Here is a 72,089-nt window from a genome sequence, read left to right as displayed (position 1 = left end):
CACACTCGTGATAAGATGGTCACAGGAATAGAAGGAGAGAGAAAGAGGGGGGTAAGGGAACAGGCTGTTGGCAGAGAGGGCTGGATAAGGGAGTGGGCAGAGGGAGATGGAGAGAAAGAAATTGGCTCTGTGGATTAAGCAGGGATTGGAGTTGTGGGTGAAACGAAGGCGACTGACAGCTGAAGTGAAATGTAGCTGTAGTTTGGCACTGCTCGATTAGTTAACGCGCTTAGCTGAGTCAGTCAGTATGGAGAGTGTTTGGTTTGGTTGGTGATGAAACAGTGATTTTCTACTGTAGTATGCTGTACCACGGGGGAGGGGGTCCTATTAAGGAATATTCCTATTAAGGAATCCAGTCTTGAGTTTGCATGTGGTGCATTGACCCAAATTGTGTCAATAAAGAAGCAAGGGAGGGCTTTTTTAAAAATATAAATTGACATTTTCCAAAAAATACAGTTATTCCATGTTTAGATTTCTATCAGAGCAGACTTCATCAGTGTCATGATGCTGTTTTTTTTTTTTTTTTTTTTATTTAACCATTATTTAACTAGGCAAGTCAGTTAAGAACAAATTCTTATTTAGAATGACGGCCTAGAAAATGCAAAATGCCTCCTGCCTTAAATCCAATATGAATATAGGACAAAACACACATCACAACAAGAGAGACAACACAATAAAACATATAGATGGATCCAGGGGAAGACTACAGTACAGCCTCCACCAGACTCTAGCCATATTGCTACTGAACTAGATATGATTCAAATGTCTTGAAATCCTCCATTGAAGTTATCAGCTCTATATATTTTCAGGTTTATGTCAGGTGCCATGTAGTCCTTATATACAGTGCATTCAGAAAGTTTTCAGACCCCTTGGCTTTTTCCACATTTTGTTACATTACAGCCTTATTCTAAAATTTATGAAATAGTTTTTCCCTCTCATCAATCTACACATAATACCCCATAATGAAAAAGCAAAAACAGGTTTTTATAAATGTTTGCAAATTTATTTATTTAAAAAAAAAACTGAAATATCACATTTACATAAGTATTCAGACCCTTTCCTCAGTACTTTGTTGAAGCACCTTTGTCAGTGATTGCAGCTTCGAGTCTTCTTGGGTATGACGCTACAAGCTTGGCACACCTGTACAGTATTTGGGGGGTCTCTCCCATTCTTCTCTGCAGATCCTCTCAAGCTCTGTCAGGTTAGATGGGGAGCGTCACTGTACATTTATTTTCAGCTCTCCAGAGATGTTTGATCGGGTTCAAGTCCAGGCTCTGGCTGGGCCACTCAAGGACATTCAGAGACTTGTCCCGAAGCAAAACCAACGTTGTCTTGGCTGTGTGCTTAGGGTCATTGTCCTGTTGGAAGGTGAACCTTCGCCCCAGCCTTAGGTCCTGAGCACTCTGGAGTAGGTTTTCATCAAGGAGCTCTCCGTACTTTGCTCCGTTCATCTTTCCCCCGATCCAGAGTAGTCTCCCAGTCCTTTCAACTGAAAAACATCCACCCAGCATGATGCTGCCACCACCATGCTTCACCGTAGGGATGGTGCCAGGTTTCCTCCAGACGTGATGATTGGCATTCAGGCCAAAGAGTTCAATCTTGGGAATCTTGTTTCTCATGGTCTGAGAGTCTTTAGGGGGCTTTTGTCAAACTCCAAGTGGGCTGCCATGTGCCTTTTACTGAGGAGTGGCTTCTGTCTGGCCATTCTACTCTTGCTCAGTTTGGACGGGCGGCCAGCTCCAGGAAGAGTTGTGGTGGTTCCAAACTTCATGAAGGCCACTGTGTTCTTGGAGACCTTTCAATGCTGCAGAAATGTTTGGCTACCCTTCCCCAGATCTGTGCCTCGACACAATCCTTTCTCGGAGCTCTACAGCGGTTCCTTCGACCTCATGGCTTTGTTTTTGCTCTGACATGCACTGTCAACTGTGTGACCTTCTATAGACAGGTGTGTGTGCCTTTCCAAAACATGTCCAATCAATTGGATTTACCACAGGTGGAACTCCCAATGAAGTTGTAGAAACATCTCAAGGATGATCAATGGAAACAGGATGCATCTGGCCTCAATTTCAAGTCTCATAGCAAAGGGGTCTGAATACTTATGTAAACGAGCTATTTCTGTTGTTTATTTTGAATGCATTTGCAAACATTTCTAAACACATGTTTTCGCTTTGTCATTTTTGGGGTATTGTGTGTAGATTGATGAGGAAAATGTCTTGTTTAATCCATTTTGGAATAAGGTTGTAACATAACAAAATGTGGAAAAGGTTAAGGGGTCTGAATAGTTTCAAAATACACAAATAAGATGTTATTCAATATTCTGAAATCCATGTATTTATTCATATTAAACACAGTATTTGAATTTCCTGAATGTCTGAGCCATACATATCCACGTCAATGGAGGCTGCTGATGGGAGGACGGATCATAACAACGGCTGGAATGGAGTGAGTGGAACGGCGTCAAACATGTTAAATATGTGGTTTCCATGTCGTTGATGCCATTCCACTCACTCCTTTCCAGCCGTTATTATGAGCCGTCCTCCCCTCAGCAGCCTCCACTGACTTGAGTGCATGGTGGAATCTCTGACTCACAGTGTGGCCTGGCTGAGTGTCGCCAGTCTCTTCAAGTGCTCACTTGACATTCAAACATCTCACAGAATGCAGCTCACAGCTGGAACGCAATACACCAATGCAGAGGTAAAAATAACTCCTCTGTGAGGAAGACGTCGGAAAGTTTGCTGTTGTCATTTCCACAGTTATATAAAGTATCTGAACATGCACAACATTGTTTTTGATGCACCAGTTTTCTCAGTCAATCTGGATAAATGTGTAAACTGGTCAACTTGTTGAAATGGAGAAAATCCCCATTTAATAAGAGAACATATCGGAGACGCTTCTCTTTCATGAAGTCGTCACTTTACCGAGAAACATACACCAAAATATAGAGCAGACAGGACAGACATTCCCATACCATCAGACGGACTAAACGGACTAATTCATTGATTGGTGTCTATAGTGGTTCAATGTGTACAATTCCACATGGAACAGAGCTGGGCTACCAGTTGTAGAAATAGGAATATGATGAAACCGCCCCACCTGATCTAGCACTAATCTAAGTTCTTCATTTTCACCCTGACGGTTGAGGTTAATATTATTTGAAACAATATTTTTTTATTGTCACATACACCAGATAGGTGCAGTGAAATGTGTTGTTTTACAGGGTCAGTCATAGTGGTACAGTGCCCCTGGAGTAAATGTGGGTTAAGTGCCTTGCTCAAGGGTAAATCGATAGATTTTTCACCTTGTCGGCTCGGATATTCGAACCGGCAACCTTTCGGTTACGGACCCAACACTCTAACCGCTAGTAACAGAAAGGTCGAGTAAGCTGATCCTAGATCTGTGAACAACTTCTAGCCAGAGTGTGATTGTAACTGAGTAACTGAGTGAGGACAGGATCTTGTGTGACATTTTAATGCTTCCCCTGGGTTGTGGAGATGCCAGCTGCTTTAAGAATTATCGTTAATATTTAATGATGATAGGGGATCTGGTTACTGTACCTACTGCTGACATTCACTCACTTAGTCCCTCAGGGAATTTGTGACTATGTGACCAAATTAAACACATAATAAAAAATGCAGGGGACTGCAAATTTGACCAATCACTGCAGAGTTCACTGCAGAAAATCGAACCAGTACAGTAAACTTGTCTATGGCAACCCACGTGTAACGCCCCTCATCTACTCATCTACGTTTCTTGTCCGAGTAGGCGTAGTTAGCACTCGATTTCCAATTTAGTGGCCTGGCGGGAAAACGCCAAAAGCAGAACAACAGCGAAAGGCGCACGGAAGAAGACAAATCGCGAAGGGTAAACTTATGTGATGAACAGGCATTACAGCAGCCATTCACATGGGAAACAAATGGGAGTGTCACTATTCTTCATTCTCAGATTTGTCTGTAGTATATTAGTTAGGGACGACATTCGTCGCCTCTACTTGATTACTATCGGCAAACTCTGCCTTCGCTGCTTAAGTAGTTTGTCATCCCCGGAGGGAACTTTGGTTCTGCCATTAAGGCAGAGCTGCCACCTGAACAATATTGAACAAGGAAAACTCCACTGATTCAAATTGCATCTCAGACAGTTTGATTCGAACAAGGACACGCATAAATTAGACGTATTCCCCAGCACACCTGGAGCTACATAGTGCATTTTCTGCCACCTCCCTCCTGATTCTCACGTTTACTGTGCCTTGCCTTTTTTCATATTCCTCTACCCTGAGTTCTCTCAGGTCTCGTCAATTCCATGTCCTTTCTTCTCTCTTTTCCAATTTCCTTTCTCCACCTTCCGCCATGTTTTGGGTGTCAAGAAACAATATTTGTGATTTTCTACACTAACAGCCCAGCAACATGCAGGGTGTCACCCTCCAATCATGTCTTGCCAAGTCCCCGCTCTCCACCAATCAAAATGTGCCGAATCCATTCTCTTTTCCAATCCCAAGCTGAGGACTGCACTGCAGATGCAGAGAGTGGACACGGTGACAATGTTCTGTTCATCACCTTGTTAGGCAGGTAAAGAATGTTCTGTCTGGTCAGACATCTTTCCTCCTACTGCAGTATGGTTATAGAGGGGGATAAAGGGTGATGGGATCTTACACAAGAGCTTACGTTGGCTGAGGCGGCACTAGCAACGGGTAGGAACACCTATCGGAGATTATGACAGGGACAGAGAGATATGTGGGTTTATTTGTCAAATGTTCATGTTCATGGTCTTAGTTACCATTCCTCATTGAACAGAGCTCTATTCTATTCATATATCTCATGTGTTATTAATACCAGTCAGCCATGATGATGGTGAGGGCAGGCAGGAAATGACATGTGGTTTTCTTTGTCAAATGGTGATGATGCTATATGGTATGGTAAAATATGGTAAAACCTTGGATTCACCCACATCCACCCGAGCCTGAGGGCCAGTCATTCAGATTCCGCTTGAGCTGTTTAGTCGCAGGGTCTCCCGCTGTACTTCCTACCGATACAAAGGAGAATATCCGTTACAACAATGTTTCCCAAAATTGGTCTCCAGGTCCAAAGGGAGGCAAGCCTTTAGTTGAATCAGGTGTGTTTCGGGCAAAAAAGGAAAATGGGCACACCTTTGGACCCAGGACCGATATTGGGAAACATTGCGTGAATGTATGACAACAACAGAGTAGTTGATTTCAGTAGAAACAGATCTGGGAACACAAGTTATCCCCCTAAAAGGGAGAAGTCATAACCAAATCCACATCTGGTCCTATGACTGAGGATTTGACTAAAGTAGAAACAGATCTGGCAACCAAAGCAACATTTTTTTTTAAAACTATTCCAGTAAGTGATGAGATGTGATAAACCACCTCTCAGTATAGCCTCTCAGGGCAAATGATCAGTGATTTATTGGCATGATTTGATGTGTTGCAGCATTGGCTAATTCATCACGATTTCTATGGGTTCTAGCTACTCTGGCTAACCAGGAGAGGTGTGTGTGTGTGTGTGTGTGTGTGTGTGTGTGTGTGTGTGTGTGTGTGTGTGTGTGTGTGTGTGTGTGTGTGTGTGTGTGTGTGTGTGTGTGTGTGTGTGTGTGTGTGTGTGTGTGTGTGTGTGTGTGTGTGTGTGTGTGTGCGCTCAGTTTGTAGCATCTGCAAAGAAGGCCATTCAAATACGTTCATTTGTAAACTCCTAAGCACAAGGGTTATGCTCAAACGTTTGAAGCAATGGCTTAAAAAACACTACACTCATTTGAACTATAATGCCTGCATGTCTTTCATCTGATGAAGGTTCAACTAAAATGTGCAATTTTAATGTACATCTTCATAATTTCTTTATACTTTAACTCCTGCTAAACCAAAAATCTGAGCAGAGCATTTAAAAAATGTTTTTGTTGTTGTTGGTAATAGCAATTGTAAATTGAAAATGTTATAATAATTAAAAATGTGATGTTGGATGTATGGGTGTGGCTACTAGGGTAGCTTAGCACTCAGCATCACCTCAGTACACTCACATGTCCTCCGTCTATCACCTTGTTGCAGTTGTTTTAGAGACACAAATTCCCTCTGACTCATTTACACACACACTACACTGAGTGTACAAAACATTAGGAACTCCGTCCTAATATTGAGTTGCACCGCCTTTTGCCCTCAGAACAGCCTCAATTCGTCGGGGTGTGGACTCTACAAGGTGTCAAAAGCGTTCCACAGGGATGCCGGTCCATTTTGACTCCAATGCTTCCCACAGTTGTGTCAAGTTGGCTGGATATCCTTTGGGTGGTGGACCCTTCTTGATACACGCAGAAAACCGCCGAGCTTAAAAAACCCAGCAGCGTTGCCGTTCTTGACACACCCGAACCGGTGCGACTGGCATCTACTACCATACCTCATTCAAAGGCACTTAGTTGTCTCAAGGCTTAAAAATCCTTCTTTAACCTGTTTCCTCCCTTTCATCTACACCGATTGAAATGGATTTAACAGGTGACATCAATAAGGGATAATAGCTTTCAGCTAGATTCAGCTGGTCAGTCTGTCAGTGTTTCATACATACTGCATTGTTTCAGTTTTTCACTTTCAGTTTATTTGTAGTAAATGTGCAGACATATCTGAATTACATTACTTATAATTACATTTGGACTTGCAGGAAGAACTGTTGGAGTAGGTCTGTCCTAGCAGGTGGAGCTGTTTCGCACTACGGTGTCCATTAGCTCAGTGGATTCATCATGTTACTCACACACACACACACACACACATTGCACACGTTGCACACATTGCACACTAGTAACACATTAATACATGTGTAGAGAGGGACAGGGGAATTTGAAAAGTGCCTGACTTTACCCAGGGGCAAGGCTTTACTCAAGGGTAAGGCTGATACTGTGTGTGTGTGTGTATGTGTGTGCATGTGCGAGCGTGAGTGTTTGTGATATCCTGTCTTCTGGCATGTGTTGGCATGTGTAACCTTCAGTGAGTATCCTTCCTCTAAGCATTATGGGATGGGGAATTCAGATTCTCATGGCAAGCACAGCTGTCGGTCGCTGGAAACTGCCATCCCTCTTTTATCCCTGTTCTTATCACATCTCCATTCACGCAAACACAGTCAATATGAGAGAGAAAATGTGTCTGTGTGTCTGTGTGTGTGTGCGTGTGCGTGTGTGTGAGAGACACAAATAGCTGAGCAGATAAAAGACGAGTGCAATTGACGAACTTCTTCTAAAAATAGACTCCATGAGTTTACTCACAAGAAGAGCGTGAGGGCTGGAGGGTGAGTAGACAGAGGAAGGGAACAGGAGGGAGTGGAGAGGAGACTGGAGGAGAGGGGAGGGATCAAAAGTGCCGCAAAGTTGCCACATAGGTCTTTTTCTCAGTCCAGCACGAGTCGTGTCATTTCTACCTCGTCAACACTTCTCCCCCCACTCCAGGTGTTTCTATGCATATTCATGCTGAAGAAAGCTATGGTACATATCTGTATTATCTGATAATCAAAACGATCCTACTACTTTTAATACAGAGGTCACAGGCTTCCAGTCTATATTTGTACAGCTGGTAAATCAGATGCAGAAGCTGGAACATTGCAGCGCCAATTATTACCCACTCAATCTCAGAGAGGGAACAGTATGTGTGTGTGCATGTGCGTGTGTTCGTGTGCTTGCGTGTATGTGTGTGCTTGCGTGTTTGTGTGTGTGTGTGTGTGTGTGTGTGTGTGTGTGTGTGTGTGTGTGTGTGTGTGTGTGTGTGTGTGTGTGTGTGTGTGTGTGTGTGTGTGTGTGTGTGTGTGTGTGTGTGTGTGTGTGTGTGTGTGTGTGTGTGTGTGTGTGTGTGTGTGTGTGTGTGTGTGTGTGTGTGTGTGTGTGTGGTGTGCAGCACACATCAGCCTCTTTCTGTCACAACTGCACCGGAAAAGAGCACATACACACACCCTAATGGAACGTGGCAGACAGTCAGACACCCAACGGTACATAGGCAGTTACATATGGCAGAGGAGTGTGTCTGACAGTCGAGGCGGGCAGTGGAGTGGTGCAGTAGAATGAGGTGCAGCAGCAGACGGACTGTGTGACTCTTGAGTATGGTAGCTCGATGTGGTGACCAGGTGCCGCGATAATGATGATATAGCAGAGGGGAAAGGAAGGGAAGAGAGACCTTAGCGTAGCGCTAGGCTTGCACTCTGTCATACTGACTCATTGGGCACAGCAGAACTACAGGCCTCTCCCTCACTCTCCCATCAGCCCCTCTCACACACCAGGCGCTGATACTCACTCTGTCACACTGAACAGAATGGGGCAAGGGAGATACACAGCCGTAGCGTTATTGCATCTGCTGGGACTATGGCACTGATGCTACGTACCGGTGCTACTGCTGACGTACGTGGGTTTTTGTACCCTAGGAACCAAAGGTGGGACCAAGTCATTGTTTTACAAGTCACCAGTAAGTCTCAAGTCTTAGCACTCAAGTCCCAAGTCAAGTCTCAAGTCAAGACCGTCAAGTATCAAGTCAAGGCTCAAGTCCAAAACTTTGAGTTTCGAGTCCTAAAAAGTCATAATGTGCTCTTCACCAAATGTAATACCATTTCAGATTTTTAACAAGAGTAATAGTTAGTATATTACATTTACGCAAATCATGAATGCTTTTAAAAATATACCCCCAATAGTGATCGACTATCGAGGATCGCTATGGGGCGCACACACACACACACACACACACACACTCTCTGTGTGGTTACAGTAGGCTAACGTATGTCAATGGTTTTAGGAACAGCAGTAACATCAGGCAGGACTTAGGCTACCAACTGCCTAGCCAGTTGTAGCTCAATCTTGCAATGATCATGTTCCCGCACTGACTGACTGTGTGGAGGCTCATTGATTTAACATTATGTTAGCCTACATGCTACACTAGTAAAGTTATATATTATATAGCTGTCAGCTATATTAGCCACAACTCAAACAAAGTTGGAAATTGTTGCGCCTCCGTCTGTAATTTTCTTCCCGCATGTTCTGCATGTTGCAATCTGTTTTTATATCCGAAAATAATAATTTGGGGTATCATCTTTCCAAGGGCTCCTGAATTCACTCGCCAACGTTCCTCTGCACTGCCAGGCACAACATTTTCTCTGCTGGCACAATTTGATTGGCTGCTGTCCGATTCAAACTGTAATCTGTTAAATGAGGAGTTGATGCACTGCACACTTTTCTTAATAGCATCATTTTTAATATTTGGGCTTGGGGGAGGGTATCAAGTCAGATCGAGTCAAAAGGCTCAAGTTCAAGTCAAGTCACGAGTCATTGGTGTTAAAGTCAAAGTCGAGTTGCAAGTCATCATATTTGTGACTCGAGTCTGACTCGAGTCCAAATCATGTGACTCGAGTCCACACCTCTGCGAGGAACACAGTCTGGTGTAAATGAGACAGAATTAGAGTGAACCTGGGATTAAAATTCCTTAATTCAGAGTTTGTATGTAATACTGTAGGACCTAGTTAATCATAGAGAGATAAGTAAAAGAGACATAGGGAGCACAGGAGGTTGGAGGCACCTTAATTGGGGAGGACGGGCTTGTGTTTATGGCTGGAGTGGAATAAGTAGAATAGTATCAAACCATGGTTTTCATGTGTTTGATGCCATTCCATTAGCTCCGTTCCAGCCATTTTCATGAGCCGTCCTCCCCTCAGCCGCCTTGTGACAGAGAGAGGTTGTACCGGTTTTCGTCGTCTGAAGAAGAGGAATCGGACCATAGCGCAGCGTGGTAAGTGTTCATGCTTTTTATTGAAACTGAACCCTAACAAAAATAACAAAGAGAATAACCGAAACTGAAACAGTCCTGTAAGGTGCAAAAGACTAAACAGAAAATAACTACCCACAAAAACCATGTGGGAAAAAGCTACCTAAGTATGGTTCCCAATCAGAGACAACAATAGACAGCTGTCCCTGATTGAGAACCATACCCGGCCAAAACAAAGAAATACAAAAACATAGAAAAAAAAGATAGAATTCCCACCCAAATCACACCCTGACCAAACCAAATAGAGACATAAAAAGGCTCTCTAAGGTCAAGGCGTGACAAAAAATCTGTTTTTCACAATTCCTGACATTTAATCCTAGTAAAAATTCTCTGTTTTATGTCAGTTAGGATTACCCCCACAACATGATGCTGCCACCCTCATGCTTCCCGGTTGGGATGGTGTTCTTCGGCTTGCAAGCCTCCCCCTTTTCCTACAAACATAACCATGGTCATTATGGCCAAACAGTTATTTTTTTGTTTCATCAGACCAGAGGACATTTCTCCAAAAAGTACCATCTTTGTCCCCATGTGCAGTTGCAAACCATATTCTGGCTTTCTTATGGCAGTTTTGGAGCTGTGGCTTCTTCCTTGCTGAGCGGCATTTCAGGCTATGTCGATATAGGACTCATTTTACTGTGGATATAGATACTTTTGTATGTGTTTCCTCCAGCATCTTCACAAGGTCCTTTGCTGTTGTTCTGGGATTGATTTGCCCTTTTCACACCAACGTTGTGTTCATCTCTAGGAGACAGAACGTGTTTTCTTCCGGAGCGGCATGACAGCTGCGTGGTCCCACGGTGTTTATACTTGAACGTGGTACTTTCAGGCATTTGGAAATTGCTCCCAAGGGTGAACCAGACTTGTGGAGGTCTACAATTATTTTTCTGAGGTCTTGGCTGATTTCTTTTGATTTTCCCATGATGTCAAGCAAAGAGGCACTGAGTTTGAAGGTAGGCCTTGAAATACATCCACAGGTACACCTCCAATTGACTCAAATTATGTCAATTATCAGAAGCTTCTAAAGCCATGACATCCTTTTCTGGAATTTTCCAAGCTGTTTAAAGGCACAGTCCACTTAGTGTATGTAAACTTCTGACCCACTGGGATTGTGATACAGTGAAATATAAGTGAAATAATCTGTAAACAATTGTTGGAAAATGTACTTGTGTCATGCACAAGGTAGATGTCCTAACCGACTTGTCAAAACTATACTTTGTTAACAAGAAATGTGTGGAGTGGTTGAAAAAATGAGTTTTAATGACTAAGTGTATGTAAAGTTCCGACTTCAATTGTATGTCTGGTGTTAGCTAGGGGGGTAAAGGTCGTTAATGTCAACACATCCATCAGTGCTGTCATGAACAGCATCACAAGAGACATGCCGAACAGGAGATGTAGAAAAAAAATACATAATTTATGCAATTTCAATGTTGTTTGAGTTGCTTTGTATATCACCAAATTTTCTTGAGATGATGTTACTGCAACACTGCTAAATACATCCAAGTTTCTTGACATAATCATTTCAAAGAGCTATCAGTCAATGTGAGCTCATACATTTAGGCTGCAGTACCCAGTACATACACTCAGCCTGTCTTTTTAAACTTCCTGGTAAATGTATACTGTTTTCTGTGTATGATGAATTATGGTGATGATGATGATTTTATGTTTTCATGTGACTGACTGTTTTTTTTCTGTAAAATGTCCCATCCCTGGATGCAAAATAAAATGTTGTTCTATTCTATAGCATATTCTCCAGCACAGTTCAACACTTTTGATTCTGAAAGCACTTTATGATGAAACATGACACCATTTTTTATTAAATACTGTATGTATTTTTAGATGGCATGATTAAATCCGGTAGAAATATTGCAGCACACAATTATTGTAATTATTTCACATTGTGCACTATTCACTTTTCCAGATGAGGATAATGGTTGAAGTAACCTGTAAGTGTCACGCCCTGACCTTAGAGAGCCTTTTTATTTCTCTATTTGGTTAGGTCGGGGTGTGATTTGGGTGGGCATTCTAGTTTTTCTATTTCTTTGTTGGCCGGGTATGGTTCCCAATCAGAGGCAGCTGTCTATCGTTGTCTCTGATTGGGGATCATACATCGGCAGCCTTTTTTCCACCTTTATTTTGTGGGATCTTGTTGTGTGTAGTTGCTTTTTGCACTGCATGTAGCTTTACGGTCGTTTTTGTATTCTGTTGTTTCTTCGGTGTCATTTAAATAAAAGTAAAATGTACGGCTACCACGCTGCACCTTGGTCCAATTCATCTCTAAATGATCGTGACAGTAAGAGAAGTGGTTATGTTCTTTTCATTTAGAGAAATATCAATGTGCTGTGTTTTAGAGCGTTTAACATGTCAAGGGGATTTAATTTGACCTTTATTTAACTAGGCAAGTCAGTTAAGAACAAATTCTTATTTTCAATGACGGCCTGGGAACAGTGGGTTAACTGCCTGTTCAGGGGCAGAACAACAGATGTACCTTGTCAGCTCGGGGGTTTGAACTTGCAACCTTCCAGTTACTAGTCCAACGCTCTAACCACTAGGCTACCCAGTCCCTGGGGACTGGAAATGTAATACGATCTCACCATCCTCTACAAAAAGATGGACACTGTGGAGTGTACACTTTGTTGGTAAGAAATTGCAATACTATCTCGCCATTGTTAAGTATTCATGACCTTTTAGCTTGGATTCAAATTGACTTTGCAATACTTATGGTGATATCATTGAGGCACATCAGCAGTAACCTTTTGCAACCTTTTGTCCTGACTCATGCTGTAATTTCAGTTCGCCAGGGCTGCATCTCATGAAATATTATTTCAAAAATGACCTTTACCGCTGAATGTGAGGGAAAGCAACTCACTCATCTTCAGATAATGTTTTTATCATTTATCTGCAGATAATTGATGTCTGGAGCTCATAAAGCAGTAGTAACAGTATGCAGATCAGGGAGCCAAATGAACGGCTCTTTCAGAGATGCGAGTCGGCTCCAGACGTTCACCAAACTGAGCCAACGACCCATCCTAATGCACATGTTATTAACAGGGTGTGCTGTGATTTTAAAATGTAAGCTGTTGTACTCCTTTATCAGCTGTTTACAACTTCTTCCACGTTCACTTACCTTTATATTATAGCTCTCAGGAATTGTTGCAGAGGTGTCAGCTACTCAATAATATACACTTATGTCATATTCCACATTTACATCTGCATCTCCAATGTTAGGTCAAGTGTCATGGCTGTTATGGCCATTATCATCAGAAGCACCTATTAAAAGGCAGTTCTCATGTGTGCCTTCTGTGTAAAATTACAACTTTGTTATACAATCATATATTTATGGGCATGTTTGCAAATAAATAGGTAACACTTTACAATAAAGATACATTAACAAACATGTATTAATGCAGTAGTTCACCTGTATTTATGTTATTATTTAACCTTTATTTAACTAGGAAAGTCAGTTAAGAACACATTCTTATTTACAATGATGGCCTAGGAACAGTGGGTGAACTGCTTTGTTCAGGGGCAGAGCAACAGATTTTTACCTTGTCAGCTCGGGGATTCGATCCAGCAACTTTTCGGTTACTGGCCCAACGTTCTAACCACTAGGGTATAAACCCTTTAGTAATGCATTTAAAAAGCATGAAGCATTTTAATATATTAGCTTTAGTATTAATAACAGGGCTGGCGCTATAGCGTTTTGGAACACTAACCAAGATTTGGTTGCAATTTGAAAGTTTTCTGCAGTTCTACACATTTTACCGTGGGAGGAAATAGATTTTTGCAAAAATGCTACTCATTTTGAAATGGGGCAGAGACATTTTTATAGTTTGAAACTCAGTTTCCTGCAATGCTACACATTTGCTAGCTGACATGGCTAATTGAGTGGCTGTCATTGACTGACAAAACAAGAGACACTGCTGAGGCACAACCACATTTCCAACCTGCACCTTGTGTATTCTCCTATTATAACTCTCAACAGTTGAAACCCTGACTGGCCCTGATTAATAAAGACACTAATAAAACTATAAATAGTACTATTTGTTCATATGAATAAAAGGGTGAATTATTATAAATATTTAACCTGAAATCAATAATGAAATGAACATGAAGCAGGTTCTAGCAATAGGTAACTCTTCCTCATGTCACACTGCTGCTGAGATTCTGAGTTTGATTGACCTGAAGCAACTCGTTGACGCCCCCACGCACACCCGTGGGCACATACTTGACCTGGTCATGACTGACTCCACCCTCATCGACAACATGTGTCTGACTGCAAGGTTGTCGTACTGGACTTGACATCCCTTCCCCCTCTAACCAAGTCCAAGTGTGCGCATGCGTTTCCAGGAAAATGGAAGAACATCGACGCTGCCAACATGTCAGAGGACTTCTTGAACCTGTCTCCTCTAGCTTTCTTTTTGTCAGTGGATGAGATTAAACTGTGGATTTTTACAACCAATCCCTGAGCAGTGTGCATGACCTCCATACCCCCATAAAAACAAGCTCCATGGTTTACTCCAGGAACTGAGAAACATGAAATCAAAATACGGGACACATCCTGGAGCGGCGTCTCAGAAACTCGGGCCTCGCTGTCCACAAACGGGCCTTTCCAGAGCATCAAAGGGCCTATTCCAAAGCACTGAGAGAGACACGGTTGATGTTCTACTCCAACCTCATTAATACAAATCCTGGAAACTCAAAGCACCTGTTTTCGACCATAACCCATCATTTCAAACCACAGTCCAAGTCCCCCGTCGAAACAACGGAAGAGCAGTGTAACAGCTTAATATCCTTTTTTTCTCTCACCAACATCACCTCAGCCTCTCTCCTGCTTCTTTGAAGTCACCCAGGGAAGTATTGAGAAAACTATCTTCAGAATGAAAACCTACTCCTGTACCTTGGATCCTATTCCAACCGCCCTGCTCAAGTCATGTACCTCTGCACTCAGCCCTCTAATAACCCAGTCCTTCCAATCTGGCAGTGTCCCGCCTGCATTTTAAGACCTCAGTCATCAGCCCCCTTGTAAAGAAGCCCACCCTGGACCCAGAAGTGCTGGCCAATTACAGGTCAATATCCATCCTGCCCTTCCTCTCCAAGGTGTTGGAAAAGTGGTTGCTGTACAGCTCCAGGACCATCTTAATCAGAACAACTTATTTGAGAAGTTACAGTCAGGTTTCCGGCAGGCCCACAGCACTGAAACGGCCCTATTCAGGGTCACCAATGACCTGCTGATGGCTCCTAATGTAGGATGTCTCCTAATCCTCCTGTAACGCCTCTGGGACACCACTGGGCTACCTGGAGCAGGTCTGAGCTGGTTTCACTCCTACCTCTCAGACAGGACTGAGTATGTGTCGCTCGGTGGGTCCACCACGTCATCTGCGGTTAAGGATATGTTCTTGGACCCATCCTGTTCGTCCTGTACATGCTCCACCTCGGTCGTGTCATTAGCCGGCGTGGAATCTCATTCCACTGCTATGCTGATGACACCCAGCTGTATGTAAAAACTGGCCCTCTGATGCACGTGCCCGTCTGAACGCCTGCCTTAAGGAGATAAGGGCATGGATGAAGCAAAACTTGCTTAAACTGAACAGCAGCAAAACTGAGGCCCTACTTATTGACACACCCCCACCAGGTCCGGTACTCACCATTAACACACCTCACCATTGAAGGACAGAACATCCCTCTCTCCCCTTCAGTTTCAAATCTGGGTGTAAAGCTCCATTCCTCCCTGACCTTTGACAGCCACGTCAAACAACTGTGTAAAGCGTCATTCTATCACCTCAAGAACATTGCCCAACTTCGTCCCACCCCCCTCACTCAGTCTGATGCCGAGAAGCTGGTCCATGCCTTTATCTCCACAAGGCTGGACTTCTGCAACGCACTCTTCTGGTGCTGACTAAATGTACTCTGTACAGTCACTTTGTGACTAAAACAGTCTTTTCTTAACTGAAAGGAGATGTATTCATTGCAGCCTGTAGCACTTTGACTGCATTTGAAAGTCTGACCAGACCACATGTAAGGAAACAAATAATATCTCGCAGCTTTGTCCTTGGGACATGCGGAATTGCATGTTTTAAATGATGCAGGTTAAACTATCTCTTTGACCAAATTCAGAAATGTATTTATCTTTATCATTGTCAGCTGACCTCTGATGTTGAAGAGCTGTTCAGATTTTGCAGCAGTGCACAGCAGGTCAGTCAGTTGCACTATAGTCAGTTGCACTATGTTTACTTTTGGCATGTACAAGGAGGGAATTGCACATATTGTGCATGTTGACGATCTCACAAGGTAGACGATGGCCTGATTGGTTGATGGACATGTTGGTCCAGGGACAACATAATAAAGACTACACAGGAACGTGTCCTACTTGGTGAAATGATGATGTGCTATGAGAATTAGCCTTAGCCAGTTGAATGTATGCGAACGGCTAACTGGCTAACCGGCTAGGCTACTACATCCCTACTAGTGACACAGGTACAGGTGCAATGCAGGAGAGGTATGTAAGCAAGTGGAACCTCTAAAATAAATACTAGATCATAAGGAATGCTGCAATTGAGAAAGTCTAATACTCCATTTTGATTTGAGCACTGACTTATCATTTTCGCTCTGATCATTTTTGTTCACTGTCAAAAGTCAAAGCCCTCATAAGAATAATACTTTCTATTTTTATTGCCTGCCCTTCATCCTCCCTTCATTTCCTTTCTCAACCCTGATTTTCACCCTCGCTTCCTGTCTCAAATTCCTCTTTATTCTTATCCCCCCTCTCTGCATCCCTTTCAGAGAATGTCTTATGCAATGGGAGAGTGGTGTGTTGTAAATGTAATCTGTACTAGATGACGCTCCTGTTAGTCATCGTGAGAGAGAGAGAGAATACAGAAAGGAAGGAGGGAAGGAGGAAGGAGAAAGAGTGAGAACTAGTTGAACTCTAAATCCTCTTAGTGTCTCGAAATGTCTCTACCATTCATCTCTCTCTCTCTCTCTCTCTCTCTCTCTCTCTCGCTCTCTATCTCTCTTGCTCTCTCTCTCTCTCGCTCTCTCTCTCTCTCTCGCTCTCTCTATCCCTGTCTCTCTCTCTATCCCTTTCTCTGAACAAGGTGTGTATTTGCATATGATCACGACTGAAGGATTACCCAACATCTATTACCTCACTGAATACCCTGTTGTATTATAGTGACCTATGTAGTAGCAGTGGATACTGTAGCCTAAGGATTCTCTCTCTTTCTCTCTTCCTCTCTCCTTCTTTCTAAATCTCACTATGCCCTTTCTCTCAGCTCTCGCTCTCACCTCCCCCTCTCTTTCACCCCCCTCTTTCTCTCTCCATCCGCCAGCTCCTTATATGCCCTCTCTCTTGATCATCAACTCTCTCCCCCCTTCTTCCTTTCTCTATTCCCCTATATTTCTTACTCTCTCACTCTTCCTCTTTCTCTCCCCCTCACTTTGTTTCTCTCCCTATACCCTCTCCATTTTTCAGCCCCCCTGCAAGGTCATTCCCAAGGACAGCCTGCTCCCAGCATCTCCTTTTTGATTGGCTGCTGGGACTTAAAGGGACAGCTCCCCGCTGAGCACATGGCATATCTTGAGCTCGCCTACGGTTAGGCACATCACTCCCAAGGCTGCTTACCGTACATGGCTCAGCCCACGAATGCACACACAGTACATAAATGCACACACGCACGCACACACACACACACACACACACACACACACACACACACACACACACACACACACACACACACACACACACACACACACACACACACACACACACACACACACACACACACACACACACACAGCCCTGTCATTCAAATCATGTCTAAGGCTCCTGATCATACATGGCATACCATCGCACACCTAGGACGATTATCAGGAACACACATATACAACAAACACTCAATGCAAGATAGTGTTAAGGACACACTACAAACACTCAAAACAGACACCAAACACTGTCTTTACAATAACTAGCAGTAACACATCATCAGCTCAACAGACCTAGCATCAGAAAGCAAACTACTCCATACCAACTATGGCAGATCCCAAACTAAGATCCCAACTAAGTGGCTCCCAAATAGCCAGACCCAAATTCTGTTGTCGTTTGCAGAGTCATTAGCAGAAAACAAGGGAGTGAAACACTGTTGATCGAGAAATGGAGAATCCAAATGGAATCCGTAATGTTGAGTTGGTTGAAATGGATCAGGGTTTTAGCCAGCTCATTTTTCTTGAGTAGAGGTCAAAAGTTCACTTTGTTGAGTAATCTTACTTAATATACCTTTTTCCCTTATTCATGGTATAGATATTAGCTAACACCACATACCGTATTTGGATCCAATTGATATTAAATCAAATGAAATGTATTTATAAAGCCCTTTTTACATCAGCAGATGTCACAAAGTGCTTATACAGAAAACCCAGCCTTAAACCCCAAAGAGCAAGCAATGCAGATGTAGAAACATGGTGGCTAGGAAAAACTCCCTAGAAAGGCAGTAACCTAGGAAGAAACCTAGAGAGGAACCTGACTGAGGGGTAGCCAGTCCTCTTCTGGCTGTGCCCGCTTATAGATGGATTAGCTGACAACTTCACGAAAGCCACGTGAGCTCATCAATGGGGCAGAAGTCAGCGTGTTGATTCTGGATGGCCAGATAGCAATCAACAATTACAAAAAGGTACCGTGTGGGGAAATTGTAGGTTGCTCGTTTCAGCTAGTTTTATCTTGTTCTTGTTTTGACTGACGTCTATGCTGCTGTGACAAAAATTCACTAGCTAGTTAACCAACAACTGTAATGATGTATTGTGCCAATTTATTTATGTTTTCGAAAAACATTGGAGACGAAATATAGCTTACATGTTGCAAGCCCGTCTGTTTTTTCTGTTTTGCCCCATAGTTGCGGACGGGTCGGTTTTGTTGCTAAACAACCAACCCATCTATAAGGTTGGCAGGTTTTCCGGAATGACTTGGCCTGGGAGACATTGGCCTGGGAGACATTAAATTGGTTTTGTGTGCTAGCAGTTGTAATCGACTTTGATTAGTAGTCTGAAAGCAAGATCATTCGCAACAGATAGGCTATAGGGATTCTATGAAAAACTGTTGCAGTAAAAATGGGACAAGGGTATCATGTGTAGATAGCAAATCTGAGCACGCAATGTTCTAGTAAATACAATTGAAGTCTGAAGTTCACATACACCTTAGCCAAATACATTTAAATTCAGTTTTTAACAATTCCTGACATTTAATCCTAGTAATAATTCCCTGTCTTAGGTCAGTTAGGATCACCACTTTATTTTAAGAATGAGAAATATCAGAATAACAGTAGAGATAATGATTTATTTCAGCTTTTATTTCTTTCATCACATTCCCAGTGGGTCAGAAGTTTACATACACTCAATTAGTATTTGGTAGCATTGCCTTTAAATTGTTTAACTTGGGTCAAACAGTTTGGGTAGCCTTCCACATGCTTCCCACAATAAGTTGGGTAAATGTTGGCCCATTCCTCCTGACAGAGCTGCTGTAACTGAGTTAGGTTTGTAGGCCTCCTTGCTCGCACACACTTTTTCAGTTCTGCCCACAACTTTTTTATAGGCTTAAGGTCAGGGCTTTCTGATGGCCACTCCAATACCTTGACTTTGTTGTGCTTAAGCCTTTTTGAAACAACCTTGGAAGTATGCTTGGGGTCATTGTCCATTTGGAAGACCAAGCTTTAACTGACTGACTGACGTCTTGAGATGTTGCTTCAATATATCCACATCATTTTCCTTCCTCATCTATCGGCCAAACAGTTCTATTTTTGTTTCATCAGACCAGAGGATATTTCTCCAAAAAGTATGATCTTTGTCCCTATGTGCAGTTGCAAACCGTAGTCTGGCTTTTTTTATGGCAGTTTTGAGGCAGTGGCTTCTTCCTTGCTGAGCCGCCTTTCAGGTTATGTTGATATAGGACTAATTTTACTGTGGATACAGATACTTTTGTACCCGTTTTCTCCAGCATCTTTACAAGGTCCTTTGCTGTTCTTCTGGGATTGATTTGCACCAAAGTATGTTAGGAGACAGACCTCGTCTCCATCCTGAGAGGTATGACAGCTACGTGGTTCCATGGTGTTTATACTTGCATACTATTGTTGGTACAGATGAACGTGGTACCTTCAGGCGTTTGGAAATTGCTCCCAAGGATGAACCAGACTTGTGGAGGTCTACAATTCTTTTCTGAGTGCTTGGCTGATTTCTTCTGATTTTCCCATGATGTCAAGCAAAGAGGCACTGAGTTTGAAGGTAGGCCTTGAGATACATCCACAGGTACACCTCCAATTGACTCAAATTATGTCAATTAGTCTATCAGAAGCTTCTAAAGCCATGACATCATTTTCTGGAATTTTCCAAGCTGTTTAAAGGCACAGTCAACTTAGTGTATGTAAACTTCTGACCCACTGGAATTGTGATATAGTCAATATAGTCTGTCTGTAAACAGTTGTTGGAAAAATTACTTGTGCCATGCACAAAGTAGATGTCCTAAACGACTTGCCAAAACTATAGTGTGTTAACAATACATTTGTGGAGTGGTTGAAAAACAAGTTTTAATGACTCCAACCTAAGTGTATGTAAACTTCTGACTTCAACTGTATTAATATAAGTTTATGGGATGTAACATGTAAGACTTTTTTATATGACATACTGACAATGCAGTAGAAGTATATTTTTTTAATATAAAGAGACCATATAGAATCTTCAAAAAACATTCAAATTGATTAATTGTATGAAATTGATGAATTTGTCTTCAGTGTCTCAGTAGTGTCTCAAAGCTCATGTTTGAAACACGAATGTCACTGCACCAAAAGCAAACTAACATTATTAAACATTGTTTAACAGTGAAGATACTGTACAGTGAATTGAGAAAATATTCAAACCCCTTCCCTTTTTCCACCTTTTGTTACTTGAGTCTTATTCTAAAATAGATTTTTAATAAAAATGTATCCTCATCAATCTACACACAATACCCCATAATGACAAAGTGAAAACACATTTTTACAAATATCTACAAATGTATAAAAAATAAAAAAACATAACTTATTTACATAAGTATTCAGACCCTTTGCTATGAGACTCGAAATTGAGCTCAGGTGCATCCTGTTTCCATTGATCATCCTTGAGATGTTTCTACAACTTGTTTTGAGTCCACCTGTGGTAAATTCAATTGATTGGACATGATTTTGAAAGGCACACACCTGTCTATATAAGGTCCCTGTCACGATCGTTGGAAGCACACTCGGACCAACGTGCAGCGTGATCTGGGTTCCACATCATTTTTATTTAAAGTAAGTGAACCACACAACAAGACAATAAAGAAGAAACGAAACGTGACGACAATGGAGTGCTAATAATATGCAACTACACATAAACAATATCCCACAAACACAGGTGAGAAAAATTCTACTTAAATATGATCCCCAATTAGAGACAACAATTACCAGATGCCTCTAATTGGGAATCATACAAATCACCAACATAGAAATATTAAACTAGAACCCCACATAGAAAATATAAACTAGAATACCCTGCAGTCACGCCCTGACCTACTATACCATAGAGAAACAAAGGCTCTCTATGGTCAAGGTGTAACAGTCCCACAATTGACAGTGTGTCAGAGCAAAAACCAAGCCATGAGGTGGAAGGAATTGTCCATAGAGCTCTGAGACAGGATTGTGTCGGGGCACAGATCTGGGGAAGGGTGCCAAAAACTTTTTGAAGCAATGAAGGTCCCCAAGAACACAGTGGCCTTCATCACTATTAAATGGAAGAAGTTTGGAACCACCAAGTCTCTTCCTAGAGCTGAGCAATCGGGGGAGAAGGGCCTTGGTCAGGGAGGTGACCAAGAACCTGATGATCACTCTGACAGAGCTCCAGAGTTCCTCGGTGGAGAAGGGAGAACCTTGCAGGAGGACAACCATCCCTGCAGCACCCCACCAATCAGGCCTTTATGATAGAGTGGCCAGACGGAAGCCACTCCTCAGTAAAAACACTATGGAGTTTGGAGTTTGCCAAAAGGCACCTAAAGGACTCTCAGACCATGAGAAACAAGATTCTCTGGTCTGATGAAACCAAGATTGAACTATTTGGCCTGAATGCCAAGCTTTACGTCTGGAGGAAACCGGGCACCATCCCTAAGGTGAAGCATGGTGGTGGCAGCATCATGCGGCAGGGTAGACTAGTGGTTAGAGCGGCGGACTAGTAACCGGAAGGTTGCAAGTTCAAACCCTGAGCTGACAAGGTACAAATCTGCCGTTCTGTTCCTAGGCCGTCATTGAAATATCCCTTAATGTGATATTTCAGTTTAGTATTTTTTTATACATTTTCTAAATAAATAAAACAGTTTTGGTTTGTCATTATGGGGTATTGTGTGTAGATTGATGAGGGGAAATAACAATTGAATCAATTTTAGAATAAGGCTGTAACATAACAAAATGTGGGAAAAGTCAAGGGGTCTGAATACTTTCCAAATGCACTGTGCTAGTCGAGTCACACTAAAGTCAGTTAAGTGTAAGAATTGCAGCGATTGGAGTAGAGAGGAGGCAGGGAATGGAGGCTTGACAGGATGAGAGAGTTGTGCTCCTTTTGCTGCAGTGGTGGTTCTGAAAGGACAGCTACAGGAGAGAGGAGGAGGGAGAGGGGGAGGGGATGAGACGGGAGAGAAGAAGAGAGGTGGGGAAAATGTCTGGGACCAGATGTAGAGTTTAGCAGCAGGGGGGGGGTTATTATTTGGAGCTGAATTTGTCTAAATCTGTCTTCTGAAGACATCAACTCGTAGGCTACTGTTGCATGTGTTTGGCGCCATGCTCTCCCTGTGAGTCTTTTAGCTCATTATTAATCCGATCGACACTTTAGATCTCTACCCTAAACTCCACCTGGATTCCCCTTGTCCCCGTCCCCCATCCCTCGTCCCCCACCGTCCCTCACTCCTTCCGTCTCACAAGCGATCATCCCTCAGTCTTTTCCCACACACGTTCGACACTCATCCTCCGCCACTCCTCCTCTTTCCTCGTCCCCTTTTTTTGGGGCCTTTGCCCTCTCTTGTGATACTTTCGTTCCACGGCAACATTAGCCCTAATTCAACTGTCCCATGTCACACTTTTCCATATGACTTCATCCCGTGTATGATTCTTCGTGGGGTCTTTTGTGCTCCTCCTCTCCATCTCTTAATAATAATAAAACATGGTTAAAAGTACATGTACATCCTTTCCTATAAACAGTTCCTTCATACAAGCTCTTTACATCCCAAAAAGAAAAGCAGAAGAACATTTATTCTATTGGCCCAGCCCTTTATCTCTGTCATCCCCTTCTCTCATTCATTCCATCATTTGACACAGTCCTTTGTACCCCATGATCTCACTCCCTTCCTCTTTTTGTCCATCTCTCTCTGTCTCTCTCTTCCTCTGTTCCTCCCCTCCCCCTGTTCTGGACGCTGTGAGTGGAACATAGATTATGTCAGACATTTATAAAACCGGATTAACAAGGATCACCTTCACACACAGAGACAAACACACACACACACACACACACACACACACACACACACACACACACACACACACACACACACACACACACACACACACACACACACACACACACACACACACACACACACACACACACACAGTCTCTCTTTCTCTCATCCTCACACTCTACCTCCCACATGCTCCATGACACTCACACATCCTCCTTGCCACCTTCACACATAGAACATAAACACACACCCTGTCCCTGACCCTCACACACACACCAAATCCTATACTGACCCTCACACACATGCTCCATGACACTCACAAATGCTCCATGACAGCATCTGCATCACACATTTCCACCCATCCTGACTGTCGCATACCGACACTCTCTCTCTACTTCCCTCGCTCTCTCTCTTTCTCTCAAGAAGCCTGACTTAAACCATTGAACAAATGAACACATTTCTATAACCCTTCTTTAAAACCTACGATTCATGCATATATTCCCACACACACTTCAGCCTCTCTCACACATGCAATCACACAGCTACTACATTAAGCAATGCAAGACTAACATTAGGTGGTTAGGGGGTATGTAGAGATACAGTAGGATGACATTTGCATAACCTTTCCTTAAGACACAAACACATGCACATCACGACCACACATCACAACCACTCATCACGACCACCCATCACAACCACTCCTAAGACTAAGCTACTTTTAGTAACAGTTTAACAATCAGACACTGACATTCAGGGCCGACTCTAGCCTTTTGGGGGCCCTAAGTGGGATTCGGTTGTGGAGCCCTCCCCCGCCAAGTGGGGAAGAGAAAAATTGTGGCCCCCATCTTGCCAGCGGAGAAAAAATGTATGTTTTAACGTTCATTTCGTGCAATTCTATACATTTTGCCATGGGGCAGAGAAAAACTTGCAATTTTATAACAGATTCCATATAATTCTACTTATTTTGCCATGGGGTGGAGTGACATTTTTTGTGGTTTTAAAGCTAATTTCCTGCAATTATACACATTTTGCCATGACTTATGCCATGTTTATGATATATGTGTGGGAGTGACTAACAAAATCAATCCCAAATTGAGGTCAAGGGCCCTGGGCACGTGCCCTACCTGCCCAGTTGGTATTCGGACATGATTACTATAAGTTTAGATAACTGCTAAACCAATTTACCAATCTAAAAATTGTTAGCTAACATGGCTAATTCAGTGACAGTCAGTGACTGAGAAAACAAGAAAAAATTGCTGATGCAGAAACAAATTGAGATCCTGACTGAGTTCCTAAAAATAAAAGAGGGGAAAAATCTGCTTATGTCACTTATGCCTGACATAAGAGTAGAGGAGAAATGGGATGACACGACATTATTTACACATCAAAGGTTTGCACATTATCCGGCATCAGAGAATGAAATGATGGTGGGTTCCATTTAATCTCTCTCTCTCTCTCTCTCTCTCTCTGTCTCGCTATATTCTGTTCACCATCTTGTTCAATCCTTCAATTTCTCTGACTCAGCAGTATGATTCGGAGACAAGGTCACCTGACTACTGTTGCTATGGAGACTGAGAATTTGGGGATTTTCCCCCTCCTCCTTCTCCCTCTACTGCAGGGCAGCGAGAGAGGGGGGAGGGTGGAGAGAGTGGTGGGGAATGAGAGACACGGAAGCAGGATGGCAGAGGTTAAAGAAGGATACTGCTGTCAGCCATTTTGTTTGAAAGGAGCTTGAATAACTTTATTAGTAGCCATACATGCGATGACACATTGCTCTATTGCTGTATGGAATTGTAATGCACTGTACATCTCTTACCATCACTACATTACACTGCCTGTGGAGCAAAAGTGCTTTCATAGAGAAAGATATACAATTACTTTGATAATAATAATAATAATAATTTATTTATTTTAATCATTTGAAACAGAGACAGTAACAGAGGTAATAGGGTAATAATAACCAACGTGAGACTACATTGCTCTACACTGATATAAGACCTATTTCATGTCATCTATGTGCACCACCACTCCCCCTGATTCAGAGGGCTTGGGTTAAAATCGGGAAGACACATTTTGGATGAACGCAACTGACTAGGTATATCCCCTTTCCCTTTCCCTCGTTTCAGCCTGATCTGTGGAAATCACGGGGATATTTTTATTGCCTCAATAGCAGAGTTAGTCAAGAAGACACTGAAGGCAGTATCACCACAAGGACAGACAGTACATCGCATTCTGAAATGGCATAGCTACAAAGGTTATTCCACTGGTAGTTCATCTGACACTGGGCCTGTGTCATGTCAAGTGCGTCCCACATCTAAAGATCAGCGGGAATGAATTGGGACACCACCTTGTTAATAAGACATATAACCTTCATTTAACCCTTGTCAAAGCTTTATTTCTAGTGGTTATTTTCCCCTCTGGTAATCCTTTCAGACATCTTGTGAGGGGCAGTGGAGGCAGCAGTGCTATGCATCTCAGTCGGAAGGTGAACCGTGACTGTGTGCTTTCCTTTGCAAATCTGCCGCGACGCTGCGTGCAGCCTGTGTACTGCAGCATTCATTCTCCACTTACTATAATACATATAGGGGTAAAACAACTTACGTGTACCTGCAATGGCAACTCACTCACTTCTACACGTAGGCCAGCTGTCTCTGTCTCTCTGTCAGTTCCTCTCTGTCTCTCTCCTTTCTCATGGCCTCTCTCTCTCTCTCTTTCACTCTGTCTCTCTCTCCACTCCTAGCAACTTCATACTGCGTACTTCATGGTGCCACACCTCTGTCTATTTGTCTCACTCTTTCTCTGAGAGAGAGAGAGAGAGAGAGAGAGAGAGAGAGAGAGAGAGAGAGAGAGAGAGAGAGAGAGAGAGAGAGAGAGAGAGAGAGTGTGTGCTTTTTTACTTCAACAAGAAGACGTAGGTGCATGGGTGTAGTCTGCCTGATAAGCAGACATACAACATCTGTAACAGACATGCAGATAGTGGTTTGCTTAACCCAGCTGCAGTTGGACACCACTGATAATCTCTCACTCTAATTTTGACGGTTGTTAGTTTTGTTGTTTGTTTTGAACTCTTCTCGTCCACATCTGTCGTCTCACACACACACACACACCATACAGTAAATAGGCATAGCCTATCACATGGAGAGAATCTGCTTGTCTGAGCGATGGGTGTGAGACCAGTCACAGCCTATCCATACTTACTGTCTGATATCGGAAATATTATTCTGAAATATTATTCGATTCTATACTACCCGGCACAGCCAGAAGAGGACTGGCCTGGTTCCTCTCTAGGTTTCTTCCTAGGCTCCTGCCTTTCTCTGGAGTTTTTTTTCTAGCCACTGTGCATCTACATCGGCATCGCTTGCTCTTTGGGGTTTTAGGCTTGATTTCTGTATAAGCCCTTTGTGACATCTTAATTATAGGACCTAGGTCTATTATCTTCTATCAGTGTAGACTATTCTCTCCATCGTCTGCTATGTAATTGCAGGCCGAGGGGAGGCATTGAAGTGCAGTGACCTACACGACCAGAAAGACAGCGGTGATTATCACATGCAATACAGCACACAATGCCATCAATTTATAAAACATAGATAAGCTACATGAATACAAGACAAGCATGCCAATAGTATCTAACCTTGTATGTCCATTTAGACAACATTTCGGCCTAGGGGCTCAGGATGCTGATGGCCAACGGCCTTGGAATTCTGCAGTAAAGAAGGAGGGGCAGATTAGGCCTTCTGTTGGCCAGTGTTACATACTTGTGACGATTGGCTAGATTGCCTGTCATCAGATAGTTGCTCAGAATTCCTATTGGCCAATTCAGTGGTCATTGGGCGGGTTTACGAGGTCCATGGTTTATCAGCTTTGCTAGAATGGGGCGCTGCGATCACTCACACCCACCGGCGCTTCTTCATAGGCGGAGTGGTAGTGTGTAGAGAAGGAAGTACTGCGGCAGCCAACAGAGCCGCGGAGGGAGATCAAATCCTAAAAAACCAGAGCAGTGCGGCTTCTTAGTTTCACCGGTCTTTTACTGCAACTATCAGAGCGCAAGAGAAGGACCCGCATCCTCGCGTGATGCTCTGCTTGAGACCGCAACATTTCATTTGAACGACGTTTAGGTGGAGGGGGAAAATACTGTAACCTTTTGGAGGTTAGAGACACAATCTGTTTATTTAATCAATTAACCAATTTATTTTATAGAAATTTGCTTGACTGACGTCTTTGTCGCTTTCTTTCGTTTTTACCTGAATAACTGAATACAAATCTTTCTTACGTTTTTAAAAGGCAATACCATTTTGATATAATTCCACCTGAGGGGCTGACACCTCTCAAGCTTTGCATCACCTGAGGAGAGAAGCCTGACTGCGCCAACATGGGGGTAAGCCCGGCGTCTACCAACTTTACAACTGCCTTATTGATGCATGAAAGTTATCAAATGCCTCGAAAACTGTTTAAAACCCCAGATGCTGACGGGGAAGGGCACCATACTGCAGTGTCATGTTTTTTCTCCTCTGGAAATATTTGAGTGACATTGACTCCAATGCGGATTTTTTTTAGGCTATATAGTCTACGGTCTCATAGACTGCGACAAATTGATGTGACAAGTAGGCTAGAGCAGGCACAAAACAGCTCTCTGTAATGTCTACTGCAGTTGTAAGGTTTCAAATTGACAATGAATTGGTCAGAATCTACTGATGGAATAATTGAATGTCATTTACTGTAATTTGCTGCTGTTTCCTTTGTTTCCCATACACTATGGAACGAACAAGTTAGTGATAAAAAAAATGATTGAATGGTCTCATTCAGGGGTTTGCCATATGCATTAATATAGGCGATGGGCTATATTAGGCATATCGTGACACTTTGTCTATAACCTTGCCATGGTAATCGGTTTATTCTGACAGCCGGCTCTCGTGAGAGAGAGAGAGAGAGAGAGAGAGAGAGAGAGAGAGAGAGAGAGAGAGAGAGAGAGAGAGAGAGAGAGAGAGAGAGAGAGAGAGAGAGAGAGAGAAGCGAGAGAGAGAGAGAGAGAGAGAGCGCGCGAGAGAGAGAGAGACCACTGCGTATAGGCTTCACTTGGCATGTCACTGAGGGATTTCAATGAGACACAATGTTCTGTTATTCACCTGCCGTTATTATTATAGCCTGTATTTGATGATTTTAGAATGTGTGGCTGTGTATTCGAATGGGCGCATGATTACAGTATCCCCTCCCCCTATTGCCCATGTAAATTATCCTCGCATCATCGCGACCTAATTGTCTAATTCTTTAAATCTGCGATAGTGCAGGTAACTACTTCTACGCAACATTTGACGATAGACAGCTAGTGTAACATAGGAAACCCTATCCTAGTCTACCCGGCTACTGAGGACATTGCGTATGTCGGTATGGTATGCGATGCCTGAGCGCACTTGAAGCCTCGGTGGCCCATGCGTCATAATGCGGTTACCGGGAATAAGCGCTTCACCAACTTTTTCCCCCCTTTAATTTGTGACAACAGGGACGCGATAATCGTTGACAGTGAATACACACGATATATTAAAAAGATGTCCCGTGAATGCTGGGTGATGGTACATTTGGGACTGGATTTGTAAGTGAATAGAATGCACACGAAGTTCTGACTCCCTCACTGCGTCAAATGGGGGATGCGGCCCGGCGCTGGATGATATTTTGGAAAATATCACGTCTCAATAAAAGTATCGATTGAAATGACACCATAATAACACCAATATTTTCACTGTTTTGTAAAGCCAATAATAATTTGACTATGAATAGTTCTGTAGGAACATTTCGAGGTGATGCTGCGACTGTCGTTGTGGACTGTTGCGCAATTTCTGCCTCATCATTTATCTTGAGTATATGAGACTTTAAGATTTAATCCCCGACTCGGTTCTGGGTGTTGACTTAATTTGATGACATGATGCCACACCATCCCAGTGGCTGATGAAGCTGGATCGCCCACGGTTACCGAACATGATTGAAGAGACACCGACAGAGCAGGCACGAATGATATCAGCTATCTCCATCTATGACCTGGGTGGGCCTTGGAGGCATTTCTCCCGGTCGAAGTCTGCTGTGGAGCGGCGATAAATGAAGCAGTCGTTGGTGATAGGCTATTCATGAGGATGCGAGAATCATCCGTAGCAACAGGCACTGCGTCAAATGGGATGGAGTGCAAAAGGTGCTTACGCACGAACCACGTCCGTGGTAAAGTTAGATCAGCCCGTGTAGCCTATGTGTAAATGAGACAGGGGGTGGGGGTCCTCATCCGGCGCGCAAATAAAATATGTGTGTGACCTCTGACAATAATTACATTTTCAAATAATTGGAAGGCATATGTTCTTTACCTTAATCCATCTCACCCCTATGATTATTTAACAACATTACAAGACATTCTGCGAAGTCGATCTGGTGCTTGACGCGCTGTGCCGTTGCACTGCCAACTGCCTGCCCCCAAGGCCGCAGGCTGCCGCGTCAAAATGGGGGCGGTGCCTTTTGAGTGGAAATTCCCTTTAAAATGCTGTGATTGGCGGACTCGGGGAGTCACGCAGAAAGGGATGTTTTACCAAGGGATGTAAGGAAGCAAGCAAATACTGAGGCGAAGTGTCAGCGGTACTGAAGACAGGCAGACAGACAGACAGACAGCCTTTTTCATTTGTCACACCAATTGTGAGCAATTGAGGTTGCTGATGTGGCGAATGTGTGTATAGTTGCTCTGGTACAGTCAGTGATGGGGTAACCTAATGATGCTGAGAGAGAGAGAGGGGGGGGGAGAGAGTGAGTGAGTGAGAAAAAGAAATGGGAGAGGAGAGCAAGTGAAGATGGCTGCACACATTTCACCTTCAGACACATGAGCCATAGCGAGAAAGGAGGGGGAGGACAGAGGGGGGGTGGGTGCAGGGCGAAGGAGGGAGGGGGATGAGATGAGTTGTGACTGATCTGCAAGTGTAGAGAGAGAGAGAGAGGGAGGGCTGTATCCTGTTGTGGGATAATGACCTGAGCTCACATTGCCATGGCTCCTGTTTCCCCTGCTTGCCTCTGCTCTTGGGGATTGGTTACCACAGAGACAGGAGGCAGATGGGATGACAGGACAGAGGGGAGGTATAGGTATTCATCCCTATGGGATACAGAGAGGTGGTGGGGGATATCAGGGAGAGCTCACTGGACAGGGACTGAGGAGCATGAGGGAGCACTCCTTGATATCCCCCATCATCTCTCTCATTGAAAGGGAGAAAGGGAAGTGATAGACAGTATAAAGGACGGGCATATTGGTGTAGGTGGTGTGGAGATAAATCATTGCAGTGGCAGAGAGCTGTACGCTTGGCGATCTCCTTAACTGGCCAGGTGTACAAGGACGGGTATAGGAAAGGGTAAGGGTGTAGGTATTTAGGTAAGGCTTGCTTGGTCATGATGGGACAAGGTACACTCTTAGACAAAATGGTCCCAATAGGGTTATTTGACTGTCCCCATAGGAGAACCCTTTTTGTTTCCAAATAGAACCATTTTTGGTTTCAGGTAGAACTGTTTTGAGTTCCATGTTGAACCCTTTGTGGAACGGGTACTACATGGAACCCAAAAGGATTCTACCTGGAATCAAAAAGGGTTCTTCAAAGGATTCTCCTATGGGGACAGCCAAAGAACCCCTTTAGTTTCTAGATTGCACCTTTTTTTTCTAAGAGTGTAGATGTAGCTGTGGCCCAACCCAGTGTTTGGTGCAGAGTAGCTAGCTCACTCCCCTCCTCACTGCATCTGCAGTCATTCGTGTCCTGCTGCTGAGTCTGGAGGGTTTGCGCAGTGACTGTATGTCGACCGAGCCGTCCTGGGCATCCTACTAATGATCAATATACTAGTGGGATATTCATGAGGGTTCTGTCCTTAAAGAGTCATTTGGAAGGACATGGTTTGAATGTTAGTCTTCTAGCATAGCTAGAAGGACCTACTTTAAGGGTAGGGTGATACGGTAGGGTAATAGGGTATTGTGTAAGTATTTGATTGATTGTAATGCAAGATAGGGCAGCCTGGTTAGTTAGCATTGCTGCAATGTTCGGGAAATGTTAAGTGGGGGTTTGCAGAGTGAGAGACAGAGGGGAGTTGGGTTCCCTGCCAACACAGTCATTACTAATTCAGTGTCCTCCCAAGCTTGTGTGTGTGTGTGTGTGTGTGTGTGTGTGTGTGTGTGTGTGTGTGTGTGTGTGTGTGTGTGTGTGTGTGTGTGTGTGTGTGTGTGTGTGTGTGTGTGTGTGTGTGTGTGTGTGTGTGTGTGTGTGTGTGTGTGTGTGTGTGTGTGTGTGTGTGTGTGTGTGTGTGTGTGCGCGTGTGTGTGTATGTTTTCTTCCCCCTTTCATTATCAACTACGTCAATTGAATTTGTCTCATTACGATATACAGAAATGCTTAATTAAATGTATTTATTTATCTAAATTCTGCCCAAATGACATTTCCTTTCACAGACTGTGTCACAGGCAACACAGTACTTCAGAGGCCAGAAGACAAGACAGTACACAGAGCAGGAGTTGCTATGTGTTCTCTGTCACCTAAATCATCTGCATTAAACACAGAATATCCTCAGGAAACCCCTCATAGGAGAAAGAGAGAATCTACTGTTGTCCCTACAAGGGTCACTAAACACTCAAGATTTACGATACCAATCTAGACAATGCTATTCTCACTGAGGAGCACACACACACACACACACACACACACACACTCACACTCACACTCACACACACACACACACACACACACACACACACACACACACACACACACACACACACACACACACACTCACACTCACACTCACACTCACACTCACACTCACATCCACGCACATGTACACCAGGGTATCCGTTAGCCGACTTTTGGCCGATAATGCTTTTTAGTCTTTTCATCGATGGAAATACCAGTCGATGTAAATGCATTTGACCAGTCATGCTTACTGGTCTACAGGTTAATTTGCATAATTTCATGGAATTAAATTGCCGCGCGTATTTTCGTTAGTCGTTTATCTCAAACGCACAACATACAGATACAGAGCCTACGAGCGAAAGAATCTGTCCGACAATGCGAGAGCTGCTGTTACAGATTCTCAAACAGCTCATTCGTTGTTTCTGGAGTGAAACGTGTGCTTTTATAACATTTCTAAATGCAATTGCATGTTAAAAACAGTTTTGATGGCCACGATTAAAAATAACTACTATTTTTATTTCTCAACTGGTAATTGAAGCGCGCTTCCCATTCGCCATTCAAGTGCGCCACTTTTTCCTAAAGAAAACTCTGACAATGCACTCACAATGGGTGAATGGTATACACACTGAGAGACAAGGACACATGCAGACTCTAAACTGGAGCACAGCTGCCTGCCAGGATGAACAGATCAGGGGATGGACAGATGGGCATGGGGGAAGGATGAAGGGATGAGGGTAGGGGAGGACAGGTGGGGTAATGCCATAAGATGGGATTTTGTTTTGGTTTTGCTGTTTTTTTTTAGAAGGGAACACAAATGATTTGTCAGTGAGAGCTAAATTAGGATACAGGACATTTGGTGTGTGTGTGTGTGTGTGTTCACATGCACATAGATACTCAGTGTACAATTTCTGCTATAAGCAGAGGTCATGACCTCAGGGTCTGGCTGGAATTCCATACCTCTGAACATCAAAACAATTTAATTGAATTTAATATAACTTTATTTATATACAGTGGTGTAAAGTAAAAATGTGTGAAGTAAAAATACTTTGAAGTTCTACTTAAGTTGTTTTTTGAGGTATCTGTACTTTACTCTACTGAACAAAACTATAAAGGCAACATGCAACAATTTCAACCATTTTACTGAGTTACAGTTCATATAAGGAAATCAGTGAAGTGAAATAAATAAATTAGGCCGTAATCTATGGATTTCACATGACTGGCAGGAGCGCAGCCATGGGTGTGACTAGGAGGGGATACGCCCACCCACTTGGGAGCCAGCCCTCCCCCTAGTGAGCCAGGCCCAGCCAATCAGAATACGTTTTTCCTTACAGAAGGGCTTTTGTATAGACAGATACACTTCAGTACCATCAGCTGTCTGGCTGGTCTGGTCTCGGACGATCCCGCAGGTGAAGAAGCCTGATGTGGAGGTCCTGGGCTGGCGGGGTTACACATTGTCTGCGGTTGTGAGGCCGGTTGGAGGTAATGCCAACATTTTTAATGCCAAATTTTCTAAAGTGACGTTGTTAGAGAAATAAACATACATTCTCTGGCAACAGCTCTGGTGGACATTCCTGCAGTCAGCATGCCAATTGCACACTCCCTCAAAACTTGAGAAATCTGTGGTATTGTGTTGTGTGGCAAAACTGCACATTTTAGAGTGGTCACAAGGTGCACCTGTGTAACGATCATGCCATTTAATCAGCTTCTTGAAATGCCACAGCTGTCAGGTGGAAGGGATCTTGGCAAATGAGAAATGCTCACTAACAGGGACGTAAACAAATTTGTGCACAACAGTTTTGAGAAAAACGTTGTTTTTTTTGTGCGTATGGAACATTTCTGGGATCTTCCATTTCACCTCATGAAACATGGGACCAACACTTTACATGTTGTGTTTATATTTTTGTTCAGTATATTTATATTTTTGACAACTTTTGCTTTTACTTCACTAGATTCCAACTAGGTACATTTTCCACCACTGTTTATATATTTATTAAAATAAGAAAATCACCATTTGAGAAGAAGTTGGGCATCCAGAAATGAAATTAACTGTCATTGTGACAAAAAGCAACACCAAGTATTTTACATCCAAGATGTGTCTTTGATATGAAACCATTTTTAGATATGCACCTTAGAGGCTGCTGCCCTATATACATAGACTTGGAATCACTGGCCACTAATAACAGAACATTAGTCACTTTAAAAATGTTGAAATAACGTTCACATACTGCTTTACTCATCTCATATGTATATACTGTATTGTATTCTACTGTATTCTAGTCAATGCCACTCCGACATTGCTCAATCGAATTCCATTCTTTTACTTTTAGATTTGTGTGTCATTGTGAATTGTTAGATACTACTGCACTGTCGGAGCTAGGAACACAAGCATTTCGCTACACCCACAATAACATCTGCTAAATATGTGCATGTGACCAATAACATTTGATTTGATTTTCCTATAGTTCTTAATGCACCGATTTCCCCCGTTTCATGATCACTCTTTAATATGGAGAAGAACGTCTCTACTGGAAGTAAGCCAGGGAGAGTTACTGTACTTGGTGTACAATACAGTAGTCTAATCAAGACAAGAGCAATCAGTCTAGCTAATCCTACTAGCATGAGCCTCCAGGCCCAACCACCGATCCAGCCCAGCCCCCTACCCCTAGGCCATGCCCCCTGTGGCTACCTAGCCCTATACCCCAGGGCTGTTGGAACCAGATGTCCCTATCAAATCAAATTGTATTTGGCACATGCGCCGAATACAACAGACCTTACAGTGAAATGCTTACTTTACAAGCCCTTAACCAACAATGCAGTTTATGCCCAACAATGTTGTACACACTCCCATATAGTATATAGTTCATATAAAGGCCTAAAGCAGTGATATTCCAGCTTTTTCAGCGGGGGGGGGTGATCACATTTTTTCCACCAGAATTTCTAGGGATGCCACCCCCCCACCCCCCCACCCCCCCTCCCAATAATTTGTTGTGACCCCATCCCATCCCAAATCTAATGCAGATTCTTACATCAACAAATCACATTTAATCCATTGCATTTTCATCTCCTATCGAAACGAAAAGAAACCAATAAATACATTTACTCAGTTTATTCACAGCAGGACTGAATGGACATATAACTGTCACCATCACTACCCTCCGCCCCCACACCTTCCCCATTGGCTAGGATCCCTTCACATCAGCCTACCAACTAGTCGTGTCATGTGGGTCATGGCTGGCCTGATAGGCTTACAAGAGATGATCAAACTATATTGGGAGAAGGATGTTGCACAGCCAATGATACAGCCAGATACTGTCACTTATAAAGTGTTGTTATTCACCACACACAGGGCACAGTTCGTGAGGATTTGTCTCCAATGGCACCTTATTCCATACATTAGTGCACAATCAAAAGTAGTGCACTACATTAGGAAAAGTATGGGTCTAAAGTGTTGCACTACATAGGGACTAGGGTGTAATTTGGGAACCACTCAAGGTAATGAGGTTTCTAAAAATTCTTTCAGGAAGTGTGTAGTGTGGAGAAATCTATCTACCGTCTTAGTCAATTCAAGATTCACACACAATCAAACTGTTTTCCTGCAATAGTTACTATTTCCCCTTTTTGTAGGTTCCCTAAAACGGAAACCCAAACAAAGCAACTTCTTCCCGCCTCTTGTGAAACCCCTCACCTCTCATGCATACCAGGAGAGGCTGGGTTTCCACGCCTCATGCCCAAGCAGGTCCATCACCGTTAGGGGGCATGCCCAAGCCTGTATGCCCGAGACAGACAGACTGACAGACTGACATGCTCCTGATGGAGGGTATTGGCCACTGTGGTTCACTGCAGTGTGGAAGTGTTCAACATATGAAACGAATGAGTCTGATTAATAACTGAGAAAACATTACATATAGGACATCGTCTGTTTTAATATCTCCTCCTAGTCTCCTATTTTTCCCTTCTCTGTTCCTATTACTATCTGCCCCCCCCCCCTCCCCCACTCTCTCGCTCTCTCTGTCTGCCGCAGTGCGTGTTCTCGCTGCACAGACAGACTGTAGCCACCTCGACAATGACTCACCTCTGCCTAGCTGTTGGCAGGCTTATAGCTTGCGCATATAAGAAGGTATCTCGTTCTTTCTTATAAAGATACACACACACACACACATACACACACACACATACGTGTTGGCTATCTCCTCGAATGTCCAGTTACCGAGGCATCAATTATAACTGAGCGATCAGATCAGGGGGATCCTACAGTACTAGGCCACCGCCCACCACTAAGCCTCGGTCACCATGCCAACCTCCATGGTAATGTGACCTCCTAACCAGGCGCTTAGCTCCGGGAAAAAACGGGACAAAAACCAGAACAGAACATTAGAACCAGACAAACCACAGCAGCATGACATCGATAGAATGTGATGAACTCTTGCTCGTTTCTTTTCAGACATAGTGTACACACACCCAATGATGTTCTACTATCCTCTGGTAGATTAGCATGCTAGTAGCCTTAGTAATCTGCTCCAAAGTGAATGTGCATGTCTTCCTTGTTTCCGGGCAGTCTGTCTTCTACTTGAAAAGATTAGAATGTGTGGAGGAGATGCAGGTAATATATACTGTAGCATCTGTCTGGTTGTTAAGTCACCGACACCAGTTCCTCCAGTCTGTGTCTGTCAGTAGGTCCGTCTGTCTTTCTCTGTCCGGCTGTATGAGAGCTAGTGGTTGTAATTTCAGCCTGCAGTCTCTGTTTCTTCTCTGAAACAACATCATTGAATTACATTTCGCCCAACAACAAATGGTAGAAACAGACCGGCAGACAGACCTACAGATAGACAGATAGATGACATGTTGTATTGAACAATGAGGAACAAAACGACGCTCTCTAAATGTTTTTGCTTGTAACCTAGGCGATAGTCGTGACCTCGTAACCACAATGAAGAAATCTTGCCACACAGCTTGAGGGTTGTGGGTGAAAGGAGAAGCTCGGGTTGTTCCTTGCGTGTCATGAAAGATAGAGTGGCATTAGCCCACACACACATGCCTGCACGCATGTTAACAACCCCACCACACACACGGTAAAGGGCCAACATCCACTTTCTGGGTCGCAGGTTGTAAGGTCGCGACCCTGCAGGTGGGGTTGTTTGTTTTACAGTGTTATAGAACAATCTGTTAGAGTGGGATCCCAGTCACGCTGTCACTCACTGATATACACAGCCTGAGTCAACAGACAAAGAATAGTGGTCAATATCTAATTAGTGGTGTGAGAGAGAAGAGCTCTCCCTCTCTCTCCCTCTCTCTCCCTCTCTCTCTCTCTCTCTCTCTCTCTCTCTCTCTCTCTCTCTCTCTCTCTCTCTCTCTCTCTCTCTCTCTCTCTCTCTCTCTCTCTCTCTCTCTCCCTCTCTCTCACCTCCCACTGCTGTCTCTCTTTCCATCTGCCCCATCACTGTCTTTCTCTTTTTTTCATTCATCTCTCTCTGTCCAGCCCTCTCTTGTAATGCCTGTTTCACCCGTCTCCGCTCTTCCAGTGTTTGTATTAGCATTAAATTGTGTGTGTGTGTGTGCGCGCGCGGGTTCGTAATGAGCAGGTGTGCTGTCAGACCTAACAATGTACAATGTAAGTGCATTTCAATGGCCCACTCAGTGTTAGCCATTGAAAAACTTGCCTAGCTAGAAACTCCACACCTTGTGTGCCTAACCCAGACCTGTTAGCTTATCTATAATATCTACCCTACAATGTTTGGCTAAAGATGCTTATCTCGAAGCCAACTAGAGTATTTAATGTGCATGTTATATTGAAGTACACACACACACACACACACACACACACACACACACACACACACACACACACACACACACACACACACACACAGAGAGGCAGGCCAATCTCAAAGGGCATGAGTAGCAGTAGTCTTCTATTAGTCTCTCCTTTGTTCTGCATTCGGCTCTCTAGGCCTGTCTGGTCTTGTTGCAGCGAGAGCTCACTCACATTCTCGGTTGACGACATCCACATGCGCACGTGTGTGTGTGTGTGTGTGTGTGTGTGTGTGTGTGTGTGTGTGTGTGTGTGTGTGTGTGTGTGTGTGTGTGTGTGTGTGTGTGTGTGTGTGTGTGTGTGTGTGTGTGTGTGTGTGTGTGTGTGTGTGTGGGAAGGTTGATTTTGTGCACTTTGTAGTCAACTTGTATGTTGTTTGTGGGGAGTTGTGTTCAGGTCGACTGTTTGAACCAGTCTCTTCAGGGTTAGTTTGTGTTCAAGGGAGACTCACTCTAGTGTGTTCCAGTATTACTACTGTAAATCAGGGGCAGAGTGGAGACCTGCAGTGTTCACTATAAATCCTCCTCAAACCTTTCTGACCACAATGAACCACTAAGACTGGTCTCTTTTACACGTGGAAGATTCTAGGCACCTGAACTTTCTCAACTGAACTCGCGTTAAACACTGGGACTTTCAGTGGCAGGTTTACTCACCCATTCATGGCATTGTACTTCGTCAGTCAAGTGTGTTTATCAGGGCGTGGGAGATTAGGTCATGTGTGTTTAGCTCGGTATAGGCTATTTACTTGGTTTGCGATGGACCAGGGCAAAAATAAAAACTTGACTTGAATGTGTATTTGCCCTTTATTATTCATAATAAATGAACAGGTAGGTAGGTGTCAACCATACCCAAAGAAGGCCAGTGTAGGTGCAGGCTTTTGTTCCAACCGAGCAGTAACACAGTTGAAACCCAGGCAGTAGACCAAGCTTGTTAGAGCATGTCATCTTGACAATAGCCACCAGGGGGCTCCCCTGTGTTTCCTTGATGCGACACCGTACAGTCACTTGATGATGATGCTAGAACAAATAAAAGTGATCATATAGTCAGAATGGATGAGAAAGATTGAGCTACATGTTCTTAATCAAGGGTGATGGATGTGGTAAGAGACAGACATATTGCCTTTTGGATGTATTTTGGACTCTGTGGTCCTTTAACCCTTCTGGTCCTTCATTACATCACTGATTGTATTGATCCTGCAGCAAGGTCAGTTTCCTTGATGAGTTGGCTGTGTCAATGAGCGGCTTTTCCACTAGAACCCTCCTGGGAGCCATTTTGTCTCTCTCTCTCTCTCTCATTCTGTCAACTGAGGGACTCTGGTCAGGGGCTTCTGTATTGATTTGAGCATCCGTTAGTGTAAACTTGAGCTAATGCAACACTTTGTGCTCCCTAGAAGAGAGACATCTGTGTGTGTGTGTGTGTGTGTGTGTGTGTGTGTGTGTGTGTGTGTGTGTGTGTGTGTGTGTGTGTGTGTGTGTGTGTGTGTGTGTGTGTGTGTGTGTGTGTGTGTGTGTGTGTGTGTGTGTGTGTGTGTGTGTGTGTGTGTGTACGTGCATGTGTGCCAAACTGTTTCATATTCAACACATCACAGTCACATTGATGTATCCAATCTAATTGAATAGATATTAATCTAATCTCGGGGTTCCCGAGTGGCGCATCGGTCTAAGGCGCCGCATCTCAGTGCTAGAGGCGTCACTCTGGTTCGATTCCAGACTGTATCACAACCGGCCGTGATTGGGAGTCCCGTAGGGCGGCTCACAATTGACCCAGCGTCGTCCGGATTTGGCCGGTGTAGGCCGTCATTGTAAATAAGAATTTGTTCTTAACTGACTTGCCTAGTTAAATAACGGTTCAATTTAAAAATATATATCTAATCATTAGAGAGGTTTTGAAGACTGAGAGAATGCACTGTATCTGCACTGTGTTTCTCTTTCAGGGCTTCTGTGCCCTACCACCAGCTAATGTGTGTGTGTGTGTGTGTGTGTGTGTGTGTGTGTGTGTGTGTGTGTGTGTGTGTGTGTGTGTGTGTGGAGAACATACAATAGTCGCTGTTGACATAAATGACAAATGAAGCAGGTGGCCAGTGGATACAAACTGATAGCGGGTCCCCGAGATGAGACAGACACTGCAGTAAAGCCAGACGGTCGTTTGATCCTTCTGTCTGTGATCTCTTGTGAAGATCAAATGGGTATCAGAGAAAATAATGAAGTCCCTCTCCCCATCTGTTGTGTCTGGTGCTTTAACCATGTTTCTATTTAAATAATAGTGAAAGTATCCTCCCCCCCCTAATCCCTTCCCCCCTCTCTTACTGTCCCCCCCACCGCCCAGTATGGGCGGTCGGACAGTTACCGCGTTGCTACCTCGCAGGATAAAGATGGCAAATCTTCTCCCAGCAAGAAGAACAAGAAGGGGAAGGACATGGATGAACTCAAGAAAGAAGTACCGATTGTAAGTGACTGGCACACAGTGGCACACACACACTGCCCTACTCAAGGGGCACGCTGGGCACCCCCATAACTATTATTGAAATATTAACATATGCCTCTCCGTAAGTCAGAGTATGACTATTGATCGAATACTTTCAGGGTACCCCCCAAGAGTCAATGTGTAACTGGAACACACACTCTCTAAATAGTGTGGAGAAAGACCTTAAAGTGAATGATAGTAATTAAGTCAAAATCCTCCTAGTTTGTTTTAAATTCATTGTTATGATATTTATGGCATATTCTCAATGTTTCTCTGTTTCTCTCTCCCACACAAATACACATACATATGCACTCTCTCTCTATCTATCTATCTATCTATCTATCTATCTATCTATCTATCTATCTATCTATCTATCTATCTATCTATCTATCTATCTATCTATCTATCTATCTCTGTCTCCTTCTCTACCTTTCAGACGGAACACAAGATGTCCATAGAGGAGTGCTGCAGGAAGTTCAACACCGACATTGTCCAGGTGACTCCTCCTACTGTACTGTCCCATAGAGGTCTGTCTATGTTGTACCATGGAGATACGAGATGTCCTGCCGAGTCACTGACAGAGCCGCTACTAGGCCACTAGGTGGTGGTGTTTTACTATTTTACATTCACTCATGCCACACGGTCGGTGTGTTTGAGGGGATCCGTTTGAGCAACGTTTTAATGCCTTCTAAGACTTCGCAAGACCCCTTATAAATTATATATAATAATATAAATCTCAATTATAATCTTATAATTATCCTTACTACGTTACAGCGTTTTTGAGTCGGTTGAAAATGTTCAACGTAAAGACAACTCATTTTAAGCCTCATTATAATATTGTAAAGACTCATATATGCTTATAAGTAGTCATAAAGCATTATACCTGCAGGCTTAAAGTTTTACCCATATAATTACATATTAGATTTAATAGGATTTGTATGGTGCTTACCCCTAATTTCAACACACTCAGTTCTAGGTTTAACCCATCCCACTCTCTCCCCACCCAGGGTCTGACCAACGCCAAGGCGGCTGAGTTTCTGATCAGGGACGGTCCCAATTGCCTCACCCCTCCCCCGACCACCCCCGAGTGGATCAAGTTCTGTCGCCAGCTATTCGGTGGCTTCTCCATCCTGCTGTGGACCGGCGCCATCCTTTGTTTCCTGGCCTACGCCATCCAGGCCGCCACGGAGGACGAGCCGGCAGGAGACAACGTGAGTCACCCACAAGCACACCCTCACGCACACACATGCACCCAAACACTAAACGTAAACACAGCCGCAGAATAAGGGACCGTTAGAGCCACACACAGCCGAATCACACATACCTACGTTTACCAAACCTCACACACACTGCCAGCAGCGCCAGTCCCTAACCTTAATTCTAACATACACCCACACGGCTAACTAATGTACTTGGTCATTGACACTTTTTTCTGTTTTTGCATGATCATCTAGTCTAGTGACTATTACCGTGTTGGTCTGTGTTCAGTGTGAAGCTAAATACTCCTGCTATGCATTGACCTGCAATGTACACAGTGTAACAGTGGGATTTCCTGTCTCTCTCTCTCTCTCTCCTCAGTTGTACCTCGGTATCGTGCTCTCTGTAGTCGTCGTGGTCACCGGTTGTTTCTCCTACTTCCAGGAGGCCAAGAGCTCCAAAATCATGGAGTCCTTCAAGAACATGGTGCCCCAGGTAAACACGTGTGTGTGTGTGTGTGTGTGTGTGTGTGTGTGTGTGTGTGTGTGTGTGTGTGTGTGTGTGTGTGTGTGTGTGTGTGTGTGTGTGTGTGTGTGTGTGTGTGTGTGTGTGTGTGTGTGTGTGTGTGTGTGTGTGTGTGTGTGTGTGTGTGTGTGTGTGTGTGTGTGTGCATGGGCTATCTAACCCTCCCTCTGTTTTCTCCCTGTAGCAAGCCTTGGTGATCCGTGAAGGCGAGAAGATGACGATCAACGCTGAGGAGGTGGTGGCAGGAGACCTGGTGGAGGTGAAGGGAGGAGACAGGATCCCCGCCGACCTCAGAATCGTCTCTGCTCATGGCTGCAAGGTACCAATCACACACACACACACACACAGTTCAGATAACACACACTCACACAGCTACACATTTTACTTAACATTTTTTGTCCTTCTGGGTTTTGTCCTTCTCCTATAGGTGGATAACTCCTCCCTGACTGGCGAATCAGAACCCCAGAGCAGGTCACCTGACTGTACCCATGACAACCCCCTGGAGACCCGCAATGTCGCTTTCTTCTCTACCAACTGCGTTGAAGGTAACCATAGAAACTGATAACTCACAGACAAGCAGACAGACACATCAGCTGTTCTGTCCCTGACAATTCTCCTATCCTCTTTTCTCTATTCCTGCGTGTCAGACTCGACCTACCAAATTCAGTCAGCAGGGTCCTACTGCAGTATTGGATGCTGCACCCCAGCAGCACTAAGGCTTGCTAGGCTTTTGACTGGTTCAACTAAGCTGATTCAAACGTAATATTATACCATAGAACTGCTGTTGACGCAGAAGTTATCCACATAAGCATACAAGAGTTCCCACTTTTACTTCTCTTCTCTCATTTCAACCTCTCTTTTTTTCCTGAATGAATATATGCCCTCTCTATTTCTCTCTCTCTCTCTCTCTCTCTCTCTCTCTCTCTCTCTCTCTCTCTCTCTCTTCTCTCTCTCTCTCTTCTCTCTTCTCTCTTCTCTCTCTCTCTCTCTCTCTCTCTCTCTCTCTCTCTCTCTCTCTCTCAGGTACGGCGCGTGGCATTGTGGTGTGTACCGGCGACCGTACCGTTATGGGCCGTATCGCCACTCTCACCTCCGGGCTGGAGTCGGGCAAGACCCCCATCGCCAAGGAGATCGAGCACTTCATCCACCTGATCACAGGCGTGGCCGTGTTCCTGGGCATCACCTTCTTCATCCTGGCCGTCTGCCTGGGCTACACCTGGCTGGAGGCCGTCATCTTCCTCATCGGCATCATTGTGGCCAATGTCCCCGAGGGCTTGCTGGCTACTGTCACCGTGAGTGGCCCTGGCCGTTTCTCTGTGAATCCTATCTCTATTGAACCTCATACCTGTGGGTTCAATTCCCGGGACCACCTATACGTACAATCTATGCACTCATGGCTGTGAGTCATCTGCTAAATATCATGTATTATATCAGTGCATTCGGAAAGTATTCAGACCCCTGGACTTTTTCCACATTTTGTTACATTACAGCCTTATTCTAAAATGGATGAAATGTTTTTTCCCCCTCATCAATCTACACACACAAAGCAAAAACTTTTTTTTAGAATTGTTTAGAAATGTCACAATTTGCATACTGTGAATGAGATTCATTCTAGATCAACTAGACTGTAGATCTAGACCAACTAGACCAACTAGACAGCTAACTACACAATTAACATAGACATACTACACATTGATTAAGACAAGATCCAGACCAATTATAACTTCTACCAGGCATATATTATAGATCTCTAGACCAACTAGACAGCTGAAGCAAGCACACACATTTTCTCCAGAATAGGTAACCGTTCTAGTTTGTTGGTACTAGTACCCTCCTTCGTTCTGGCTCCTGGAAAACCCCTGTCTTTCCCCTGTCTCTGTGCTGTAGGTGTGTCTGACTCTGACTGCCAAGCGTATGGCGAAGAAGAACTGCCTGGTCAAGAATCTGGAAGCTGTGGAGACCCTAGGCTCCACCTCCACCATCTGCTCCGACAAGACAGGCACCCTGACCCAGAACAGGATGACCGTGGCCCACATGTGGTTCGACAACCAGATCCACGAGGCTGACACCACAGAGGACCAGTCTGGTAAGAGGAGATCGGGAGGGTTAGGGTTGGAGTTGATGTTAGATATAATGGTAGAGTTTGGGCTCAGACACACCAATAGCGTTTTCTGGCCGAGAGCACAAATTACACCTCTGAATGTATTTTGCGAAACAAGTGCGCAGCGATTTTCCATGTAGGACTGCGTGAAAAAATGTTGGCGCACTGAAATATTGGCTGGCGAATGCTAGATCCACATTCAGTGTGATGTGCGCTAGCCTTTAGAGTTTGGGTTGGAGTTAATGTAAGAGTTAGTGTTAGAGTTAATGTTAGAGTCAGTGTTAAGAGTTAGTGTTCGAGTTAATGTTAGAGTCAGTGTCAGTGTTACGAGTTAGAGTTAGAGCTGGTGTTAGAGTTAGTGCTAGAGTTAGTGTTAGAGTTAGTGTTAGAGTTAGAATTAGTGTTAAAATTTGTGTTAGAGCTGGAGTTTGGGTTGGATGTTGGATGTTGGTGTTAGAGTTCAAGTTAGGGTACAGTCACATTTAGAGACAGGTTTAAGTTTAGGAATCCCTCTGGAGTTGAAGTAGTTCTATAACCTACAGACAAGTACAGTTTAATTACAGGTTAGGAATAGATATTGTTTTATCATCTCTAATCGGCCACCTCTCTCTCCAGGTGCCTCCTTTGACAAGACCTCAGCCTCATGGGCTGCCCTGGCTCGCGTCGCAGCTCTCTGCAACCGCGCCGTGTTCAAAGCCGGCCAGGACCAACTGCCCATCCTGAAGAGGGACACCGCTGGTGATGCCTCCGAGTCTGCCCTGCTCAAGTGTATCGAGCTGTCCTGTGGCTCTGTCAAACAAATAAGGGAGAAGAACAAGAAGGTGGCCGAGATCCCGTTCAACTCCACCAACAAGTACCAGGTACGTAACACACATATGTGTACATACACACACACACACACACACACACACGCACAAACACAACACTCAAATGGATTGGTTTCTAACACTGTGACCATGTCCGATCTCACTTCTCCCCTTTCTTCCCCCCCCTATTTCTCTCGCTCTCTCCCTTCCATCTTCAACCAACCCCACAGCTGTCAGTTCACGAGACAGAGGATCCCAATGACAACCGCTACCTGCTAGTGATGAAGGGAGCCCCAGAGAGGATCCTGGACCGCTGCACCACCATCATCATCCAGGGCAAGGAGCAGCCCATGGACGAGGAGATGAAGGAATCCTTCCAGAACGCCTACATGGAGCTGGGAGGACTGGGAGAGAGAGTACTCGGTGAGAGAGAGGGTGGGAGAGAGGGTGGGAGAGAGAGTACTCGGTGAGAGAGAGGGTGGGAGAGAGAGTACTCTGTGTGAGAGAGAGGGTGGGAGAGAGAGTACTCGGTGAGAGAAAGGGTGGGAGAGAGAGTACTCGGTGAGAGAGAGGGTGGGAGAGAGAGTACTCGGTGAGACCGGGAGAGTGAAAGGAGGGGGGGGGAGTTGAGAGAGAAATGTGGAGGGAAGGTTGAGAAGAAGGAAGAGAGAGAAATGGACCTTGCAGAACGCATAAGAGGAGTGGGGCGGGTTGTCAGAGGGAGGGGAGGGGGGCAGAGAGAAAGAGTCTGGAGGAGGAGGAAAGGAGGGAAGGTCAGGATGTTGGTTCTAGGAGAATGGGTCAAATGTACCTTATCCAATAGTGAATAAAAAACGAGAGCTGAAGGATTGACTGATTTAGTAGAGGATGAGTAGAACAAGTAAATCAAGCTAAACCCTCCTGTTACTCCCCAGGTTTCTGCCACCTGCTAATGCCAGAGGACCAGTACCCCAAGGGCTTTGCCTTCGACTGTGATGACGTTAACTTCACCACAGAGGGCCTGTGCTTCGTGGGCCTCATGTCCATGATTGACCCTCCCCGTGCCGCTGTGCCCGACGCTGTGGGCAAATGTCGTTCGGCTGGCATCAAAGTCATCATGGTGACAGGTGATCATCCAATCACTGCCAAGGCCATTGCTAAGGGCGTGGGCATCATCTCCGAGGGCAACGAGACAGTGGAGGACATCGCCTCTCGCCTCAATATCCCCGTCAGCCAGGTCAACCCAAGGTGAGAAACATAAGACACACACACACACACCCACACACACACCAGCAGAATACATCATTTCACAATGACGGTGAGACCACACGGGATCCCGTTCTGCTAATTCATTGTGCTCATTAATGTTCCCTCTCTTGGCACTTTCGCCCTGTCTCCGTGGATCCAAGCTAACTATTCTGATGTGTGTGTGTGTCTCCAGGGATGCCAAGGCTTGTGTGATCCATGGTACAGACCTGAAGGAATTGTCTCAGGATCAAATGGATGACATCCTCAGAAACCACACTGAGATTGTCTTTGCCAGGACCTCCCCACAGCAGAAACTCATCATCGTAGAGGGCTGCCAGCGACTGGTGAGACACACACACACACACACACACACACACACACACACACACACACACACACACACACACACACACACACACACACACACACACACACACACACACACACACACACACACACACACACACAGAAAGACACACACCACCTGAATACATCAACCGATCAACAAAAGTGAACTTGCTTTCCACGACTACACTAATATAAGTCTGGGAACAAGGTTGGGGTTCATTCCGTTTTCAGTTCGGGGAGATTGTTGAGATTTTATTCATGCATTTGAAAATGAATTGATTGAATTGAACAGGGAATTGACCCCATCACTTCCTCCTAGTTTTGGTACAATAGTGACTTTCTATAGGCCATGCTCAAAAGCACTACTAAAGTGCTCTATGAAGGGAATAGGGTGCCATTTAGAACACAGGCTAACTCTTCTGTCCCTCTCAGGGTGCCATCGTGGCTGTGACAGGTGACGGTGTGAACGACTCTCCTGCCCTGAAGAAGGCTGACATCGGCGTTGCCATGGGAATCTCCGGCTCTGACGTATCCAAGCAGGCCGCTGACATGATCCTGCTGGACGACAACTTTGCCTCCATCGTCACCGGAGTAGAAGAGGGTGAGAAATAGGGAGAGAGAGGAGAATAGATGGAAAGAGTAGAAGGGCGTGTGAGAGGGAGAAGTGGAAGAAAGGTAAAAGAAAAGGAGAAGATGGGAAGGACTGGTAATATGAGCCTGTATGTTTTAAGCATCGCAGAGTAGGTGCTGATCTCCAATCAGTTTGGACTTTTTAGTGAATAAGATCACATGGACAAGAGGGGCCTGATCCAAGATCAGCCCTCCTACTCTGAGACACTTTATGAATAAGGGCAGACCCTGATCCAACCTTGAGTGACCTTTGCTCAATTCTACAGATGTTAGAGGTCAGAGTTCAGTGTGTGACCTCTGTGTGTGTCCTCCTGTCTCCCTGCAGGTCGTCTGATCTTTGATAACCTGAAGAAGTCCATTGCATATACCCTGACCAGTAACATCCCTGAGATCACACCCTTCCTCCTCTTCATCATCGTCAACATCCCCCTACCCCTGGGTACCATCACCATCCTCTGTATCGACCTGGGAACTGACATGGTAAGGCACACACACACACACACACACAAAATACGAAATTGTGCATTGTTGAAAATAATGTCACATGTAAACTCGATATGCCCTATCTCACAATGGAGCAATCAATCAAATATACATCAATGTGAAATATTTGTTTCTCATACAAACTCACATCTGTGACCTGTGACCCCCCCAGGTGCCCGCCATCTCCCTGGCCTATGAGGCAGCCGAGAGTGACATCATGAAGCGTCAGCCCAGGAACCCCACCAGGGACAAGCTGGTGAACGAGAGGCTCATCAGCATCGCCTACGGACAAATCGGTGGGTCCCCATTAGCTCCTCCACCTGGTTGGGGCCATAAAGACAGTGCATATGTAACTGGACATGTTATCATAGCCCACAGCCAGATCAATGATCAATACTTACCCATGAAGTCCTTGAGCATTAGTCGTGAGATTAGTCTTCTACCACCCTGTTGTATAATCTGACAGACTGATGAGTGCATCGATGCTTATAGAGCATACATCTATGGCCAGTGGATTAAAGTTCACGAGTCTATATGACAAGTCAATGGCTTCTCCTTGTGGGATCCGGTAACATCATTTCCAGAGTGATCATGTGTTAACGCTTTGTGTCTATGTCTGTGTGTGAAGGTATGATCCAGGCTCTGGGAGGCTTCTTCTCCTACTTTGTGATCTTGGCTGAGAATGGATTCCTACCCTCAATTCTTGTGGGTATCAGGCTCAACTGGGACGACCGCGCTTGCAACGACCTGGAAGACAGCTATGGCCAGCAATGGGTAGGTACACGCTACAATTCTCAGCCAAAATAAGTATTCAAAATATAGCCATACAGTATATTACAAGTACATATGCAAATTCAGTGTTTACACTATTTCACCATAGTTGATCAGATTCTATAAATAAATATTCCCTGACCAAGATGGCTGTCCTTTTAGTCACACTGCCGGGATGCCAATGTCCATTCTATTGTTCTATTTCATTCTACGATTCAAATACTGTGTCTCACTCCCTTTCTCCTCTCTCTGTGTGTGTAGACATATGAACAGAGGAAGATCGTGGAGTTCACATGTCACACAGCCTTCTTCGTCAGTATCGTGGTGGTACAGTGGGCTGATGTCATTGTCTGCAAGACCAGGCGGAACTCTGTCTTCCAGCAGGGCATGAAGTGAGTCTGTCTGCCTGTCTGCCTGTATGTTTCTGTCTCTCTTTTCCTGTGTCTGTCTGCCTGTCTGTTTCTGTCTCTCTTTTCCTGTCTGTCTGTCTGCCTGTCTGCCTGCCTGTCTGTTTCTCTATCTGTTTGCCTGTCAGCCTGTCTCTGTCTGTCAGCCTGTCTTGTTTCTGTGTCTCTATTCTGTCTTTCTGTCTGTCTGTCTGTCTGTCTGTCTGTCTGTCTGTCTGTCTGTCTGTCTGTCTGTCTGTCTGTCTGTCTGTCTGTCTGTCTGTCTGTCTGTCTGTCTGTCTGTCTGTCTCTGTACATTTGTTAATATACAGTATGCTTGGTCTCTATCTATATTAGTCTCTCTCACCCTCTTATATTTATTCTCATTCTCATGTCTCTCCTCTGCACTACTCTCCTCTTAGGAACAAGATCCTGATCTTTGGCCTGTTTGAGGAGACAGCTCTGGCTGCCTTCCTATCCTACACCCCAGGCATGGATGTGGCACTCAGGATGTTCCCCCTAAAGTGAGTGGAGTAAACCCAGAAATACACCTACACAAACAGATAGACATAGACATACATCTACACAAACAGATAGACATAGACATACATCTACACAAACAGACATACATAGACATACATCTACACAAACAGACATACATACATCTACACAAACAGATAGACAGACATACATCTACACAAACAGACATACATCTACACAAACAGACATCTACACAAACAGATAGACATAGATCTACACAAACAGATAGACATAGACATACATCTACACAAACAGATAGACATAGACATACATCTACACAAACAGATAGACATACATCTACACAAACAGATAGACATAGACATACATCTACACAAACAGACATACATACATCTACACAAACAGACATACATACATCTACACAAACAGATAGACATAGACATACATCTACACAAACAGACATACATCTACACAAACAGATAGACATACATCTACACAAACAGACATACATACATCTACACAAACAGATAGACATAGACATACATCTACACAAACAGATAGACATAGACATACATCTACACAAACAGATAGACATAGACATACATCTACACAAACAGATAGACATAGACATACATCTACACAAACAGACATACATACATCTACACAAACAGATAGACATACATCTACACAAACAGATAGACATAGACATACATCTACACAAACAGATAGACATAGACATACATCTACACAAACAGACATACACCTACACAAACAGATAGACATAGACATACATCTACACAAACAGATAGACATAGACATACATCTACACAAACAGACATACACCTACACAAACAGATAGACATAGACATACACCTACACAAACCAAACAGATAATAGACATAGACATACAAACATACTGTACATACACCTACACTGACAACTATTGACCTATCTGCCATGCTGTGTGTTTATTAACCTCTGCCCCCTCTCTCTCTCTCCAGGCCCAGCTGGTGGTTCTGTGCGGTCCCCTACAGTGTCCTCATCTTTGTGTATGATGAGATCCGAAAACTGCTCATCCGTAGGAACCCAGGAGGTAAATGGCTGTCTCTTTCTCTATGTATAACATTTAGGCCCGAATCCTGACATGAGATTTGCATTTGTAACTTCACACACAAACCTTTAATTGACACTAAAACAAGAAAACTCTCTAATGCCTCTCTTTTCTCTTCCCCTACCCTCTCCTCCTACAGGTTGGGTGGAAAGGGAGACATACTATTGAGTGATGGACACCGTCTTTACTCATACCCCTACATTTTCCATTTGTTTCTCCCCCCTTTCATTCCATCCCTGGCAAGACACGTCTTCAGATGCCCCACCCCGTAAAAGACAACAACTGCTTCGAAGCAATTTTCATCACAACTGCCCCAAAGATTAAAAACAGCAAAGCACCTTTACGAATTCCTACATCAACCCCCCCATCTCCATCTCCTATGATACTCTTTGCATGTGTTCTCTCACTGCTGTGTACATAAACCAATATATCTACCAAACGGCAGCTGCATATTGTGTATGTAGATTTGAACGAGCTATGACCTAAAGGGAGTTTCTACGCTCGGCAACAAAAGAAAAAAGGGCCATACCACTCCTTCCTCCCTTCCCTTTCTTTCCCCCCTCTATCTCTACACCTCTGTTCCTCCCTCTCTTCCTTCTCCTGCGACCCTTTGCTCGTCCTCCGGCCACACACACAGATCTACGGATCACAAGCGAGATCCCACAGCTGACACCCATCGAGCCGTCCCCTCTCGCCCTCTCCTGTCTGCAGGAGGAAGAGCGGATGTCTTTCTCACTCCGACCGTTTCCTTTTTCTTCAACAGTGTTGTTGTTGTTTTTTGTATAATATGGGGTGGGGGTTCATTGGTTTTACTTGTTTTTTTATTTATATAATGGGAGGGGGGGTGTGTGAGAGCTGCTTTCCCTCATTTAGGCATAACAAAGCACACCCCGCCATGGCGTCCCCAGTCCCCCTTCCCTTTCTGTCTCTCACACCCTCCTCTCCCCTCTACTCCCTGTTTGTCTGTATGTGTGCACTGTGTGAACCATTGTCCTTGTTAAATACTACAGTACACCCCCAGTTGGAAAATACAACTCAATCTTTCTGTGTGTTCTAGGAAAACTATATAATTCTATACCGATTTAAAGAAATAAAAATATGTTGAAAATAAAACATCTCAAGATACACATTCAGTGAAAAAGAACATTGGCGGCATTGTTGAGCGTGCTACGGGAAACGAGGACAGATCACTCTGTTTCCTTTTTTTTGTATGGTTTCCAATCTTCTTTTCGCCAGGTTTTCAGAAAGCCGATGCAAAAATGTAACAACACACAAAACAAAGCGACAAGGTTGTGTTTTATTATTAAAACATGTGAGACAGAAACTACGGCGTCCATATTCCTACCACCACTTCCATGTTCCTGGAGTCCGGTCCAATCTAGGAGACCCAGTCCAGGTATTAAGTTCTGTGTGAATGTCTGTATTGGAGACCCGCAGAGGAACGGCCATTTCAGGCTGGGTCTTACTGTAGAGGGCTGTAAGGGGGGGTTGAGACTACAGAAGACAAAAAAACAAAAACAAAAAAAGTCGTAGAACATGTGTGTGAAAGACAACGGAACCAACACCAATAAAACATCTAGACCATTTAATACAACCTAGCACTGTCTGTGTGTCTTTATCTCTCCTTGCCTTCGACTCGCTACACTGACTTCCAGCTTTCTTTCCCCCCTCTTCTCTCATGTCAGTCTGATACGACATGGCTTAAATGATAAATGTAGGCCTGAATTTATGAGATCGTGTAGGATAAAACTGATCGGTAAATGCATCTTTTTGTCTTCACCTGGACAACATTTGGGGTTGTATATACGCAATGAAATATCTGTAAGAGAATAAGAGATTTTACAAGTGATTCTTAAGACTAGCGAGATATACTGTATCTAGTATTTTACTGTGTTCGTTGTTGTATCTATAGTGTTGAGGGACATATTGGCAGAGCGCTAGGACGCCAACTAATGATGAGAATCATATCAGGTTACACTGCAAAATGTACAATTGATAGAAGACTGAGTTGGCAGAAGCCCAGGGTAATGTACCAAACGGCCAAATCAAGTAAACTTTTTTGCTTTGATGTTGAAACGTAAACAAAAGTACATGTGAAACCTACAAACAGTTGCAAACAGAAGGAATGCAGGATATGTGACCACGTGTGAAGCAGAAAAACAAAATAACTATTCTACAAAGCTCCCTGATCATATGGTTCCCAAGACAACTGATATTCCGCATTAATGAAACAAATGTAGAAAAGGTTCTGCGAGTAAAAAGAATATCATGTCATCAGCATTTTACATTTCTGAAGCTTTGTTAGTCTTGCCTTGTATTCTGTACCTACTGGTAACAAGAGTACAGATACAGTATGGGCCACTTTCCCAGACTGAGATTAAGCCTAATCCTGGACTAAAAAAAACACTTTCACTCTCCCCAAAACATAGTTCTCAATCCTGGAGTAAGATTAATCTGGGCTAAATAGCGGTGTTCAGTGGCTAACATCTGCTATAGATATTACTGTAGGTAAAAACTAAATTGTCATGGGGGTATGACAGAGCCTGTGCCTGTACCTACAGTTTTAAACACACCACCTTATCCCTCACACATTTAGGGTTTGTCCATAATGGCACCCTATTCCCTATATAGTGCACTACAGGGAATACAGTAGTTGCCATTTATGATGCAGCTTTCCACAACGGGGGGAATAAACGCTTAGCATTGATCGAGATGACGAGGTATGCATAATGGGGGGGTAAAATGCTCTTCACAAAAGGTGTATAAACAGCATTGAAGCTCTACATCACTGACACTCGCTCTCTCACACACACCCCTCCCCTTAAATTCCCACATGTCCATGCAGCGAGCTCTTACAGACTCCTCCCTCCGCATAATAGAATATCGATTGCCCGGCTTTGCCGCAGCGTGCAGCATGCCAGTGAGTGAAGTGTGTGTGGATGGGTGAACCTCCAAGGTCATCTCCATAGCAACCTGTGCATGGGGTTGTCTCGATGAGCAGTGTACAGGGGTCATGTATAAAGGGGGGAAAAGGGGGGGGTGGTTAGCACTGAAGTGTCAGACAGAGGGAGGGAAGGACAGGAAGGAGGACACGGAGAGAAAAGTAGGGGGAAACGACATCCTCTTGTGTGGGGGGGGGCAAGGACACAAAAGGGCCTACAAAGTATTGCAATTCTGGGACATATACTGCACATACAGAATATAGACACAACCTTTAATACCTTTTAATGTAATGTTTTAAATCACCACAAATACATATTATGGCGCAAAGGGGACGCAAATATTTCAGAATTCATGCATGGACTTCCTCACACACACTAAATATCTTAGGTAGGATAGTTTATTGCACTTCCCAATTGTCATTAAAAATACAAAAAAAATAGCAAAAAGATAGTATGACAAGTATGAAATCTATATTTAAAAAAAATAATATATTGATCTTTAAATGTCAAAGCCATAAAGTAGAGCTAATAAATTATGAAAAGTTACCCATCAACACAGCACCACATGCCTGCACACGACTAAAAGTAGATGCAGTAGGTACAATACAAAATATGATTTAAACATAATGCTTGATCACCATTAGGTATCTGGAATATCCACTAAGCATTGCTTTAAAGAAAATGCAATTTGTCTCAAAGAACCATTCCTTCTAGTTGGATTAATACATTGTTGAGCTGCAAATGGCACTTCTTCCATAGTCAGAGAAGCGTTGGCGATTTGATGTTACTTCCCTCATTCAGTTTAATGGTGCGGACTTATTCAACATCAGCTATATAGGATTCTTTTAAACAAATCTGAATTATTACTGTGGCGATGTTAAAGCTCTTTGTAACATGTCAGGTCTTGAGTTGACCGAGGGACATTTTGTAATTATTAGATATCCACAAGGGAACATTAAAACAGAAGGTAGAGGCAATAAACAAAAGCCTGACTGATATTAAACACAAAATGAGAGGTATCAGCCACATTTGGAAAAGACAGTATGAAGTTGGCATACAGTATGAAGTGTGCTGAGGTACACGAACCACGTCTCAGTCACTCTTCGTGCGTACGACAGTCAATCAACATATTCTTCTAAATTGAGTACTATTAGGGTCTTTACAGAGTTGTAGAGGGTCAGTAACAGCAAATCACTTCAGAGGCATGACAAGGTGCATTCTGTGTTGTATTAAAAAAAGGTCAAAGGTGAGTGTTGAGGGTTCACACAGAGAAAGATAAGAGGCCTCTAGTGGCGAAAAGGCTGTTTTAGCATGGGCAGCACCATTGAGGGCTTCCACTGTGCTTCTGCCATTTTAAAGTAGTCACCCGCGTGGGGATTCTTATGGGTTGTAGCCTCAAATGGCGCTGCCAATGCTGTCACAGACGCTATAATGGCACAGATATACAGATTCTTCTATCACTATGCCTTCACACAGGCTCCATGAAGAGCTCCTCCATTTCCGATCCTCCCTCCAGCTCTCGGAAGGCAGCGTGAGAGCCAATCACAAACATCGTCGCGCCTGAGTGAGAAGTGAGAGAGTCAGTCAAATGGAAGGGATAGGAGGGGCTGAGAAAAAGGAGAGTAAGAAGCCTAGGTTACATTTAGGGCTCCATTTTGAGAAACCAAACACAATGGTTCATCTTAGCACTACATTCCTATCAATTTACAATTTTCATGCCGGGAATTAATGGACTCAAATCCCAGCGGTGTCGTAAAATGTAATATCCATGTCTCAATGGTCTCAAGGCTTAGAAATCCTTCTTTATTAACATATCTACACTGATTGAAGTGGATTTAACAAATGACATCAATAAGGTATCATAGCTTTCACCTGGATTCCCCTGGTCAGTCTGTGTCATGGAAAGAGCAGGTGTTCTTAATGTTTTGTATACTCAGTGTATATACACACACACAACTCTGGATATAACCCCCCCATCTCAAAATCGAATGGTTTTGACCGTTTGGAAGTTATCAAGTTAGCTTCTATTCTCCTCCAGCAGTGTGCCTCGCAAAAGTGATTCCTCGTTATCAACTTTACCCTGTGTATGTAAGAATGACCCTGTACACCGATTGTTTAAAGCAAAACTTCCAAAACTATTGCTGATGGGGAACATGAACAATCTAAATAAAATCTATTGTAAGCTCTGTTCAGCAGGTACAGCCAGATGAGAGTTGTCTCCCCGGTAGCTTACTTTTATTCTGGTAAAACACCATTTTCAACAGCGCAAAGAGAACAATCTAGCAAATCACAGAGGTTGTAACTCAACTAATATCAAGCCTAATATCACGCAAGCTATTTTAGCATTTGAATACTGAAGATGACCGCAGATGTGCAAGATCAGAAACAGGCCGCCGACCTCACGTTGGTCGGTAAACAAAGCTGGGCCCAGTGCATAGTTTGACTAGGCTACTGATAATCCTTGGGGTTGATGACATGCAAAATTGCTCGTAGATCAATGACTATCAACCGCAGGAGGCAAGTGGCACCTTCATTGGGGAGGACGGATTCATGGTAATGGCTGGAGTGGGATGGTATCAAATACACCAAACGCATGGTTTCCATGCGTGCGATGCCATTCGCTCCCTTCCAGTCATTATTATGAGCCGTCCTCGCCTCAGCACCCTCCACTGCTGTCAACACAGTTACATGCGTAGTTCGACAATGAAGGAGAGGATGCATCATTTGTCACAAAATATGAGGTACCTTCAGCAGGTCGAAAGTATGTCATGTGAGCAAAACATGTCAGTGACTCTGCAATTCGTAAAGTGAATTGATGTTTTGACTGATGTAAGCTACACTTGGATCGGTTTGGGCTCCCATGCAAATCGGGGAATGTTACATCCATAATCATTTGTCTCCTTCAAAGAGAAATACATTCCATAATGCATATCTAGGCCTAGGTCGACAGTTATCCCAGGTCTGATGTGTACAGTAAAGAGTGAGATGGGGGTTGTAACATACCCAGGACCCAAAACACTGCAGCTCCTGCACCAGCCAACCAGAACACAGGGAAAGAGACCGCCCCAGCCAGACCCAATTGGTGAGGTCCGGTCACCTCTTTTCCTGTGGGCAAAATCAATTTTTAAAAATCACTCAGATTTCAAACACTAGTCACTCTACACCCAAATTATGGATTGATTTCAGTGCCAACAGAAATTATATTTAAAATTCCATAAAATGTTGAATTTGTATTAGGATATTGAATAAGAATTGTACATTTTCCAATTCGTAATGGCATTTATTTGAAACTGAATTGAATAAACATTGCATTCGGGTTTTAAAATTGACCCCTCCTGTGTCAGCCTCCAGTATTTATGCTGCAGTAGTTTGTGTCGGGGGGCTAGGGTCAGTTTGTTATATCTGGAGTACTTCTCCTGTCCTATCCGGTGTCCTGTGTGAATCTAAGTGTGCGTTCTCTAATTCTCTCCTTCTTTCTTTCTCTCGGAGGACCTGAGCCCTAGGACCATGCCCCCGGACTACCTGACACGATGACTCCTTGCTGTCCCCAGTCCACCTGGCCATGCTGCTGCTCCAGTTTCAACTGTTCTGCCTTACTATTATTCGACCATGCTGGTCATTTATGAACATTTGAACATCTTGGCCATGTTCTGTTATAATCTCCACCCGGCACAGCCAGAAGAGGACTGGCCACCCCACATAGCCTGGTTCCTCTCTAGGTTTCTTCCTAGGTTTTGGCCTTTCTAGGGAGTTTTTCCTAGCCACCGTGCTTCTACACCTGCATTGCTTGCTGTTTGGGGTTTTAGGCTGGGTTTCTGTACAGCACTTTGAGATATCAGCTGATGTACGAAGGGCTATATAAATAAATTTGATTTGATTTGATTTGTATTTCAATTTAATATTGGAACGTTAAACAGCAGGTTGAAACTGAGTGTAAAAGATGGTCGTCATGGATATTGTTTCAAAGACTGACAAAACAAAAATGGACAGGCTTTCTAAAGTGATGATTTCATCCAGAACATCCATTGGCATATTAGAGCTTATGCATAGGCTTATGAGACCAAACCCATAAAAAAAACAGAATTAAAATGATGATTACCTACGGCATATTACACATGGCAGAGAAACATCAAACAAAACTGATTTAAGATGTATTTGGTACATAATTGGTCTAGCCTTTTGAGTGTGGACTGCAATTGTTATGCATACTGTATGCACTGGTTTCCTTATGCTAAGCTCCAAAATGTATCCATGAGTCTGGGAGAGAACATAAAGCCCTAGGCTGTGCTGTTGGTTCGTTGAATGTGCAGGGCGGCAATACAGATGGACCGCGAGGATAGTGAATTTGCATTGGATTTTGAATAGCCTAGTAATAGGGATTTATTTGAGATTTTCATCATTCATTGGGTCGCACATTACCTTTATAGCTACAAAATCTCACCACCATGCGTTTCCGTCTCCGCCCTCCTTTTGTCCCTTTCTCGAGCGCGCAGAGGGGCTGTCAACAGTTTAGTGAAATATATGTTTCGTTGCGAAAACATGTTATTATCGCTGTTCCCAAACAGATCCCACTTGGCTTCCCAAAGGATGCACTGGGTAGCTGCAGTAACACGGTTGGAGAGCCCATGGGGAGAACATCATCTGTCGCGCTACGAGAGCATACTCCTCAAAAGTGGTTGATGCGTAAAAACAATAAAGTGTTCTTATATTTATTTCTCAGCTGTTCATATTAAGCACATGCTCCGCTATAAAACCGAAGTGGTCTACCAGTCATCATTGAAAAGCGCAGCCTCCATTCGCTACTCAAGTGCATAAAGGTGACATGCTTTACCCCCCGTCCCTGTTCCAGTCCAACGAGAGGCTGCCTGGATCTTTAACTTAAAGACCCTTGCTCCCTTTGGTCTCAACGTAGACTTTGATCTGAAGCCATTCTTGTGATTATTGTGACTTTGCCATTTGTAATTGTTTGTAAGCTTGTGTAGCCTAAAATGAATCTATGATTGTATGCTCTCCATTTGTTGTTTGCATACTGTTCTTTGTATGCCATTTTAATATTTGAGAATTAACCAATGATATTAGGCCACTCTTGGCCATGATTACAGACACCTGTGTGTCTTTTGACACTATATAAACAAGTCATCCCACAGTGTTTGTGATTATACCCTGATGAAGACAACTTGGCTGTCGAAAAGTTGGATATTACATTTTTGCATCTGAGCTCCTAGTGTGTGCGGCTCTCCTTTATTTTCCAGCCCATTTGATAACGGGACATTCTAAACGTTACATATTAGTAAAGACAAGATTAAATTGAGAGTAGTCTGATGGGTGAAATAGGATCACTTGATGAGAGAACAGCTGTGTAGCCTGAGGCAAAGAACAGAGCGTAAGCTTTTTTGCGACTTTCTCAAAACATCAATAGCCTGTAGTCACATCATGCAGCCATTTATGTTTTGATTTCTAAGACATTCTAAGGTTTGTCTCATTCACAACTAAAGTTGCCAAATAACTAAATCTAGCATATAGGACCTCACTTTTACGCTCAACATAGCCACTTCCTATGTGCACTCACTCCGGAATGGGACAAATACCCTTTCTATTTTATTCAGCCAAGTTCAATTATATTCTTAATAATAAAAAGTAATTTACTATAAAATAATGGCACGTGACTTATAAGGATATCTTGTCAGCTAAATTAACACGCCTACAACCGTTGGCATGGAGAATAGCCAGATGACATACAATAGGTAAACTCATATAATGTTTCTTAAGACCTGACTAAAAAAATAATGGATTTATTGTGATGGTGTATATTCAATTGATTTATTAGACTTTAAAAATATATATATATATGTTCCTCAATCTACACACAATACCCCAGAATGACAAAGCAAAAACTGTTTATCATAAATGTTTGCACATTTATAAAAAATGAAAACAAATAATTATTCAGACCCTTTTCTCAGTACTTTGTTTAAGCACCTTTGGCAGCAATTAGTCTTGAGTCTTCTTACTACAAGCTTGGAGTTTCTCCCATTCTTCTCTGCAGATCCATTCTCTCCAGAGATGTTTGATTGGGTTCAAGTCCGGGCTATGGCTGGGTCACTCAAGGACATTCAGAGACTTGTCACGAAGCCATTCCTGCGTTGTCTTGGCTGTGTGCTTAGGGTCATTGTCCTGTTGGAAGAGAACTGAAGTCTGAACCCTGCATCTGAGAAGGTTTTCATCAAGGATCTCTCTGTATTTGCTCCCCTCATATTAAACCCAGTCCCTTGAAAAACATCCCCCAAGCATGATGCTGTTTGTAATGGTGCAAGGTTTCTCCAGATGACGCTTGGCATTCAGGCCAAAGAGTTCAATCTTGATTTCATCAGACCAGAGAATCTTGTTTCCCATGGTCTGAGTCATTTAGGTGCCTTTTGGCAAACACCAAGAGGACTGTCATGTACCTTCATTATGGGGTATGGTGTGTAGATTGAGGGGGAAAAAATATTTTAACCATTTTAGTATAAGTCTGTAACGTAACAAAATGTGAAAAAAGTCAAGGGGTCTGAATACTTTCCGAATGCACTGTATATTGGTGCTATGATCTCTCAGTATGAGGTCAAAGTGGGGTTAAATACAACCGAGGTGGTTTGATGAACCACGCTCAATGAAACCTACAAGACAATTAAACTCACCCCTACTTTGCTGCGGGCTAACCGTTTGTTACATGCAGGAGGCCTGGTCAAAAGTCACAAGAGCAAGATGAAATAGGGAGTGGAAAGACTATCCTTGGAAGGGCTTTAACCGGGCTATTCAACTATATTCTTATGGGGGGGCCAAACGTTTTTTTCTAACGTTTATTTATTTTTATTTTCCAGGAATGGGGTCATAATAGCTTATTGCTAAAACGGTTCAGATGCTAGAGCCAAATTAATTGGAAGAAAATCAATTCTACATGCCACATTGGCTTCAGAAACTGCCAGAAGCTTCCGTTTACCACAGAGAGTGTTAGATTCTTTCCTCCACCTTTCCAGGCTGGCAAAGTACCAGGATGTTGTCTCTAATTTTGAATCTGAATTTAGAGAACTGAATCTGAATGCATCTGAGAAGTTGAATATATTAAACTTTGATCAACTTGATAGTTTGTAAACTAGATACATAGACAATGAATGCAATATCTACCATATTGAATCTGAATATATAAAATATTGAATTTGAATGTTCAATTAAATAAAGCAATGCTATATTCATTCAATTCAGTGTCAAATCATGAAATACAACAATTAAATTACTACATTTGTGCATTACATATTCAAAAATAGTACATTCAAATTCAATATCCTATTACAAATTCAAAATGGTGGAATTCAAATACAATCTGTTGGCACTGAAATTGCTCCATATAAATAATCTCACAGAACATGACTGCTTTACTCACCAAAGACGACCAGTTTAGACTCCAGGGACTTGAGGTGGATGATGTAGAAGGCACCAACAAACACTGCCAAAGCAATCAGCAGCATGGGAGAGCTGATACTGAGGTAAAAAAGGGGAGATTGGAAGAGGGAAAGAGTGATTCTTTGATAATCACAGATTCTAAATCAATTCAATCCAGCATAGATCTAGGCCTATTCAAACTGAGATTTGGAATTTGAAAATAAAACAGGCTGCTGGCAGCAGTCTGTCTATATGCAATATGTCATTACTGTTTTTATATATTCACTTTAAACTCCTGTCCCACAGCTCTTACATGCAGTAGAGGATGAGGCCGAGGAAGATGAAGGTGTAGTTGCTGTTGTAGGTGTCAAAGTTGCGCACCACCCTCTGGCACAGTTCACCAAAGTTGCGGGGCTTGGTGAACTTCCTGTGATCCACGAAGCCAGCCCAGGGACGGATGGACGCACGCCGACGATCAAACCACTCCTTGGCCACACTGGGCGAGAGGCCTTTGGGCAGCCACAGCCTGTGAGGCAAGGCAGAAAGCCAGGGTGGTAAACTAAACAAGAGGTATGGGGAGAATGAATAATTGTATAGCATTAAACCAAGAGACTGATCGTGGACAGAATGAACAACAATACATCATGCCCAGGTATAATACAAGGAAAGGACAAACTGACCCATCTAGTTCCTTTAGTGGTAGGCTAGATTAAAAAGAATATGAGACAAATTCAGATCACAACTTTCCTACAGACACAATAATAGCCACAGAAGAATGACTACACACGAGGACTGTATATAAAATGTATCTGGACCAGAACCAGTCACCAACCATGATCCGAGAGAGATACATGGTGCTACAGTGCATCAAGTTGATTCAGGTGTAGTGCTGGGCTGGAACAAAAGCCTGCACAACCTGTAGCTCTCCAGGACCAGGTTTACAGACTGCTGGCACTAGAGCAGGGCTCTCCAAACCTGTTCAGGTTAGTTACAACTGGGGTTGGAGCAAAAACATGTAGGAGGGGGTAGCTCTCCAGGAACAGGATTGGCGAGCCATGTACTCGACAGATGAACTAACACAGATAGAGACAGAGCTAGAAAAAAACAACAGCACACACCTTCCCATGACACCTCCGGATCCAGCAGCGTCGGCTGGCTCAGCGCTGAAGAGATCCCCTGCCTTGGAGTCCATGTCTACAAGGCAGTTCTCACCCTTTGGGACACCAGATTTCATTAAGAGTAACGGATGCCGATGTAGGAAAGATGTAGGCTAAAATACAACATGGCAGTGACGGAAAATAAACATTAAAAGGTCAATGGCACTGTTTCACAAGCAATAACAAATCCTCTCACACAATGCAAAACGAGGCTTTCTATTGTTGTAACAAATGAATAATGCACAGTGGAAAAACCTAGAGACCGTAGGGAGAGTCTGGGGTTATGGAATGGAACATTTCTGTCATCATTGATGGGCTTGCCCACAGACAGTTCGATTGCAACATCGTTTAGTTAGGTAGTTAGAATATAAATAACTGAATCACAGAAACTAGCTAACACACAAGTTGTTCACTGTCATTACTCAAAACCTTGAATATCTCCCTTTTAATTATTTTTTTTTTACACTAAATAACGATTCCGGTCGAAGACGCCACATCACCATTCCTTCATGTCAATTATTGCTACGCTTAGCCAATATTCTATCACTGCATATGAAAACGAATAGCTTTTGCTACATATAAAATAGTTACATAAATCATATTTTTGAAGGCATACTTACAGTTGTTGATTGTGTTTACTGCACTGCAGTGCTCAGAAATACAAAAACACAAAAACTGTGCTGTTGCTCAGCGGATGTGATGTGGAACGAAACTGAACGCTGGGTCTAACTTCCGGTATAATTTATTTTATGAATTTCAAATTAAAAGTCAAAAATATGATCCATTTAATTGGAGCAGAAAATGAGATAAATAACTAATTGCTATTTATGACTTATGAGTTATCAATTAACATTATGTAACAGGAATGTCCAGGTGAACAAAAAGGAGTGCAGTTATTGATGAAGTCAAATCTAAATCAATCCGATTTAATAAAAACAATTCAGGGAAACACCTACAGCACAGAAGCATAGAAAACATCTAACGGTCCTTATATATTAATCACAAAGCACCGAATGTTCTGTAAACACCAGCCAGAGGCTTGAAGGAAGTCACATCAGCTGCTACAGAATCACAGTGTCACAGATACATTATCAATGTGTCCTTAAATCCAGTCTTGGGTCAAACTTTAACCATAACATTAAACACCTGCAGATATTTCATACTGGCAGTTAAACAGGTCAAAAATAATATCATAAATAGTTAGTTACAATAGATCATTTTATACTAACAGGCACAAAGCGACTTAAACATAGATAGATATGTTACCCAAGGGAATGCATCTGTCTGTGTCTTCCCACACAATTATGTTTATTACATATCAACAGTAAATCAAATTCAGGGAAAGAATTAGTCAAATAATTTCCCATTACAGGATATCTGTTATTTATTTTGTGCCACGTTCTGATCTAAAAATGATTATACATTTTCATATTTTATCATATTTAAGTTTCTGGTTGAAATAAGAAGCACATATTTCAGATGGTAGCCCATGCACATTTAATAGTTCACCTGGAACATAGCATACTAATTATTTATACCTGTCAATACATATACAATGAAATAGACAAGTATTTATTTTCTTTGCAGGCAAATTGACATCAAACTCAGAGGTATGACTATAGTTTTGGTATGAAAGCCATGAAGTAACACACACTTTGAAAAGTAAGACAACAACATCACAGCAGTGTTAAAAACAGATATGATGTATTACTGGAGAAGGCATTTTACTTTCAAGACAAAAAATGCAAAGTTTTGTTTTCAAGACACACGACAGCAGCTCAAACGTGTGTCCTGTGTCATACTAATAAGCAGGGACTCCTGCTGATCAGCAATCTGTTGCACAATGTTCATGTGGACTTCTAGCAATGTTCTGTAAGTTCAAGCTAGTACAGTCATATCTTGTTGATCCAAGAGCTGGGTTCCTGTGGGTATGTACTAGATCCCATCTCTTCTTACTGGTGGAAGTGAGAATATGCTTCTCAATCCTCTGTCTGATGCCCTTTCCCTGAAGGCCCTGCCATGTTTTCTCCCTGTTGTGAATGTGCCTTCCTAGTGAGTCCATTTGAAGAATTTGAAGCAGGGATTGCATGTAGGCCTACAATTTTTTCCTCAACTAGGCTCCTTTGACGCCTAGTTAATACACTTGTGATAAAGCATTTTCTATAGGACACTTGTATAGTCTCTCACCACTGTGTGTGAAACCTCAATCACTGTCAGATGCGCCAGATCACAGTTCTCTCCAGTGTTATCAAACTGTTGAAATGTTGTTGTTCATCCTGAGTTCTGACATGTTATACATTTTGTACATTCTCATTATGCCTTGTCAAATTTCAATTTTGCAAAGGTTTTGCCACAGTCACGAAAGAGATGTATTTCTCTCTTGTGTGGATTCTCTAGTTGGGTGGATGTCAGTGCTGAGATATTTCTCACAAATACAGCAATTAGCCTATAAGATTTATTTCCTGTGTGTCTTCATGTGCATTTTAAGATTTCCATTCTGAGCAAATCCTTTGCCACAATAATCACAACAATATGGTTTCTCCCCTGTATGAATCCTCCTGTGCGCACTCAGATTAGCAGTATTGCTGAAACATTTGCTACAATCATGGCAGCTGTATGGTTTCTCCCCTGTGTGAACTCTCATGTGTCCTGTATAATTTGATCTGGTGCTGAAACTTTTGCCACAAACAGAACAGAGATATGGCTTCTCCCCAGTATGTCTCCTCCTGTGCAAAACCAGATGTCCACTTTGAGTGAATCCTTGGCCACATTCCTGGCAGCAATATGGTTTCTCGCCCGTGTGAGTCCTTTTGTGTCCGATCAAATTGGCAGCATCACTGAAACACCTGCCACAATCATCGCAGCGATATGGTTTCTCTCCTGTGTGAACCCTCATGTGCTTTTTCAGCCTAAGCTTCGTGGTGAACGTTTTACCACAAACATGACAAAACTCAGGCTCAGCTACGATGTGAGTTTGGAGGTGATCTTTCATATTCTCTTTAGAATCTAAGTGCTTTCCACACACACCACAGACACGTTCTTTATCCTCTATATGTGCATGACTTTGCACATGATTAAAAAAGGGACGCTTGTACCGAAAAGACCTGCCACAAACCTTACAAGAACAGGGAGTACATTTCATGCCATTTGCACTGCTATAAGTTTGCTTTCTTTTTTGTTTTTTTGTGGTCTTTGGTTTGTGTGACTTTAAAAGAGACTGCGCTCCTTTGCTTTCCATTCCATTGACATGTTCATTATTTGTACTCTGAGCTGAAGAACAGGTTGGTTCTGATATTCTGTAGTCCTCTCCGTCAGGTTCTGTTTTGATCTGTCCAGTTACAATGTTTGGTTGAGAATCTCTCTCCCTATTTTCCTCACTTTGGATTTGCAAGGACTGAGGTGGGTCCTGATCATAATCACTTACACAGAAAGGATCAAATATGAACTCTCTGGTGTCAGACTCCAGCCACTGAAGTTGCTTTTTGAGTTCCTCCTGCTCCTTTTTGATCCATATGGGCTCGCTGTCCTCCAGTCCAAGACTAGGGCTCCAATCCTGCACACAGGGCTGCTGCTCAGGGTGAACCTCCTCTTCCAATACAGTGAGCTGCTGGAGGTCTGGAGGGAGAGAAGTCTACTAACGTTACAACGTTACATTATTTATCAAAATTGATTAAAAAAAGGTCAAAAATACAGTTCTGGTAAATTTAACAGCTGCATAATGGAATAACATACTCAACGCTTTTGGATATACAAATCCATCAAATATTGACTGAATTATAGTGCATCAACAAAAAAATCTAAAACGGGCCAAAAACAATTAGGCTACGTGGCAAGTGAATTTACACCCAACAATAACAGGGAAATAATGGCTGGAACGGGAGGAATCCTGGGGGCGAGCATGCGCGTTGAATCTTCAAGAATGTCTAGACATAACGTTACTTTTGTCGACACTGGCTCTCAAAATGAAATAACTAACATTATCAAGGTGTATGAAATGTAGGTTGAATAATACATGTCACAAACCTGCTCTTTGTAACTTTATCTCAGGTTTAATAACAATGTCAAGAATATTCTGTAGACGGTCGTTCTCCTTTTTCGAACGGGAAACCTCTTCCTGGTACTCAGCTATCGTTTTTTCAACTGCCCCGAATATCTCATCAGCAGCCACAGTTAGCCGCTGGTTGAGAAACGCTCTCAACAACTGTATTTTAGACATGTTTACAGAATGCTAGGGCTAGCTAACTAGCAATCAGTGACAACGCTATTATTTGACAACAACTTCGTTCATCAATGATAGATGTTCATGGATCTGCTGTGCCAAAAAAAAAGCATGCGTAGAGTGCGCACCACGGCTTAACGCATTCTGCAATGTCGCTACCTACAGGAGTGGAGTGGACATCGTCTGTTCGGATTTCTATGAACATTCTCCATTTCATAAACGATAAGGAATATTCATTTCGCTCCTTATCTATACCACTCAGGGGTAGGACCAAGTCACTATTGTTCGAGTCACAAACAAGTCTCAAGTCACATGATCCGAATCTCAATATTTGTTAATACAACATAGATAGGCCCTTGTGTTCATTTTATCACATTTCTCCAATGCCAAATCAGTGTGTCTTTTTTTACAACGAAACTGTCCCTATTTGCAAGTAATTAAATATGAGATGTCGTTAGGAAACTGAGAGTGGTAAAAGTCAGGCCTACCTTTCCACCCTTAGAACGAGTAGGCCAACCGACGCGGACAAGTGTAAGCTTTAACTGCTGGCTACTCTTCTTCCATGGCTTAACCCAATGTTATATTGTACAGAAAGTGAATAGATTAATCAATTCATAGTGACAGAATTCGATTACTTCCTGATCAGCATCGGAATCACGTCTTTCCGGGGTATTTTACAGCTTGTTTATAGCGTCACTTTAAATAATCGGATATGTTTTATTTTATTCAAAATCTTAAGCTAACAATAGGTAGCCCTGCGCGTTTTGGCATTTTCTAAAAACTAAAATAAAAGTAGACCTATGGCATACCCTCTCATTACCCCCCAATTCGAGTCCTGGTTTTAATTTAACAGTCCTTCACTGACACGGAGGTAGGCTATTTAAAGAGTGCATGATGGAGGAATTGGCCTACAAAACTATGGATATAGCAGCCCAGTCCAATTTCTGTCAAACAGGTAGGCCTAACTCTTATTTCTTAAAAATTAAGAAATAGGTTCCAACACAAAGCCCTCTGGTTGTTAGTAAAGTCTAACTAAAATGAAGACGGTTGAAATGAATTACTGGAATGCGCCTACTTTCAGCACCATGAGCTGTCCATTTTCGATTGATTGTGCCACGGCTGCTGATTCAAGCTTCAGCACCACAAAGGTTACTCGAATCTGGCTTATTGTGAAGTAAATAACTCGGATAAATACACAATGGGGATGAAACATGTTGTTTTTATTCAAATCTATTATAGTATTGTAACGACCCTGGGTTTATAAGCGCGGAAATCGACTCTGCCGCATGAGCATGCTTTTGCGGCACAGTCGATAGCGCGCCGGACCTCGGGCTACAAGGTCGATGCTGTTTCATTACATTGGTGTCAGAAGGGATCGGACCTCGCATCCACGACAGTGCGTGTGCTTGGCCGGTGAGCGCGTTCCTGTAAGACGTAGAGTCGCAAGCTAGCGCGAGGAATAGGGATAAGGCAACAGATTTGGTGTGTTACATTTTTTTTTTTGCCTCCAATTGTGCACAGAAAGATCACTGAGGTTAAAAAAAATGACAGTAATGTAGGCATATGGAAAATGTTTTGGCTCTTGTGATCACTGAAGGAAAAGGACAAAACACAAATCAAAACAGATGTGACATTACACCATATGAACAAGACAAAAACAATATTTATGCACAGATAGGTGTAAGATACACCTTGTTTGATTTATTTGGCAAAGATAATGCACATTGATCAAGACTTATGTATATTTCCATCTGTAGTCCCTGGGAAAGTGGTTACAAACATGTAAAAACACACACACAATAGCCATAGATATCCTATAATTAACTATAACATAGTGTTCACTTTTGTTATAGTGTAATTATATGGCAATAGCATATGGCATATTATAATATTATATGGCAATAGTATATAAAAAGCATCCGGATGTAACTTTTTCAGAACAACTATTGCCCTTTCCCCACACCAGGTAATGTCATATATTCTCCCTCTCGTGGGTAATCCTTATGTGCCTTCCAAGGGAGTTCATCCATTTGAAGGATTTGCCGCAATAATTACACCTAAACGGCTTTCCATCAGTGTGAATTGTCTGATGTCTATTCAATGCGCTTGTTGTCATAAAGCATTTTCTACATATAGGACACTTATACGGTCTCTCCCCTGTGTGACTCCTTACATGCGCTTTCAGATGATGAATATTGTTGAAACATTTGTCACAAACACGGCATTGCCATGGTTTCTCTCGGTTTTCCTGACTTTGTATTTGGTAAAGATATGAGGACTGAGCTGCCGGGTTCTCTCCGTCTTCCTCACTTTCTATTTGGTGAAGGTATGAGGACTGACTTGGGTTCTCACTGTTTGTCTCACTTTGTATTTGGTCAAGAGGTGATGAATGAGTTGGGTTCTCTCTGCTTTCCTCACTTTGTACTTGGTGAAGATGTGATGAATGAGTTGGGTTCTGAATCGGATCATAGTTACTTTTCAAACAGGCAGGACTGAATGTGAAGTCTTTGGTACCAGACTCTAGCCATTGAAGTTGCTCTTCCCTCCGACTGGTCCGGAGTTCCTCCTGCTCCTTTTTAATCTGTGTGGCCTCCGGACCATCTTGTTCCAGACTTGGGCTCCACTCCTGCTCACAGTGCTGCTGCTCAGGGGGAAGATCCTCGTCAGAGACAGTCAGCGGCTGGGAGTCTGAGGGAGAATGGATAAAAAATATAGAAAAAATATCAAATGACATGATGAAAGCCATAAATGTATGTAGTAATAAGTAGAAAACAAAGACCCGCCGAGTCTGGATTCAAACAGCCGGGATTCGAACACCTGCCACTCATATAGCTTATGCTTCCTCCCACCCGATGCACAAGATTGTCTTTTGATTCTTACTTTGTAAAACCTACAGCATAGTGAGCAGGCCAGGCAAACCTGCATCTTTTTGGGGTCTGACAAAACGTGTAGAATGCAGGTAGGTAGCTATAGAATTAGCTCTCGAGAATCCGAGGGGCTATGCTGGCAATGCAATTTCAGTCAGAAGGGCAAATATTGATGAGCTTCACATGAATCAGTACTAGCTAGATGCAGTAATATCAAAGCAGTAGAAGCTAGTTAGCTAGCTAGTGCCCATATGCGTTTTAAAATGTCCCAAACCTGTTTTTTGTAACCTTAGCATCCTCCGTAGACGGTTGTTCTCCTCTTTCGTGCGGGACACTTCTTCCTGGTACTCTACAATCGTCTTTTCAATTGTCCCAAATATCTCATCAGCAGCAGCTGTCAATCGTTCGTTGAGAAACAATCTCAGCAACTCTATTTTTGACATTTTGAGGAATGCTAGTAGAGTAGGTACCCCCAGTAACGTAAACAAAGTAGTGTGAGGTTCTTACATCCGGTCACGTGTTTTTCTCTCACGATTTTCTAAATAAAAGTCCAGTCGAGCGCTCTGAAATGGGATAAACTGAAATAAGATATGAAAATTGGATTATTAAATTGAAATTGGATTGAGTAATAATTTATGCATCCATAATAAAATGAGAAAGACAAAACTATTTAATAACTATAACTGTTTATAACTATATATGTGAAATATTTTGAGAAAACCTATAATCTATTGATAGATAGGCGCAATGGTCTAATGGTCTGCATCTCAGTGCCAGAGGCGTCACGATAGATCCTGGTTGGGGTCCAGGCTGTATACCAACTGTCTGTGTTTGGGAGTCCAATAGGCAGCGCACAATTGACCCAGCATCGTCCGGGTTAGAGTTTGGCCGGGGTAGGCCGCTATTGTAAATAAGAATTTGTTCTTAACTTATTTGCCTAGTTAAATAAAGGTTACAAAAAAATATATATAATAATACATAACAGGAGATCAATATAAGAGTGTAGATTGGTTAAATTGCCAAATCAAACACACATCCGCTCTAAATCATTTGATACCTGCTTCCAAGTCACTACCACCAGGCTGGTCTGTGTCATAAGATTTCATTGTGTTTTCAGTTGAGTGTCTAGGTAAGTATAGCAGGCAAAGCCACCTTCCAATGTGCGCTGCATTAATATCATGGGTTGCATGTTTCGTCAAAATACTGTTTTGGACTGATGCCCGACTGAGCATTCTACGCAATGCATCGTCAATGAGCGTTGAAGATTTAATCAAAAGTGCATTACAGTGGCTTGGATATACAATGACATTCAACTAGTAGGAAAACCTTTTGTCATCGTTTTGATGTATCCAGATTGACTTTAGATGCAGTAAAACGTTAGCTAAAATTGAGGGGAGGCCACCGGATTTTAGCTAGCTAACGTTAGCATTGCTAGCTATTTTTTTAAACTAAATATTTGACTAATTTAGCAATGTCATAGTGTTTCCAGGCACAAAAGTGTAATTAGCCTCCGTCCAGAATAACTGGGTTTATCACCACTTTAGGGCATCACTATCGCGCCGCCGGTAGAGGGCGGCTTGAGAACGTTCATAACAATGGCATGACGCGACCGAGTGACCGAGGTGCAATCTATGAATAGACATTGAATTTTACCATGCAAATATACAGTGCATTGTAAGGAATTATAAACTTGGTGGGTCGAGCCCTGAATGCTGATTGGCTGACAGCCGTATATCAGACCGTATACCACGGGTATGACAAAACATGTATTTTTACAGCTCTAATTACGTTGGTAACTAGTTTATAGTATCAATAAGGCACTTCGGGGGTTTGTGACATATGGCCAATATACCACGGCTAAGGGCTGTGTCCAGGCACTCCGCGTTGCGTCGCCTAACCAACATGCAGACATGCTCGCATTTTGCGTACCGACTACGCAATTATCTGTCCATGTACGCTTGTATGATAACCGAGTTAAAAGTACGCAGAAATGAATAGGGTCGGATTTTTTTTGTTGCACATTTTTATGAAAAATAAATCCACTGAGTAAATCTAACATCACAATTATCGAGCTACAACACAGAGACATGTACGGAGTTTGTGTCAACGGACATGGAGATTAATACATCATTATTCCACGTAGCTACCCAGTGTCTGCCCCTCCTGTTGTGATGCTGAGTTTGTTCGACTGGAAAGGTAAACACTAATTGTTTCAAGCTAACGTTAGCGAAAATAATATTGTCATTTAGTGTTCTCTAAAATGCCAGCAGTTCACTCGCATTTGCTAGTGAAATAAATTAAATGCAAATACGAAAAATAACTGGTCGCATTTGTGCGAGTGTGATATACATTTCATTCTGCGTGCCATTAGTTGTATTTTCCACGTAACATTACGAGGATCACGCAACCTGAAAAACTCTAACTGTAATTATGATCCAGTCACAAAAAGTATAATCAAAAATAAATATAAACATATTGGCATTAAATGGAGTCTGGAGTTTAGAAGACTGCGCGGATGAATAATGAATGAGTGTCCGGTATTAGCTATAGAGGCAATGCTTCTAAAATGCCTTTGCACTAGATTTGCGAGTTGAATCTCCAATTTGCCGCGCCTATATGGTACTCTGAAAAATTGGACAGGATTGGCAGGTCTGCCTTGTGTATGAGAACAGCCCTTAGCCGTGGTATATTGGCCTTATACTATATCTCCTCCTTGCATTATCTCTTAATTAGACAACGAGTGGGTCTAATCCTGAATGTTGATTGGTTAAAAGCTATTCCAGCCAGTGTCTATTCCACAAGTTACCACTGGGGCAATCTATGACGTTAAAATGCCTATTTACTCTGTTCCATCTGATTGAGCAATCCACTGTCTCCTCAGCCCAGCCAGGCAATTTATAAACTTGATCTCCACAATAAAAAGCATCTAGACATTATCTCTCTGTTAGTCTAACATTTAGTTTTCAACAGTGGAGATTTGTCTAAACCTTGCTGTCTGTCTCTCCAACATTCGCAACATTGTCTCAATGTTCAAATTCGATCTCCAGCTGTAATGAACATGTCGTGAGTCGTGATGAGACAGACAGGCAGGAACCGAAGCGCAGCTAATTTCCCCCAAGGAGACTGAAAAGATTTGGAATGGGTCCCCAGATTCTCAAAAAGTTCTA

General features: G+C 43.1%; 3 protein-coding genes across 13 annotated transcripts; 1 reads left to right on the top strand and 2 right to left on the bottom strand.

The window, feature by feature from the left end:
• Positions 1-27,179: 27,179 nt before the first annotated feature.
• LOC118367579 (sodium/potassium-transporting ATPase subunit alpha-3-like) lies at positions 27,180-51,916 on the top strand. 6 transcript variants are annotated; one of them, XM_052494124.1, is made up of 22 exons: positions 27,180-27,426; positions 27,561-27,654; positions 40,137-40,217; positions 40,672-40,731; positions 41,243-41,446; positions 41,814-41,927; positions 42,142-42,276; positions 42,385-42,502; positions 42,981-43,249; positions 43,845-44,043; positions 44,674-44,918; positions 45,095-45,287; positions 45,779-46,091; positions 46,285-46,435; positions 46,872-47,040; positions 47,395-47,549; positions 47,725-47,848; positions 48,181-48,326; positions 48,585-48,715; positions 49,132-49,233; positions 50,209-50,300; positions 50,458-51,916. In XM_052494124.1, exons 2-22 carry the CDS (start codon positions 27,649-27,651, stop codon positions 50,484-50,486), a joined length of 3,036 nt encoding a protein of 1,011 aa, XP_052350084.1. In that variant the 5' UTR covers positions 27,180-27,426; positions 27,561-27,648; the 3' UTR covers positions 50,487-51,916. The 6 variants fall into 6 exon arrangements, with proteins under 6 accessions (XP_052350084.1, XP_052350083.1, XP_052350086.1 ...); XM_052494123.1 differs by having other exon boundaries at positions 40,098-40,217; XM_052494126.1 differs by lacking the exons at positions 27,180-27,426; positions 27,561-27,654; positions 40,137-40,217; ... (7 more) ...; positions 44,674-44,918; positions 45,095-45,287 and adding an exon at positions 45,293-45,330.
• Positions 51,917-53,642: 1,726 nt separating this feature from the next.
• On the bottom strand, positions 53,643-62,602 carry LOC118367326 (prenylated Rab acceptor protein 1-like). Of its 6 annotated transcripts, none has more exons than XM_035750672.2 (7): positions 62,457-62,602; positions 61,798-61,949; positions 61,360-61,383; positions 60,993-61,205; positions 60,681-60,778; positions 56,264-56,365; positions 53,643-54,820 (listed from the first exon to the last, which is right to left on the bottom strand). In XM_035750672.2, the coding sequence occupies exons 2-7, from the start codon at positions 61,911-61,913 to the stop codon at positions 54,729-54,731; spliced, it is 645 nt and encodes a 214-aa protein (XP_035606565.1). In that variant the 5' UTR covers positions 61,914-61,949; positions 62,457-62,602; the 3' UTR covers positions 53,643-54,728. The 6 variants fall into 6 exon arrangements, with proteins under 6 accessions (XP_035606565.1, XP_035606568.1, XP_035606564.1 ...); XM_035750675.2 differs by having other exon boundaries at positions 61,798-61,892; positions 62,457-62,587; XM_035750671.2 differs by lacking the exon at positions 61,360-61,383 and having other exon boundaries at positions 60,993-61,238.
• A 139-nt stretch (positions 62,603-62,741) lies between these two features.
• On the bottom strand, positions 62,742-66,185 carry LOC118367325 (zinc finger and SCAN domain-containing protein 2-like). Its single transcript, XM_035750670.2, has 2 exons — positions 65,860-66,185; positions 62,742-65,451 (listed from the first exon to the last, which is right to left on the bottom strand). Exons 1-2 carry the CDS (start codon positions 66,050-66,052, stop codon positions 64,292-64,294), a joined length of 1,353 nt encoding a protein of 450 aa, XP_035606563.1. The 5' UTR covers positions 66,053-66,185; the 3' UTR covers positions 62,742-64,291.
• Positions 66,186-72,089: the final 5,904 nt, after the last annotated feature.

Source organism: Oncorhynchus keta, chromosome 34, assembly GCF_023373465.1.
Source record: "Oncorhynchus keta strain PuntledgeMale-10-30-2019 chromosome 34, Oket_V2, whole genome shotgun sequence".
In the NCBI taxonomy this organism is placed as follows: Eukaryota; Metazoa; Chordata; class Actinopteri; order Salmoniformes; family Salmonidae; genus Oncorhynchus; species Oncorhynchus keta.
Note: the sequence above shows the minus strand (reverse complement) of the source record. Positions and strands in the feature narration are given on the sequence as shown.

What these genes read in the sequence shown, in the direction of transcription:
- LOC118367579 (XM_052494123.1), top strand. An exon ending in ACGAGCCGGCAGGAGACAAC is followed by an intron (nt 41,447 to 41,813) that starts GTGAGTCACCCA and finishes CTCTCTCCTCAG; the next exon opens with TTGTACCTCGGTATCGTGCT. An exon ending in CTCAGGATGTTCCCCCTAAA is followed by an intron (nt 49,234 to 50,208) that starts GTGAGTGGAGTA and finishes CTCTCTCTCCAG; the next exon opens with GCCCAGCTGGTGGTTCTGTG.
- LOC118367325 (XM_035750670.2), bottom strand. Translation starts at nt 66,052, where the DNA reads ATGTCTAAAATACAGTTGTTGAGAGCGTTTCTCAACCAGCGGCTAACT. An exon ending in GATAAAGTTACAAAGAGCAG is followed by an intron (nt 65,452 to 65,859) that starts GTTTGTGACATG and finishes CTCTCCCTCCAG; the next exon opens with ACCTCCAGCAGCTCACTGTA.
- LOC118367326 (XM_035750671.2), bottom strand. Translation starts at nt 61,913, where the DNA reads ATGAAATCTGGTGTCCCAAAGGGTGAGAACTGCCTTGTAGACATGGAC. An exon ending in TCCGGAGGTGTCATGGGAAG is followed by an intron (nt 61,239 to 61,797) that starts GTGTGTGCTGTT and finishes CCTCTTGTTTAG; the next exon opens with TTTACCACCCTGGCTTTCTG. An exon ending in GTCTAAACTGGTCGTCTTTG is followed by an intron (nt 56,366 to 60,680) that starts GTGAGTAAAGCA and finishes TTTTGCCCACAG; the next exon opens with GAAAAGAGGTGACCGGACCT.